The 60,948-nt window shown below is 46.7% G+C and overlaps 4 protein-coding genes across 4 annotated transcripts; all 4 read right to left on the minus strand.

Annotated features, from left to right (window-relative positions):
- Positions 1-140: 140 nt before the first annotated feature.
- On the minus strand, positions 141-3,143 carry PROB1 (proline rich basic protein 1; the record flags this gene model as incomplete). The annotated part of the gene is made up of 1 exon (XM_084252290.1): positions 141-3,143. The coding sequence occupies one exon, from the start codon at positions 3,141-3,143 to the stop codon at positions 141-143; it is 3,003 nt and encodes a 1,000-aa protein (XP_084108416.1).
- Positions 3,144-4,324: 1,181 nt separating this feature from the next.
- Positions 4,325-10,812, minus strand: SPATA24 (spermatogenesis associated 24; the record flags this gene model as incomplete). The annotated part of the gene is made up of 6 exons (XM_084252360.1): positions 10,663-10,812; positions 9,434-9,499; positions 9,078-9,208; positions 8,919-8,989; positions 4,561-4,663; positions 4,325-4,454 (listed from the first exon to the last, which is right to left on the minus strand). Exons 1-6 carry the CDS (start codon positions 10,777-10,779, stop codon positions 4,325-4,327), a joined length of 618 nt encoding a protein of 205 aa, XP_084108486.1. The 5' UTR covers positions 10,780-10,812.
- A 7,545-nt stretch (positions 10,813-18,357) lies between these two features.
- Positions 18,358-42,159, minus strand: DNAJC18 (DnaJ heat shock protein family (Hsp40) member C18; the record flags this gene model as incomplete). Its single annotated transcript, XM_084252513.1, has 8 exons — positions 18,358-18,482; positions 23,807-23,979; positions 25,851-25,960; positions 28,103-28,212; positions 29,054-29,239; positions 32,159-32,304; positions 40,367-40,553; positions 42,120-42,159. 8 exons carry the CDS (start codon positions 42,157-42,159, stop codon positions 18,358-18,360), a joined length of 1,077 nt encoding a protein of 358 aa, XP_084108639.1.
- Positions 42,160-49,709: 7,550 nt separating this feature from the next.
- On the minus strand, positions 49,710-58,014 carry ECSCR (endothelial cell surface expressed chemotaxis and apoptosis regulator; the record flags this gene model as incomplete). The annotated part of the gene is made up of 9 exons (XM_084252626.1): positions 49,710-49,740; positions 50,188-50,298; positions 50,980-51,016; positions 51,233-51,331; positions 51,690-51,803; positions 52,743-52,839; positions 53,604-53,707; positions 53,836-53,886; positions 57,954-58,014. The coding sequence occupies 9 exons, from the start codon at positions 58,012-58,014 to the stop codon at positions 49,710-49,712; spliced, it is 705 nt and encodes a 234-aa protein (XP_084108752.1).
- Positions 58,015-60,948: the final 2,934 nt, after the last annotated feature.

The following is a 60,948-nucleotide window of genomic DNA, read 5'->3' on the forward strand; positions in this document are numbered from 1 at the left end:
AAAGGTAACTTTCATTTTGAAGCCCGGATAGGATGGGAGAATAAAGAGCTGATAGAAAGAAAGAAGGGCGGGGGACAGGATGCCAGAACCTCCAAGGCCATCAATAGTCTCCAACACCGTGGGGGTCAAACCCCGGAGCCTCACGCTGGGAACAAGGATCCTTTACCCGGTTGGGTGGGACCGGAGCAGGGGGGCGGTGCACAAAGCAGCAGGGGAGGCGCAGGACTGGGGTTCCCGCTCACCGGAAGGTAGTACATCCCATCCAGGGACGCCGCCTCCGAGGCCCAGGGTAGCTGATGGCCGCTGAAGGCTTGGGGGCCGGGGGACGGCGGCAGTGAGAGGCCGGGGACAGGCCCATAGGCGGGCGGGTAGAGGCCAGGACCCAGGGCCACCGGGGTGTAGACGCGGCGGGATGGCCCCAGGGGCGAGGGCGGCAGCAGCACCTCCACGTACTGCCCGCTCTCTGGGTCGAAGAGCAGTCGCAGCCGAGGCTGCCGCGGCGCCTCCACAAAGTAGTAACGGCCGCTCTCGGGGTCCACCAGGACCTTCCCCGAGGGCGCGGCCCGGGGCTGTCTGCGGGGCCCCAGGGAGGGGCTTCCAGGGGCTCGGTCCATGGGGGGCGCAGACGCCGCGCGGGGCAGGGGCGGGGCCGTTTTGCCAGTGGACTCCCGGGAGGGGGACGATTGGGCCGCGGCCTCAGGCTTGGGGGCCGTGGGGGGTGTCTCCAGCTTGGGCGCTCTTCCAGGGCTCGACCTTGGGTGTACCAGCGGGGACCCGGGTCCTGGTCGTCGAGCCCCTGCTGACCCCACGGGCGACCTCTGGGGTGAGCTGCGAGCGCCGCCTTGAGGGCTGGCGCGGCCCTCGCCCTCCGGGAGCAGGCACTGGACCTCCGCATCCAGGTTTTCCCCAGCAGGGTCGTGCGCCAGGGCTCCCCGGGTTCCCTCGGGTCGGTGGACCAAGGCCAGGGCACCAGGCAGACGGATTTCAGTGCGAGCGAAGGGTTTTGCCGTGCTGTTCTCCGCTCTCCTCCGCAGGACCCCGTTGGGCTGCAAAGCGTCCCTGGGAACTGTGTCGGGGGGTGGCTCTGGGGGCTCGTAAGGGTGCGACACGACCGGCAGAAAGTCCTTGAGAAAAACGGAAGTGTAGTAAGCCGGGGCGGGGGACCCCAGTTCTTGCTTCCTGGATGCGCCGTCTTTCTCTTCGTTGGGGTCTGCAGGAGGCAAAGGCTGCCCTGAGCCCGAGGCTCCCGCCAGGAAGCTGGGCGCGTACGTGGTCTTCACCATCTTGCGCACGTCGCGGGGCCGCGGAATGGCCACGCGCCGGCGACCCGAGGCCGCTTCTCCCGGGCCTAAGGCTTCGGGGCGAGCGTCGGTATCCACCGTGCCCAGGAGGCTATTGGGGGGCAGCTCTGGTGCAGCCACCTCTGGCAACCGCTGACTGCTTCCCAAGGCGAGGTCTGGCATCTCCCGCGTGGACGGGCTCCGCGCCTCTGCAGGCTCCGGAGTCTCCGGCGCCAGCCTCTCTAGGGCTACGCCATTCAGAGCTTCCCGGTGAGACACTATCGATGAATCCCACATCTCTTGGGGTGATGGGTTCCATGTCCCAACAGGACGATCTGGAACCTCCCATGATGGCAAGGCCTGTGGGGACCGGCTCCTACTTTCTTCCTTATTCCCCACAGGCGGATGCCGAACCGCCCACTGGGAAGGAACTTCAGGAGATGGGCTGCCTGCCCTGGCAATGCCCTGATTCCACTGGGAAAGGGTCGGAGGGGAAGGGCTCCTCCTGCTGACAGTTTCCTCCACGGTGGGATCCTGATTTTTCCATTCAAAGGATGCCTCGGGAAGCGGCGGGCTACGGGCCCTAGGACTAGCCCGAGTCCACAGGGGCAGGTTCTCGGGGGACACGCAACGAGGACCTCGCACAATCCCATTTGGAGCCTGCCACGGCGGGGACTGGCTCCCGGGCGTCGCGGCCTTCGTCAGAAGGTCCCAGGAAGCCCCAGACTCAAAAGCCGGACTCTGCGCCCTCGGAGCCGCTGGCTCCGGAGTCTCTGGTGGGAAGCGAATCTTGGGCTCCTGGTCGTGTGCCTCGTGGGTCTTCTCCCCTGACTGCAGGAAGATGCTGGAACTAACCGGACCGAGGGGCTCCGTTCCGGGAGCGGGTTTGTCTCGACGAATCGCACGCTCCCGGAGGCTGGGCCACGGCCGCGGGGCCCTGGCGGGGACCGAACTGCCGTCTATCCGGGGCGGCCGAGATCTGGTCTGTTCCTGGACCACTCGGGCACTGCCGGTCGTATCCCGGGGCGAAGACTCTGGTCGCCGGGTGGACCCGAAGGTGGCGCTGCTGCGGGCAGGGGCCACGGGGCTCAGTTTTCTGGCCAAAGCGGTCTGCACGAGGCTCGCGGCAGCCTGCAGGCGGCCCAGCGACTCGTCCAGGGAACCGGTGCGCAGGAGCAGGGGAGGCTTCGGCGCGCTGGTCTCCCGCGGGGGGCTCCGGTGCCGAGGGCGCAGCTCGATCTGACGCTTGGGCACCGTGCGGGACCTGGCGGGCGCAGCGCTCTCCTCGAGCGCCACCTCCACACACTCGAACTGCGCCGGGGTGGCAGGGCTCCGTCCGCGGGGCCGCAGCTCCAGGTAGGTGGCCCAACGGGAGCCACCTTCAGGGTCCTGGGGCTGCGGTGTGGCGGGGTCTGGAGACGCGGGACCCGGCGGAGAGAGGCCGCGGAAGGCCTGCTCGGTGAGCTGTTGCACCTCGCTGTCGGCCGCGTCGGAGCGGCTGAACAGGGGTCCAGTGCTGAAGATGACTTCCATCTCCCCCGACGGCAGCGTGCGCAGCTGGGGCGGGGGTGGCCACGGGTCCGAGCCCAGGCCTCGCTGGAAACCCGAGCCGGGCCGGAGCTGCTGGCGGCTATTCTGGGCGCTGACGGACAGGCGAGGCTGCGCGCCCGCCCCCAGCGCAGGGGCCACCCGGGGCCAATTTGCCAGGCCTTCTGCGTCCGGCCCAGCGTCCGGGGTCTCTGGGGAATCTGGAGCCGTGTAGTAGGAGCTGGAAGAGCCCGAGGAATCCTGGCGCCGTGCGGGTGCGGCGACCAGCGGCTCTGGGCGCCCGGGCAGGGCTGGCGGGGCGAGCGCTGTCAGCATGGTGGGCCGGACGCCGCGCACTACCTCCCTCGCACTCGCCTCCGGGAGGCCCGCACTGTCCCCGCCCCGCCTGCGGATGCCGAGGGGTCAGCGCGCCTTAAAGCGGACGCGTCTGCCTGGGAGACAGCAGCGTCCGCATCAGGAGAGACCTGGGCCCTGGGGCTACCCTTCCAACCCCTTTCCCCACTGGCGCTGCCTGGAGCGCTTGGGGTAGCTCTCCAGGCTTCGGCTGACAGGAAGGTGAGGGGAAAGCAGGCCTGTCACCACCAGCCAGGAGGTAGGCCCGACTCTACTTATTACAGGTGAGGAAACCGAGGCTGAGCTGGGGCCGCATCTGCCAGACACCATGGTCAGTGTGCTTCCCCGGGAGCCAGACCTTGAGACCACCCCGCCAGGTCTTGCTAACAATTGCATGTGCAACTTGAGCCAGTCGGTCCCTTCCAAGACTGTTTCCCCACCTTAAAAATAGACACAGCATTGTCCTTTTCCTTGCTTCCCACTTCTACAGACTGATTAGGCTTCTGTTTGGGGAAGATGTAAGAAGGTAAAAATGTGATTCATATATGTAACATTCTTGAATGTGATGGAAACTGTGTTCCCAAATTCATTGTGGTCCTGGAAGAGCTTGTCTTTAAAAGTCTCTGCTCAGGACACACACACACACACACACACACACACACACACACACCCACCCCTCCTCTGTTGGGAGAGTTAAATTTACCAGGGCCCTGGGAGTGGGTGGGGTGTTACTAGGGTAACCAGGGCTGTTTATATGAGGAAGGACAGACAACAAAGACCCAGTTCCTTCACTAGACTACAACCTTGTAACACATAGATCCCACTATTAGCCAAGGGAGGCAGTGAAGTTGCAGGGGCCAGGAGTTTGAGTAGCATTCGCCTCTAAACCTAGAGATGGCCTGGCCAGTGGTGGTCCAAGACCTGTCCCCCACCCAGTCTCCAGTAACTTGATTCTCAGGTCACCAAGGCCAAGGAGGCCACCAAGGCCAAGGAGGCAGGAAGCAGAGTCCCTTGTACTCTTCCCCTACCCCTTCCTGCGCAGGGGGGGGGGGGGGTCAGACCACTGGTGAGGCCTGAGGAGGGAGCACAGGCACAGGGAGGGTAAGAACAGGAATCCCCACAGCAGACAGGCATTACAGCGGAAGAATGGAAAGGTGACAATTTTATTTTTCCCTGCGACGCTGATGGCCCTGGGCCGGACGGGTCCCGGAGACTTTCTTATGCTTCTGGTCCAGCACCTGAGCCATGTAGTTCTCCTGCTGCTTCTGGATCTGGTAGTCAGACATGTGATTCCTGCAATGGAGCCGGCTGGGCATGGGCTGGGGACAGCCCAGGACAGGGACCAGAGTTCTGGCTCCCCACTTCCATCAACAACCCCCAGCCTGGCCCGACCCCTCACCTGAAGATTTGTTTCTGCTGGCTGATAATTTGCTGCAACTCCTTAATCTCATTCTCTTTGCCATTAAGTATATCTTCTTGCTTTATTATGTGGGACTCAATTTCTGTGGGGGAGAGAGGTAGGGAGGAGGGGGTGGCTCCCATCCCCTGGGCTCCTTCCTGAGATAAGACATTTCCTTGTGTGTCTTTTCAGAACTTGGCTCCCCCCACTGAGGGGTTGTCCATGAGTAGTTACTAGTACTTTAGTATGAGAGTTTATTACAGAGTCTTGGTAGGGGTGGGGAAAAGGGTATGTATGACACAATGTCTAATGATGTGCCAGTGACTTCACAGCTCTATTCTGGACTAGGTGACCCACATGAAGAGAGGGGAAGGCCCTTGGAGAGAGATGGGTAGCGTTGTCCACAGACGACTCCTCTTAACTCCTGTAAATCTTTTTTTTTTTTTTTAAAGATTTATTTATGCATACAAGAACTGGTGTACAGACCAGAGGTGTGGGGGGTAAGAGGATTCACCAGAGACAGAGTGGGGAGCAGAACAGGCAGACTGACTGAAATACACTGCTGAGAGGAGCAGCGGCCGAGACAGGAGAGGTCTGCTGCACCATGTGGGTAGCTCCCTGGCCAGCTGGGATGGAACTCATGCAGAGGCTGTGGATAGCTTCAGTGCTGTGCTTAACCCCTTGTGCCACCACGGAGACCCCACTCCTGTAAATCTTTAGAGACTCTCTGGTGAGACCTTTCTAGTCTGTAAGTACAAGTTTTCCCAATACTGCCTCTCACTTTTTCTTGCTTTATTTTTCTTCTTACCATTTATATTTATCTATGTATTTTACTCATTTGTCTTCTCCCCTACTAAGATATAAGGTCCACAGGAACAAGGACTTTGGTTTTTATTTTCAGATTTAATCCTAAGGCCTGCAACAGTATCTGGCACATAGTAGGTACGTAATAAATTTATTTGTTGAATGAACAGAACATCATCCCCTGAGGATTTAGGACTCAGAAACATCACCTCATTCAATGACCTCAAACCAATCAGACCTACAGAGGGCCAGCAGGCCAGGCTGCTCAGTCCTGTGCTAGAGCTTCAGAGAAAAAGATGATCCCTGCCCTCATGGAGGCAGTTCCTGGAAGGAGAGTTAAGACTCAGGAACCAATTAGATAACAAAATAAGATGAACAAGGCACTTTTAAAGGGCTTCCCTGGTGTTGCAAGGGTTAAAGTCTCAGTTCTATCAAGTTATCACCAGTTAATGCAGCATGAGTTAGGATCCCTGGCCAGGGAGCTGACCCACATGGCGCAGCAGACCTCTCCTGTCTCACCTGCTGCTCCCCTCAGCAATATTTTTCAGTGGATCCACGTGTTCTGCCCCCCATTCTGTTTCTGGTGAATCCTCTCACCCCTAGCACCTCCAGCCCACACCCCAGTTCTGTATGCATAAATAAATAAAAACTTTACATCAGCTTTAGCAGACCTCTCCTGTCTAGTCCGCTGCTTTCCTCAGCAGTGTATTTCAATCTGCCTGTTCTGCTCCCCACTCTGTCTCTGGTGAATCCTCTCACCCCCTGGTGCCTCTGGCCTATACCCCAGTTCTTGTAAAATAAATAAATCTTAAATAAATAAATCTTTAAAAAAGTTAATATTAATGAGACAGTAGTACCATTTTGGGACAGCTGTCTTCCTTTTAAGACATTTCTAATCTTACAGATGACAGAGACAGTAGTTCCTGTTCCACAGTGGGGTGGGAATGACCCAGTTAGATGGTAAGCAGCAAAGCTTACCTCCAAATTAAGTGCTCACTATGCGCAAGGATTTGTGTGTGTTGGGTCAAAATCCAAATAGGCTGTAGGGATCTCAGAATGCTTCATTTACATAAATAATCCTGTAGGGAGCCCTGGAAAAATTCTGAACCTCACAGGAAATTCCACTGCCTTTTCAGGCAAAGGTTAAGGAACATAAGCTCTGAAAAAGCACTTAAGATTTCAGAAGAAAATATCTGGTAAAAAATTGGAAAAGAGGGCCTCCCTGGTGGCGCAGTGGTTGAGCGCTGGGTTACGAAGCCGCCCACAGCCTCTGCAGCACCGGTTTGATCCCTGTCTGCTCCCTGGCCACCGGAGGAGGGTCCCACATGGCGCGCAGACCTCTCCTGCCGCCCGCTGCTCCCCTCAGCAGTGTACTTGGGTCCTTCTGCCTGCTCTGCTCCCCGCTCTGGCTCTGGTGAATTCTCTCACCCTTCCGCGCTTCTGACTGTACCCAGTGCTTGTATAAATAAATAAATAAATCTAAAAAAAAAAAAAGTTGGAAAAGAGTGCCTCCCCTGGTGGCGCAGCGGTTGAGTGCTGGGCTGTGAGGCTGCCTGCGGCCTCTGCAGCACTGGTTTGTTCCCTGGTTCATTCCCTGGCCACTGGCGAGGGTCCCACAAAAACAAAAAAAAGTTGGGGCCTCCCGGGTGGCTCAGCGGTTGAGCGCTGGGTTGCAAAGCTGCCCGCAGCTTCTGCAGCGCCGGTTCGATCCCCGGCTGCTCCCCGGCCACCGGAGGAGGGTCCCACATGGCGCGCAGACCTCTCCTGCTGCCCGCTGCTCCCCTCAGCAGTGTACTTCGGTCCTTCTGCCTGCTCTGCTCCCCGCTCTGGCTCTGGTGAATTCTCTCACCCTCCCGCGCTTCTGACTGTACCCAGTGCTGCATAAATAAATAAAAATAAATCTTAAAAAAAAAAAAAAGTTGGAAAAGAAGGGAGATAATGAAAACGTGAGCTCAGTGGGTCATAGAACCAGGACAACTGAACCTCCTTCCCCGGGTCATTCAGTTAACCCAGATTGCTTGCTTGTGAAGTTCTTTTGGGAAAAAACATAAACCTATGTACATCTTTCAAAATAAATAAGAAATAAATTTTAATGTAAATGGCATCCAATGAAAGAATGCTTAGAAAACCCCTTTGGAAGAATAAGGAACTCTGTAAGTATAAAAACCAAACTGAAATCACACTAAAGGAGGTGGGGAGGCACAGGCCAGGGGAGGCTCATGTCATCTGATTAACAGCTGGAGGTCTGTGCCCACTGGAGGGGTTCTGGACATTCTGGAAGGAGGCAGCCAGAATCCATCCCCATGTCCCACATATACCTTCCACAAGCAGATACAGAACTATGTGGCCTTGGCAGATCTCTAGATGATGTTCTAGAAAAAGGATGTCTCTGACACCACCAGGAAAGAACCCTACATTCCTTTTAGGGAAGCAGGGGTATGTCCAGTGAGATGGGTCTAGGGGACCAGTGGCCTTGATTATGGAGGCACTGCCTGCCTGTTGGGTCCTAGATGGTCCCAAGAGGGGCACCTAGTCAAATACCACAAAGGTCTGTCAGCCTACCTGGCCAGATCAAGGTGGCAGCCTGCTGGTATCTTACCAATGAGAGTGCTCACCAGGGGCGAGAGAGGGCTGGTTTGGTAGGTAGGTGGTGCTCAAGGTTCCAAGTGGGGTCTCTATCAGGAGGGACCCTGAACCTCTTTTGGCCTTGGGCTCTGACTTCCTCAAAATCTGCTGTAGTGCATGAAACAGATACTGCATGTAGAATTCATATCTATAAATACTTTTAGACTAGGTAAGGGGAGTTTAGCATTTGGGGAAAATGAAAGGGGTTCCTGTAGTCTAGGGACACAGCGTAGCTGACTGAGAGTGCCTCACAAGTCACAGCAACACGTGGGCTAACAATTGGCCACAGGCATCTGCAAAGAGCAGAGTTAAAGACAAATGGCCCACAGACATATATTACTTGGCCCCTACATTACTCTTAAAAAGTCTAAATCAGCTGTTACTACTGAAGTCAGAAAAGCTTATGTTAAAACCTGCTTCCCAGTTTCTTTTTAAACTGACAATACTTGGCCCCCCTCCCCACAGTAGAGGCACTAAGCCCCTGAGAGGGAGCATGACTTTCCATATCACCACAGTGCCTACCCCTCTCTATGGGTCCCCAATCCTGAGACTAAGAGTCAGCTCCCAAATAGGGATGCCTTGCTCTGATGTTCCTCTTGTAACAGTTGCGAGTAAAGTATACTATTTCTAACACCCACCAAGAGTGGGGAAAATAAAAGGTGGACTAAGAAGGTCAGGTTTCAAGAAAAATGGGAGCGAGCCCGTTCCTTTATGGCCATGAAGAATATTGTACACCAACTGCTTCCCTCATTTCCGTGACCTGCCTGGTCCCTGAAGGCATTTGCGAAGGTGTGGCCCGCTTGGGCCTGCCTGAATCCTCAGCCGGGAACAGAAGTTGGGGTGATACCCTGTCTTGGACACAGGCACTGGGCTGTTAGGGTGGAGCCCATGTAAGCAAGCATGGGAGGGTGTGCGGGCCTCCCGCCTACCATTGCACTTGGTGATGAGCTGGTCCTTCTTGCTGGACTCCTGCAGGGCTCTGCTCTTAACACTGGAGAGCCTGGGTGTGGAAGATAAGAAAGGGTAGCAAGGCTGACAGGCAGATGAGACCCCCCCACCTCTTCACCCCCCTATCAAGGCCCACTCACGCTTTTTCAAAGGCCAGCTTCTCTGTCTCCAGCTGTTTAGATAGTACCTCTACCTCTCCGAGGGCAAACTGCAACTTCTCCTCTTCCTTGGCCAGGAGAGTCTTGGTCTTGGTGTGGGCAGCTTTCTCTTCCTACAGAAGCAGTGGTCTCATTACTCCAAACCACCCTAGGTGTCCTAGACACCCTTAACCAGTGTCCTTTCCCAGAGGGGACTGTAGAAGCCAGGATATAAGAAGATTCTGTACACACTACTGCAGTTAGAGGCTCTCAGAGGGCAGTACTCAAAGACTTTGCCCAACCAAAGATCCTGGGAAATGGGGGAAAATTAGGAGCCTGCTGCAGAGGCCATTACTTACCTCCAGCTTTTTCTCCACTTCCTGGAACTCTTCTTTACTGACAAAATTTTCATCCTGGAGAACCATCTGCAATAGAGCCTGGCTCAGGGAGGGCCTGGGGCTAGGGTGGGAGGAGTGCCCTCTAGGGACCAAGAGCAAGGATGGATAATGGGATGGTTCCCAGGGCACCTACGACAAGACTGGGGCTCTGGGAAGGGAGAATTCAATTTCACACGATTCACTGAGGCTCAGTTCTAGGTCCTGCCCTTAAGGGACATCCAGTCTCAAGGAGGAGAGAGGCCATGACTGGCATTTCTAACACAGTGTGTGCTAGGATGGAGAAGCACACAGGGCTGTGGTGCCCAGAAGAAGACCCTTTCTCAACTTGGGGAGGGGTCAGAACTGCCTCGGGAGAGCTTACTGCTAGATAAGAATGGGTCTAAAGAGAAGGGAAGAAAAAGAAAAGTTTCTCAGCAAAGTCAGGGAACACACATGCAAAGGCTGGCTGCAAAGGCATGGAGCTGGGTACCTTCAGGGAATTGAAGGTAATTAAGCTCCTAGAGCTGCTTAAGATAGTTACACCACGAGATACAGATGTAAAGTCAGTTTTATTTTGGAGAGGAAATTTATCCCAATCTTCTTATCCCAACAGAAAACAAGAACAGAAAAGCCATTCAGTTGGTCAGGACTTTACAAAGCCTTTCCAGAAAAACGGTGGTCCCAATGCTTTGCACCCAAGAACTGGGGTTTGATTGAGAAAGCAAAATCAAAGGGACATAAAAGGGATGGGAAGCCCTTAAGTTAGGGTGTGCAAGGGCCAAACATGTGCTTACTGTATACAGCAAGGAGCTACATTAGACACGGGGAAATGTCCATAGTAAAAAGTGTGTTAATAGTTTCTCTAGCTGCATACGAGCCCCTTGGGAAATCAATTCAAATCAGAAACTGAGGGGGAAACTGAGGCTCAGTGACTAAATGAATATCTACCAGGCTCTGCATAAACAGGCAAAAGAGTGGAGAACGGTGCTTGATTTTGATTAAAATTCCCTGCTATATATATATTCATGAAGGCCGCACCCCTTTTCGGCTCCACCCCTGGCAGCCAGAACAGCTCCCGGCCCCGCCTCCTCCTGATGACGCAGTTGGCAAAGCGCTCTCAGCACGCCCCCGGCATCCGGACAGGGGCTGGCCCCGCCCCCCGCCATTTAGTTCGTCCACTCCTGCCTCGCCCAGCTCTCCGGGCTGCGTACCACATTCCTCAGCTGGTGGATCAGTTCCTCCTGAGACTCAATCACGTCCCGCAGTTGATCAAAGGCGAGACAGACCGAGCCTGACCCCCCTTGCGACCACCCGAGGGGCGTCGCCATCTTTCGCCCCCGCCAGCTCGTTGGAAATGGCTGCCGCTGGGCGCCTCACCACCGTCACCCACCAATGAGAAGGGGACCTCACAGAGCACCATGGCAACCGTGGGCGGGGACTTCCTTTGTTAGCACAGGTGGGGCCCACCTCTTAAAGGAGCCGCTTGGGGCGCGGGAACCTTTAATATTCGTAAGAGTTCATAGGGAATTTGCGCTTTTATCATTTGTTTTTCACGCCGCCCTGAGGAGCAGACTGGGCCCGGCCTATACTTCCTTTAATGCAACACCCATTTACCGGCCCTCTGCGTTCTCCCAGTGAAACAGCGAGCCAGGAAGCTAAGGCAACCCCTGCTGCTTTAGCTTCACGTCCCTTTTGTCCCACCTCAGTGGCCAAATTTTCCTCACAGCACGGCACTCGGGCCTCCTAAGATCCCTCTTCTTCCTGTGGACACACTTGGTACTTAGAGGGCCTGAGCTGAAGCATTGAAAGAAAGCTCGAAGAGAAAGTAGAGTGGTGTCACCCCAGATGAGTCCTCAGACTGCGGTACTGCAGCCATGCGTTACCAAGTTAAGGTGCTGGAGGGGGCCCCGAAAGTCTGAGGCATTTAGGAGAACTGATGTGGAACGTGAAGAAGACTTCTAAAAATGGAGGCAGAGGAGTCTGCAGAGCTTCACCAATTCTCCATTGAGAGGCGCCTTTTCCTGAAACCCAAATAAGATTAGGCTCGGGGGACATCAACTAAAATTTATCTAGTGGTCACTATTTTGTGGAACCATTAAGTCTATCAGTATTATTTCATAATAAACTTGTGAATAGATTCTAATATCCCATTTTACAGATAATGAAAGGCAAGTTCTATAAGAATTAATGACTTGCCTAAAGTTAGGGAAACTAGTAAGCCCTTGGAACAGTTTTGACTTGGGCATTTTGATTGTGGAGTCTGTGTTCTTTACCATGATGCTGTGCAGCATTTTTGAGGAATATGATGGATGCCAAAGATGAAAAGTGATACCCCTAATCAGGAAATGACTGTATTACACAGGAGTTTGGGGAAAATGTTATCGGTATTGTGGAAGTTGAAAGCTGAAAGTTCAGGTAAGTCACTCAGGCTGTTCCCCCAAACAGGCCCCTATTTAGATGTTGACCATTTCTGTGGATGTCCCAGTGGTAGTTCTTGTTTTATCTTGTGTCTGTTTCCATGTCTTTAAGGGTTAGGTCATTTCTGCTGCCCAGTCTTCAAGGATCTAGAGCAATACAGTCCAAAGGAACATCTGTGATGGAAATGTTCTATTTTTCTGCTGTCCAGTATGACAAACGCTAGCCACATGTGTCTATTCAGCACTTGAAATGTGGCTCACATGACTGAGGAATTGCTTTTCAGATTAAAATTTTTTTCAATTAAAATTTAATAAATAGCCACAGGTGGCTCATATCCACTGTGCCGGACAGGGTGGGCCTAGAATGTGCTCACGTAGGTGGTATGCCTTAGCACACAGCCCTCTCAGAACTTTGTCTGTCAGATGTGAATGTTCACCTGAATTACCCTTGACAAAGCCAAACATTCCTCTGGGGCAGCAATCCCTGATTCTTTACCATGAACTGTGTTCTTCTCTAGATTCTTTGTGAGGTACAGCTTACTGTCCCTTGCCATTTAACATTTACCTCAACCAGCCATAACAGAGTGACCTCCTCATGTAGGGCAAATATGATGGCAGCAAATTGTGAGAGTGAAGGTTATGATTGAGAGAGAACCCTGAATTTAAGTCTGGGCTTCGTGGACATGAGGGAAGGTCACCCTCGTTGGGGACTGCCACTGATGGGTTCCACTCTGTATGTCAACAAGCATTAGAGGTTCCTGGCCAAACAGGCCTCAGCAAGGCTCAGGATGACATATCACAAACAGCTCTGTGATTGTGCCCCAGGGAGGGCTGCCTTTCTGCACAGGGTTATTATCCTGGTTGATTTTCAATTACCCAGTGCTATTTAACAGACCACCCCAAATTTATAGCTTAAAAATAAAAATTTTGCTCATCAGTCTTCAATTGGGCAGGGTTCCATGGCCAAATCTCATCTCTGCTCCATTAGTATCATCTTTGATGAACCGTGAATGTGTGTTTATTGGGCAGGGGAGAAGTTCCACTTTCAAGATGGCTTTCATTACTAGCAAGTTGGTGTGTCAGCTTGGAATTCATCTGAAGCTGAGGACCAAGGATCTTGGTTCCTCACCATGGGCTGCTGGGCCTTTTCGATATGAAAAGGATTGGGTTCAAGAGGAAGCATCTAAAGTAACAGAAAATGGAACATTTAGGGAGAGTTAGCTTAGTCTAGTATCAGAGAAGGCTTCTGTGAGGAAGTGATGTTTGAGCCGAAACCTGTTAAGATAACCAGGTATTTGGGCCTCCCTGGTGGCATAGGGGTTAAGTCTCAGCGCTATCACACTATTGTGGCTGCAGCCTGAGTGGCCTGAGTTGGATCCTGGCCGGGGAGCTGACCCACATGGCACAGCAGACTTCTCCTGTCTCACCTGCTGCTCCCCTCAGCAGTGTATTTCAGTAGATCTGGCTGTTCTGCTCCCCACTCTGTCTCTGGTGAATCCTCTCAACCCCTGCACCTCTGGCCTACACCCCAGTTCTTCTATGCATAAATAAATAAATAAATATTAAAAAAAAAAAGATTACCAGGTACTTAGCTAAAGGGTGCTTAGTAAAGGAGGTACTGATCTGTCATTACAGAGGGATGGTATATGAGAAGTCCCTGGGGCCAAAGGCTAGTATGGCAGAAAAGAAAAACATGTACAAGGACAAGCGGAGGTAGAGGCTGGAAATGTGGTAGAGCCTGGTTAAGCATTACGCTAAGGACTTATTTCTCTCTGGGGGCCAAAGAAAGGTACTGAAATCTTTTAAGAAGGTGACGTGATATATTTGGCTTTAAAAGATATCTATGATTGCAATGAGGTGTACAGATTGGAGATGTGGCCACTGCAATGGTTATTGTCAAAGAAAGTGGATGGTAGTTTGGGAGTTCAGACTGTGTCAGAAGAGAAAAGAAAGGAGCTAATTTGAGGATTGGAACAGTGATAAAATTGTAAAATTGGTAAATTGAAATGGTAAAATTGATAACTTACTGATGGAGAGGATATGGGGGGCAGGGAGAAGCTGAACTACTGCAAACTATCTTAAGTGTAATGGGTCAAAACAGCAACCATTTTATGAGTTGCTCACTATTTTGTGGCTTGAACACAGCAGCTCATTTCTGCTTGGCCCATCAGCTGGGGTAGCACAAATAGCTTGGCTTGGATTATGTGTCTCGGTTTTCAGCTCTTGCTGCCAGCTCGGTTGTTTGGTTATCTTCTGTGTGGCTTCTCCACGTGGTTAGCAAAGAGATCTCAGAGTGTCTGCACTTACACAGCAGCTCACTTGCCCTGGGTGCAGAAAATGGAAGTTGCTAGTTTTGCCACATTCTGCTGTTTAAAGATCACAGTCCAGCCCAAACACAAAAGGGACTGATTTCATAAGGGCATGGATGTTAGGCACCCTTGTCTATCACACATTTTCTTGGATTTCTGACTTTTGTACTTGGATGATGGTGCCATTCATAGAAGTGGGAGCACTCGGAGAGTTGCTTCCATCTCCACTACAAGCAACAATTCTGCACTGTATGTGAGGGGTGATTCTAATTTCAAGTATGTCTTCCTCAGAGCTGCTTTCACAAATCCTTCATATTGGACTAAACCCCTTTGTTATAGACTCCCAGATTTCCCTCGGTTACCCTTTGCCATTCATCCCACAGGGGAGCATCGTTTATTAGCATTGTTCCCCATTCGATGTGAGTTCCAGGTACCTTGGTGCTGGGTCTCAATCACTTCCTGACCCCCATCCCAAAAGCTCAGCCCACCAGCCACACAGTAAGCTTTCCATTTTTGCTGAATCCAGTCTCATTTCAACCTCTTTTCAAATGAAATATTGTTGTACTTTCAGACGCCCCAGCACGCAACTGAACCATATAGACTTTTCTAAGTATGTGCCACTGGGAACAAAGCCAGCAAGAACTGAGCTAACACCTCATTTTCTGATGCTGAATAGTTTTGATCTGTACATTAGCTGCTATTATCTGTTAGGAAAAAAATATGGAAATTGGTGAATCTACCGGTGCTATCTATTGTTCCAATCAATGATAATCTCACTGATGGATGAGGGAAGGTTGGAGCAGAGGCCAACAAACTGTGTAGTCTTAAGCTCTATGGAAATCAGGTTATATACAGTACTCAAGGATGCCCAGCATAGCTAAAAGAACAAAGGAAAAATGCAAAGTTATTCTTTTTATATAAAATTGTTTAATTTCTTTCTCTGTTAAAATACACTCAATCCAGATGCAATGGATCAGGTGACCAGATTCTTCTGGCTTCTTACTCCACCGGAGCTGATTCCTCCTGTGTCAAACCTGGCTCTGGTCACGGAACATTTACATCTTTAGTTCCAAATACTGAGTGTGATGCAAATGATGTAATCAGTATCTAACACATGGGTATATAGTTACTTGGTGGTCACTGCACAAGGTTTCAGTAATGCAGGCTCAAAAAATAAGATATATAGTAACTTGGCCTTTCCAAAAATAAATATATTAGAACACTAAGCTTACACCTTAAATGAATTAAAAATAAATGCTAATTAAGTGCTAGCTCCTGTGAGGAACAGTGCATGCAGAGACAATGAACTTGCATGTGTGGCCAGTTGTAAGAGAAAGCTTCTGGGATCTTAACAGTGCCTCCTCACAAAGCCAGTCCTGAGTGTGAGGATGAAAATGAGAATAACACAAAGCTTGGACAGGCTGCTGGATTCCATCTTCTAGTGGGGTTTGGAGTTCATTGCCATTTCTAATAGTTTCCAACAGAAAGCCTAGCAGTCGCATTTTCTTACTTTTCACTTCTCCCAAGCAGTGAGGCCTGGCGTTGACCAAGGAAGTTCAGAAGTTTTCTGGTTTCAGCAGATGAACCCCAGGTCACTCATCTGGGGATACAGATTGTTTTAAGTTGCATTGTCCTTTGTGATGAGAAGGCTTTCTAGCCCTCCCTCCTCACTGCAGATCGTGCAGTGCAGACAGCACTTTCATTCTAATGAACCAGAGCTTCTCCTTGAGTCTCAAGTCCCATTTCTCAGCTCTGCTCCTATAACACATCTCCGGTCTGCATTCGTATTCACAGAAACAGCCTGGTGCTGCACACCAAGTTTGGACAGCAAGAAGCAGCTTTACCCAAGAGTTTATATATGATCAGGAAAATTGCCAAAGGATATAGGCAAGAGGAAAATGCTTATTTTACCACCATGCAGACAACCTGTCTAAAATATAACCCAGAAAATTATCATTTAACAGTATTCTGGATAGTTCCAAATAGATTAAACTATCCTTCAACCCAAAGCAAATACCATTCCCTTGAAGAAAACCAGATGTGAATGCTGTGGTCTATTAGGTAATAAGTAAAACAGTACCATTAGTGCTATAAAAACAGACAATAGGCCTGACATTTAATGGAGTTAGTTAGTGTCGCCTCTATTTAGTGTCATTGCAGATAACTCATCTTTGCCATGAAATCCATAAAATGTGTGACTACACTATTCATGGGCAACTAGAGAGGGTCTTTTAACCTGTCAAGTCAGCTTAATTATGGCCCATTTTCTAGCAGTATTGAGATTCGGGATGGGAGAGCTTTTCTGTGTGTATAGGAAAGCTTTCCACAAGCCTGTTTGGCTCACTTTATAGTGTGAATCCTCAGTCACTCAGTGGGGGTCAGGGAGGTCCCCGCCAAACCAGAAGGGAAGACCTAGTTGGGCTGCAAAATCTGGCTTTCTCTGGAACTGCTCCTCTTCCCCACAGGGAGCACTTGTTCCCTACCACCACTCTTTACCCCGCCTTTACCGTCCACTCAGCTCCTGACCCTGTGGAATGCCCTCACGTTTGAACCATGCTAGACACCACTGCCTAAATCATGGGTATACATCTGAAAGGGGGAACTACTTTGGAAGCAGTTTGAATGTAGACTCCTCCCAACAGGAACTTTTCTCCCATCCCGAAGAAAACATGGAGTGTAGACTAGTAAACAACTGTTTCTTCCAGGCTCAGATTCAAGACAACATGGGCAGCTTGATCCTAGTAACTTCTCTCCACAGGAAGGCCCAGAAGTTTTCTGGTTTGAGCACAGAGCCCAGGCAACAATTCACCTCTTCCTTGCCACCAGTGGGGAAGGCTGCGTGCCTTTGCCAGATCTCGTTTTGTATACAGAGAGGGTCTTAAGACTGGGGGAAGGTATCCTGAGTGGATGCAGAACTGCTATCGGAAGGATACAGGGTCAGAGGCCTGGTGCACAGTGACATCCTTAGGAAAGATTCTGCTTTACCAACCTGGCTAGAATCACCTGAGAAATAGGAATGATCTCATACTTTCAGCTTGATAATAAACTCACCCTTTAACTCTGCCATGAGCACTTATATTTCCCAGGCTTACTACTCGTCCTCCCTGGCAGGTGTTCTCACGCAGAGAAACAGATAACATCTATTTCACAGAGTTGTGAGGAGACTACAGGAAGAAACTATATGTGAGAGTGCCTGCTTCAAACTAGGCACTCAAATGCTGAATAAACGAAAAAGCAACTGCAGGGCCCTGGATTAAACAAAGTGACTACAAGGGCAACACCAGAACACCCCCAGCCACGAAAAGAGAGGCTTTCCCCTCTCTTAGGCTTCAGCAAACAGTCCAGTTGGCCGGCCATGTACGTCTGTGGGTGTAGGGACTCAGCTTAAATGTGATCCTGCAAGGGGAAATGACAGAAAGAACATTCTCTAGCTCTGTGATGAACTGAGAACCTGCACAGAGAAACTGAGACTCAGCCATATATTGACCTTCAACTCCCTTCCCCGGCTTCCTGCTGCTGAGTTGTCCAACTGTTTTACTCAATACCTTTTAATTTCTGGACCCTCTATAAGAAAGGGTTAAGGAAATAAAAGAAACTCCGATCAGGCAGTTTGCTGATGCTAGTAATTCTAACAGAGATTAGGCAAATAGAAAACTATTAACTACAACAGTTTACATTTCTCCACGTTCCCCTCAGAAAATGGAAAGCTGAGTAGGAGCATGTTCCAAAGGCTGAATCCTCGGGAGCTAGTGACTCTTATGAAGGAAGAGGTATAGTTCTTGGTGTGCACTGTAAACAACTGATATTAAGCTGCTTTGGCTAAGCCTGGAAATGACTGAGTATTGGGACTTAACTGAAGAGGTACGAAACAAAAAACAGGAATCCACCTGGGATGTCTGAACTACATTCCTAGAGGCAGGGTAGGCAAGGAGCAGTGGGCTGAATCCAACACTCTGCCATGACTCAATTTAGATGAACTGCTTCTGGCCCCTGGAGCCAACCCCTTAGAAGGATTCTGTAATGCCAAGGCTGGCTCCTTGCTCAAGCACCTTCAGCTCTGCCCACCATTAGCAAATTGTAAAATGTTCAGTATTTCCTAATTTTGTTTTATAAAATGGAGTTAGGAACATAAATAGTAACAGGTAGCAAAACCCCGACCCTGCGAAGGACTATCATCCTGTCAGCCACCTCTGCGTAGGTCAATGAGTTTGGAAAGTTTTTCACAGTTTTCAAGTTTCAGCGACTCTGCTTTCTGTTTCAGTCGTTCATCTCTATATAATCCTGCCAAATTTGTCAACTCCGACTCTGAAAGATAAAAGAGGGAACCAGCTCATCAACAGACTCCAACTGTTGGTTTCACATCAATATTTCTGGAATCAAAGCTCCTTTTACCATTTAATGTTTTTTTTTCTTTCAATTAAATTTAAGAAACCTTTATTCAAGGAACATCTTGGACCGCTACACCCGACTCTGAGGATTAAAAGACACCTGTGATCCTGTAGTCTACAATATCTGTGCTCTATTATAAAGGCACCGGACTGAGTTCTTATCAATAGAACATTTGGCACCAGACTTAGGAAACCTGCACGTGTGCAGTAAGAGGAGACTGTTGCACGGCTTTCCTACGAATGGCATTCAGAGGGCAGTTGGGAGAGAATGGAGTCCAATCGTCCTTTCCTGTAATTTGAAACAAAGACAGCTGCTTCATCCTTTCTCCTGTGCTGCTGGATCGTAACTCATATGTGCTAACTGACACGGCGCCTACCTCCAGTGGGCAGGACCTCTATAGAAGGCCAGGTTACTGGTGGTTTTCTTCATTCCCTCACCACAGGTGGGGTCCCTAACTCAGCGGCTAAAGGCAGCTGGGCTCTTTTAAAAGTGAAATCATCTGGATCCAGTGACCTCTGTCTCCTTGACTAAATGAATTTCATTTTCTCTTCATGGCAGAGAAGGTCATTCTATTTTTAACCAGAATATAATCTTTGCTGTCTTCCCTGATTCAATGGTGCTTTTGCTGCATCTGTTTTTTTTTTTTTTTTTTTTTTTAATTCCTTTGTAAAATTTCAGGGACATTCTTGGGAAGGAATGCCTGAAAAGCACCTCCAGAGACGTGTTGTGTATTAACAGGATGGCATGCTTGGATGGGCTGTGTGGCTTCTGAAGCCTCCGACAGCAGGCAGCCACTCAATGTTTAAAGGACCATACTTGTGAAAATGCTATTTTAATCATTTTGAAATATGTCTATCCATTCTTAATCATCCTGTTGACAGATTTTGTTTTTCTCGGTGGAACGAGAGGCACCTGTCTGATTAATCAGCAAACTGCCTGGAAACAAGAATTAAGACTTAGCCAAGGGGAACAATGGGCATTGGTTTCTGAATAAGTTTCTATCAACACAAAACACTGTCTGGCATTTCTGCTCACAATGATTCTATTTACATCAAGAAAGGCCCAAAGTGCAGATTAAGTGCGGGACTCCAGGGTGAGGGGTGGATATGCATGAGAACCATTCCTCCACAATGGAGACTCAGAGCCTGGGCAGTTGCTTGGCAAGCAGCAGGTCTCCTAGACTCCAGAACAATGTGCTCTCTCCCTTGGCATGGGTGTTCGGAGTGTTTGCTAGCCAGAACTTGCCTTGGCACAATCATCCTCGCAGGTGATGGGCTTCATGGGGTATCATGTGCCGCACCCAAATGAAGCCCGTCTGCTCCTGCATTTTGCTCAGAGCTCAGCACTAACCCGGTTCCCCTGGTTTCTGTGCATGCAGGAAACCTGTTCGGGAGCCTTCTGTGAAAATAGTGTATGCCTCTGGTGCTATCGAGTCATTCACACAGTATATGGAACACATTTGGTGGTTTTGCCTCTTGAAATAATTTCCTTAGGGCCTCCCCAGTGGCGCAGCGGGTTGAGCACAGGTTCAATTCCTGGTGGCAGACCTCTCCTGTCTTGCCCGCTGCTCCCCTCAGCAGTGTCTTCAGTCTGTCTGCCTGTTCTGCTCCCTGCTCTGTCTCTGGTGAATTCTCTCACCCTCCTGCACCTCTGACCTGTACCCCAGTTCTTGTATAAATAAATCTTTTTTTTTAAAAAAAGAAATAGGGCCTCCCCAGTGGCACAGCGGTTGAGCACTGGGTTGTGAAGCTGCCTGTGGCCTCTGCGGCGCCGGTTCCATCCCCGGTTGCTCCCCGGCCACCGGCGGAGGGTCCCACATGGCGCGCAGACCTCTCCTGCCGCCCGCTGCTCCCCTCAGCAGTGTACTCCGGTCCTTCTGCCTGCTCTGCTCCCCGCTCTGGCTCTGGTGAATTCTCTCGCCCTCCCGCGCTTCTGACTGTACCCAGTGCATGTATAAACAAAGCAAACAAACAAACAAACAAATAAATGCCTCTATAAAAAAATAAAAAATAATAAAAAAAAAAGAAATAATTTCCTTAGGTGGTGGTTTTGGGTGGATTTGTTTTTGTTTTTTTGGTTTTTTTGGTTTACTGAGCTTTCCTAAGTGCTTCATTGCCTCAAATCTCATTCTAGAAAATATTAAGGGCTAGTGATTCTTAGTATTTTCAACACATAAGACCAGTGTAATGAGCTGATGAAAGATAAATGCATATATATGAGTGCTTTTCTCAAAACATCACATTGCTTTATGTAGTGTTCGGTGAAAGCAAGTTTCAGTGTTCTGGAGCCTGGGAACCCTGCTCTAGAGCAATGACTGTGCACAAAGTCAGTGTTTCCATGAACAATGTTATACCACGCTTCGCAAAACTCCTCTCCAAGCTACCAGTGAATCCTTTTGCCCTTCAGTGAACAAAAGGTCAACTCAATGAATATTCTACTTTTAAAATGTTCTGTTAATATTCAATAACTTTTAAGTAACTAAAAAACAAACAAAAAACCACCAACCCAAAAAAACTCTGCAATGGGCAGGATCAAGAGAATATCTTTCCTTCTTTGCAGAATGCTTCCTTTGCCCTGCATGCCACTGCAGTAAATGGACAGAGCATTTAACCTTTAAGGTAGAATTCCTTGGGCAAATTGCCAAGAGAAACACATTTCAGAGCCTCTCCCAGGAACACTGCACCAGAGCCCAGATCGGAGTCGTGACAACAGCAATACCTCAAGCGATCCTGATATCCTCACCCCCATGAGACAGTGCTGCAGCCAGTCAAGCAAGGCCTGGGCTTCTCCAGGAAACAGGCACTTACTATATGCCAGGCACCGGGCTGAGAGTCGTAGCTGCCCCATCTTCTATAATCCATACAGCCTCTCTAGCAGGAAATGGATTTCTCCCCATTGCAAAGCCTACGCCTCTACCCACTCTGCTATCCTGCTCCTGAGCCTGGTAAGAAGTGTGTCTCTATCAGTCAGGGCGAGCATGTCAGCTCAGCCCGGCAGGCCAGGAGGCAGTTCCTGCCTGTTAATTTGCCCAACCCAGTGCAGTGGCATGGCCACTTCCCTTGGCATCGTGTTTATTATTTAGATGCAGCTGTGAAGGAGTAAACAGGGCAATTAGTCTCATAGTAAGGGATTACTCATAAAGGTTCATCCAGATGAAGCATTCTAAGGAAGAGCAGAGAAAGGAAATGAACAAAAGATAAAAAAAAGACAATGGCTATCTTTGCTATAAACAGTTTCCATTCGGTATTTTGCCAAGAGGGAACTTTGTTCTCAAGTGGGTTTATTTTTATAACCTCCAAGTACTAAATTTAACCTTGTTGGCAGCTCTTGCTGCTGGATCCGGAGGGCAGATGCTGCTCGTTCTCAAATGGCACTTGGGTAGTGTGGAGGCTCCAGACAGCCACCGTTCTTCAATGCCAGAAATAGATTATTAAGGGGCGTGTGCTGATAAACCCCATTTGGAACTTGTGGGTACATGCATCATGCTTACCCACTGGTTTTTTATTTATGCTTGGAGAATGCCGAAGCCCTGAAACTAGACCTCATGGGGATGGGAACAAAAAGCTAGAAGCCACCTTCGTCTACTCCTTGCCATGAGCTCTTTGCATAGTTCCAGCTGGCGCAGATGTGTAGGTGTGCGTGAAGAACATGAAATGCATATTTTCATCCCGTTCTTGCAGAAAGCAATGAATTTCAAAACCCTCCCAGTGCTCAAGACAATGGGGCCTTTTAGGACATAAACTGGATTTCACCAATTTGGATCCACTTATATATACTTCCTTGCAGTCTAAAGGCTTTTTTTATCTTGCTCCAAAATTCCTTCCTGATTTTCTTAATTTTCAAAAACTAGTTTAACAGTGAAGTAGAGTATTTCCTGACCTCTTCATTTTTTTTCCCAATAAAAAGGCAACTTTCTCCTCTTGCTCAATTCCCCTACACTCACTGCCCACCCAGCTCCTAAGGCAACTGTGAGTCCAGCTGGGCTTTGCCCTACAGAAATAGAGGGCGGTCCCTAAGGGCTAGGCTTTGGATGCCAACCCTGTTCTGTGATTCTTAATCCTCAACATTTTCATTGCTTTGCAGTCCTGAGACTCTTCTCTTCAAAGGACATTTGTTGAGCACCTGTTCTGAAACAAGGATTGTGCCAGGGGCCTGGGAAACAAAATTAGTAAGACATAGTTCTTGTCCTCAGAGAGCCTACATGTGTCTATGAAACACTACCGTTGTGCTTTAAGAACACAGGAGATTAGCTTGAGGGTGGGGTTGGGTGCATGATGGGTTAGTGAGAGCTTAGCAGCACTATCTGAAGAGCTAATTTTATCAGATACTGTTAGATGTTTAATAATACCTAGTAATAAGGTTTAAAAAATGAGTTAGAATTTGCTTTTTTAAAATTAACCAGTCAAGTTTTATAAGATAGTTATGGGAGTGTGTGTGTGTGTGTGTGAGAGAGAGAGAGAGAGAGAGAGAGAGAGAGAGAGAAGTGGGATAAAATGTGAACCTATTGGCTGAGAGACTGGGTTCTTCTTGTGACTAGCACTCCCCACTAATACTCACTGGAATTGTAAGCCAAGTGATAGGCACTGTCACCCCCACTGTCTCCAGAGAGGGAAACAGAGTGGAAAGCCTGCGGATACCTACCCTTACTGAAGAGGCCGAGGGTTGCTTTGTCCTATGTGACCACAGTGGACTGAAGCAGAGGATGGGAGGCACTCACTCAATACCAACAATCTACAAACCTTTGGTCTGGCTCACAGAGTTAGGCTGGATCAATCAGATGTCTCTGAAGGGAATATGGGATTAGGAAACTATGGCAAAAGCCAGCTAGCAACGAGAACGTAACAATGACCCTGGCAACACGGAAAGGGGTCAATGAATGGCATAGTTGGGGAACTTGGGAGAGCGACGTGCAGGGCAGCAACCAAAATAAACCATGGAAAAACAAGGTTATGAAGGAGGAGAGCTTGAAGAAACACAGGAAAGGGGTTGGCAGAGAGGAGAGTGGAGAAAATGGGGTAGAGAGAGGTAGAGACTCAGACAGACAGTGAGTGTTTACAATTTCCAAAGCCCAGCCATATATATCCTATCAATAAACTTTCCTTTTTTGTAGTATCCTGAATGGGCCTCTGTCCATGTAAACACATGTGACTCAAGTAAGGAAAGAGGAGGAACCAGAAAACTGGGGATGCCTCAGGCTGGGAAGCAGGGCCACCAGATAACACCCATTTAGAGCATCTTACTTTGTTGTTTTTCCTTCCAACAACTTGTCTGGATGTAATCAATATAATCCTTCTCTATCATCTTCTCCAGGTCACGAAGAGATGCTCCTCTATAGGCCTTGTCGAAGTTTTTATCCACAAAGTAAGGCACCTGCAGGTTCTGGGTTTCTCTGGAAATGGTGTGGCCCAAGGTCCTGAAATCAGCAGAGAGGCTCAGGTAAGCTTGTTATTTTGAGCAGTATCACTTTTAGTATTGGCCTCAACAGATATCTTATCACATTCACCTCTTCACAGGAATGATGCAAATATTTTCCAAAACACCTAACATTTATTATTTCTCTGACAAAATTTTATGTGTAATGTCATCATAATTGCTGTTATGTGAACATGTTCATATTATGGATTCAGCGTCAGCATAGTTACATTATTCTTTTAAAGGATTCACTTTTTTTTATACTGCTTTTGAGGCTAAAAGTAAATGCTTTAAAAAACAAATTGTATGTTTTATATGACATAACATAGTAATGGCACGGAGTAAATGCTGGTTTATGAATGATTAATGTTACAGTAAGGTATTTACCAACACCAAATAGCTTACACCAACCTTGCATCAATTTTTAGGACATGATAAAAAATATTTCACATATAGCTACTAAGTAAGAACTGCAAATGCCTCCACAGAGGATGTCATTGATGCTTCTGGGCTAACTCTCTGTGGGTCTAAGACATCCAACGGTATCTGGTGCTCAGAAACCCTGAGGCTTGGGTTAACTAAATTCTAACCATAAGGAAGTATAAAATAGAGCTAAAATTACAACATGACAGCAATGTGCAAAATCCAAGTTGATTTTGTTCAAAATGAAGAAATTCCATCCTAAGTGAGTTATATTTGGCCTTTCCCAGCCTTTTCCTTTGATCTCTTAGAGATCTTGCTCAATGTCTAAGAGCTCAGGCCATGCCTGCTCCCCCTTCCTCTGGGGAGGTTTCTGTCTGCCCCACTGGCCTGACAAAAAAGGAGGTAGCAGTAGCATATGGAGAAAAATAGGAATTCAGAAAATAGAAGGAATCAGGCCAGAGTGACATGATAGCAATAATTTCTCTCTGAGATTTAACATTACTCTTTGTAAAATAAAGAGAAAAAGACAGTCTGGAATGACAGTCTTTAGTCTACAGTGATCCAACAAAGACTTATATATTACCCATGTTTTTCAAATTTTGTAAGATTTTTGTCTATTAAACTATATTCTTTTTTATTGCTTCCTTTTAAAAATTTCTTTCCTTCTGCAAAACAACAAGTAATTATTCATTTCTCAATAATTAACTAAAAAAATTAATCTAGTGATCCTCAAACTTTAATATGGAGCAGGATTATCTAGAGGGCTTGTTAAAACTCAGTATAGCTGGTTCCTACCCACAGAGTTTCTGATTCAATAGATAAGGAGTGAGGCCCAATAGTTTTAACATGTTGCCAGTTGATGCCAGTGTAGAGATGAAACTTTGAGAATTGGAATTAATTAAAATAATTAACTGAGCTTGTAATTTGCATGCACTATAAACATTACTATTTTCTACATTTTTAGCAAAAGCAAATAAATGGAATACTATGGTTTGACTACATAGCTTTCTCATGAATAAATGTGCTATTCTTGCAATAGTTTAAGTTAAAAATCACCACTGATCTCAGCTTATGTCCCTAGATACAGGGCTCTATCAGTCGCATCAATCTATCAAGCTCCACAGAACCTTTTCTAACTCTAACATGGTGTGACAAGGATTTAATCTGAACACAGTTACTCTATTGATCCTTCAGAAAACAGTTCCTGCTATTCTGCAGCTGACCGAATGATGTCACTGTAGAACAAAACAATGTGTGTCTTGAGGTACAAGGACAACTGCCTACAGTATTTTTAGATTTCTGTGTTATTTATCCAGCTGTTCCTTTAAACCATAAAATTAGTGTTTTTTACAATGAAAGGTGAAGCAAAATGTTAGTAATGTACCAGCAAAACCTTTAAATCTTTCACCCTCCAGATTGTTAAGAAAGATTTCTAAATATTTGACTTACGATTTATAGAATAGACTATATGGGGGATTAGCAGCCAGCAGCTGAGTAATGACAGATATAATAACAATCACCAGAACAGGCAGTAACTGAATAAATGCAGAATATGTAGTCTGAAAAAGAAAAAAATACTGAATGTAAGTATTCTCATCAATAGAAAGCTTAAACAGGGAGGGGGCCCAATGGACTATGGTGGATTACTAGGGCTTTGGTGGTAGGCATGGTGTGATGATATAACACTTGTAGAGGTATAAATGTTTACTACTAATATATATATATATATATATATAATGGAGCAGAATATATATAAAGAATAGCAGAATATATACACACACAGACACACACACACACATATAGCTAAAAACCAGTGTAACTCAACAAACATAATTAAAAAATAAAGCTTATCAAAACTAGTCTAGTTTTCCCAAAGAAAATAAGGCACAGGGCCTCCCTGGTGGCACAAGGGGTTAAGAGGCAGCCTATGAAGCTGTCCACAGCCACTGCAGCATGAGTTCGATCCCCGGTCAGGGAGGAACCCATGTGGCACAACAGACCTCTCCTGTCTCGCCCGCTGCTCCCCTCAGCAGTGTGTTTCAGTCATTTTGTCTGTTCTGTTCCCCACTCTGCCTCTGGTGAATCCTCTCACCCTCACACCTCTGGCCTGTACCCCAGTTCTTGTATGCATAAACAAATAAATCATAAAAAAAATGTAAAAAAAAAAAGAAAATACTGCACAAAGCCCAAGGCTTTTCTAGGAAGACTGTACTTTCCGCTGAGGGCACCAAGCAACTGAAGGCTGAAGGAAGTCCACCCACAACGTGGATCAACACTCAGTAATCCTTCTGCAGCCCCTTTTCTAAGACCCATGAAGTCCATTCAGATACCTCTGGATGAGTCTTTTCAGTGTCTCATCCAGTCTACCCTGGATGATGTGACTCATGGTCCATGTTAGGATGAGGCATCTCTGTTGACTTGGCCACAGCTGAACAGATTGGGGGACATCTAATCCTAGAAGGGGTAATCATGTTCTCCCTCCTAGGAGTGTGGGATTGACATTTATCACCATTCTTCAAGTGCAAGGTAGGCACTTTGGCAAGGAGAAGCAGAACAAGTCAGGCTGCTTAGAGAGAACAAAGCAGAGGCAGAGAGTCAGGAAAACTGGAGACAATCTGGCCCCAAAGAGTCATGGGGGGCCTCCCCAGTGGCGCAGCGGTTGAGCGCTGGGTTGCGAAGCTGCCCGCGGCCTCTGCGGCGCCGGTTCGATCCCCGGCTGCTCCCCGGCCACCGGAGGAGGGTCCCACATGGTGCGCAGACCTCTCCTGCCGCCCACTGCTCCCCTCAGCAGTGTACTTCGGTCCTTCTGCCTGCTCTGCTCCCTGCTCTGGTGAATTCTCTCACCCTCCTGCGCTTCTGACTGTACCCAGTGCATGTATAAACCAAACAAACAAATAAATAAATAAATAAATAAAATGCCTCTATTAAAAAAAAAAAAAAATCCTTAAAAAAAAAAAAAAAAAAAAAAGAGTCATGGGGAAAAAAAGAAAAGAGTCATGGGGCACATAGCTGCATGGCACCAGATAGCATGCCAGTTCCTGGGCCCGTCTATCATGAGGCCCAGCTGTGCTCATTAGTTATGAATATTTTGAAGGAGGATTCATTTTCTGCAGTCAAGAAAATCCTGATCAAGATGGCCCCATAGGGAGCCTCCCCGGTGGCGCAGCGGTTGAGCGCTGGGTTGCGAAGCTGCGCGCGGCCTCGGCGGCGCCGGTTCGATCCCCGGCTGCTCCCCGGCCACCGGAGGAGGGTCCCACATGGCGCACAGACCTCTCCTGCCGCCCGCTGCTCCCCTCAGCAGTGTACTTCGGTCCTTCTGCCTGCTCTGCTCCCCGCTCTGGCTCTGGTGGATTCTCTCACCCTCCCACGCTTCTGACTGTACCCAGTGCATGTATAAACAAAACAAACAAACAAACCAGCAAACAAATAAATAAAGCATGCCTCTATTAAAAAAAAAAATAAGTTCTTCTTAAAAAAAAAAAAAAAAAAAGATGGCCCCATAGGGAAACTGAGCCACCAAAGAAGGGGCAAAGAAGAGCGTATCACCCTCGTCTCTTTGGGCCAATTATCCAGCTTCTACCAGTGCCTCTGCTTTCCAAAAGCACATTTTAGCAATGTATCTACAGCTGAACTTGTAACACCTGATCATACACCACAAAGGGCAGATCAGTGCATATGAGTAGTTCTTTCCTCGTAGGTACCTGGGGTTTATCTTCTTCCTCTTCCTTTCGTGTTTGCATCCGCTCATGTCGGTGACGGCGGTGGTAGTAGTGGGTATCATCAGTCACATTTGAAAACATATGAATATTTCCTGGAAAAGAAAATAAACAAACCAAATACTGAGCATGGGGTATGGCAAACACGCCTTCCTTGCCTTCCCAGGACCCTTGCCCCCAACTAGGTTCTCTGAGGGTAGGGGATTGTTTCATTTTATCCAGTAGACAAACAAGAGAGTAGGAAAGCCAAGCGAACCAGCTGAAAATGGAATGTGCTTAGGCCCCTGGCCTTTATTTAAATAGTCCTTTGTAACTAGTAAGCAAGAGAACCTCAAAAGGCTAGTAAAGAAAGAGCATTTGGGCCATGAATCTTGTCTGACATGCTCCTTGCCAATATCGGATTATGTCACTAAGTGTATCTAATAGTGACTCATAAAATTCAATTTACTTCCTGGAGATTTAATTATCTCAACTTCCAACTCTCTGGGGATACTTTTCTAACTTTTCTCTTTATATAGCTGCTATTTTGCAATTATAACAGGCATTTTGTTATTTATTTATAAAGCACTTAAAATAACTAATCTTCATAGCCTAGCAGTCCTTTGAGGTAGGTATTATCAGGTGAGGAAAAGAGAGAAAAGGATCAGAGAGACTAAGTGATTTGGTCAAAATCATGGAAATCTGGAGGTTACAGATATATGAATCTCAGCTCATCCAATTCCAAATTCTTGCTGTTTCCTTATCTATTTATATTCTCAAACTGGAGTTTCTGATATTTTAATATTTTTATATTTATATATAAATTATAAATATATCAATATATAATATATAATATATTATACACATATAATAAATATATTAATATTTATTAATATATATTTAACAATTAACAATAATTTAACTTTAACAATGTAATAATAATTTTGGGATAGTAACCTGTAGGGAAATGTCCTCCAAAGAAGACATTGAACAGCTCTTCTGGAGTGATGTCGGCTTCGAAATCCCTGTAATAATTATAGGGTCTGGCTCGAGGGGCAGTGAAAGTCACTTGTTCATCTCCATACTCATCATAGCGTAGCCTCTTGTCAGGGTTGCTCAGCACAGCAAAGGCATTTCCTATTGCTGCAACCAAAACAAAAAGCACCTGAACACATAGTCTTTGCTGTATTTGAGGGCAATCACAGAAGCAGCAATGACGAGCCCACAGTCGACTGGTGCCGGATAATTTCACAGGGCCCAAGGAGTGGAGCTTGGGTCTAGAAAGGTCACCAAAGAATTTGCCCTTGAAATTTTCCATGATCTAGTCTGATAAGAAACAATACTAGAATCAAAATGAAGTAAAAACTACTGCTGAAGTGAGCATTAACTCCTAATCAAGAGCCCTTAAGCCATCCCAGTTTTTTTCCTAGAAATTAGAGCTCTACCCCCTACCCTAGGCTAGGCTGCCACTCACTGCAAGTCCCAGACCTGTTGGAGAAGTACCACCCACTGACCAGCACTTGAATTCATCAAAAATGTTTTCATATTCTACTTGGCTTATGGTTGGATACTGTAACATACCTAGTGGCATTCTAACTTGAAGTTAGAAATAATCTCCTGAATAAAATAACCAGTAAAAAATTTCCAACTTGGCTAAAACTTAGGCTAAAAACTAAGTCTTCATTCATCACAGTCTTATTTCATCTTACTTTAGAAAATGGTCTTTCAAAATTAAGAATCCCCCAAAGTATTTCCAGTATCTCAATGGGGGATCAAAGACTGAATAGATTATATATGCTTCCAATCAGCTCTCCTCCCTTTGAAAAAATGTGCAAACTGTCCAAATTCACTTAAACATAATTAGTGAAATCCCAAAAAGAAAATCATCATGTAAGACATTCCCACCTCCTATCTCTAATTCAGTTAACATTATCAGAAACACAGCCAGAAAGAACATTTCTTTATTATTCTTCTAGTTAGGAAATTATATTAAGCATTTATAGCAATAAAACAGCTAAGCAGAAAAAAAATCTAAACAGAGCTGCTTAAAGTCATAGCCCTTGAAATCTGGCAAATTTCTCAAAGACATGCAAATACTCTATGAGATATCTACAAGAAGGCATAACAAAATATGGGCTGTCTATTGATTTCCTTTAGAAATTGAAGGGAGAACTGATTCACAATGGTACATCAACAAAAAATGCACCTCTGAGGTAAATGTTGACTTTCCTCAGCTCTATCATTTTTCTCTTGTTCTTTGAAAAATTTCAAATGTACGTAAAAATTTAAAAAATAGTATAATAAACACATGTATATTCTTCATCTTGATTCATCAATTGTTAGCATTTGCCACACTGCTTTCCTCAGCTCTATATATACATACATATAATATATATATCTATATAAACTTGCTTTGCTGACAATTCATCTCTAAATATTTCAGTACACCTCTCCTAAGAGACATTCTCTCGCATGATTACAAAATCATTATCACAGCTAAGAAAATTAACAACTCATTATCCAATGAATCTATGCAAAGTTCATATATTGTGTTTGGTTTTAAGATTAATTTTCTTTTATTTATTTATTATTTTTTTAAAGGTTTATTTATTTATTTATACAAGCACTGGGCACAGTCAGAAGCACGGGAGGGTGAGAGAATTCACCGAGCCAGAGTGGGGAGCAGAGCAGGCAGAAGTACCGAAGTACACTGCTGAGGGGAGCAGCGGGCGGCAGGAGAGGTCTGCGCGCCATGTGGGACCCTCCTCCGGTGGCCGGGGATCAAACTGGCGCTGCAGAGGCCGTGGGCAGCCTCGCAACCCAGCGCTCAACCGCTGCACCACCGGGGAGGCCCAAGATTAACTTTCTTTTAATCTAAAAGTCTTTTCACTTTTTTCTTTGCCTTTCATTATATTAATTTTTTTTTTTAAATTAATTTAAAAAATTTAAAAAAAGACTCCAGTGGAGGGGAAGCTCTTAAGATTATTATTTGTGTGTTGTATCCAAAATATTTTTTTAAAGATTTATTTATTTATGCATACAAGAACTGGGATACAGGCTAGAGGTGTGGGGGGTGAGAGGATTCACGAGAGACAGAGTGGGGAACAGAACAGGTAGATTGACTGAAATACACTGTTGAGGGAAGCAACGGGCGAGACAGGAAAGGTCTGCTTCGCCATGTGGGTCGCCTCCCTGGTCGGCCGGGGATCGAACTCATGCTGTGCCGTAGTGGCTGCAATAACTTCATAGTGTTGTGACTTAATCCCTTGCACCACCAGGAAGGCCACCCCAAAATATTTTTTGAAAATTTATTTCTGAAAGCATGGAAATCAATGGAAAAAAGATTTGATGTAAAATTATATTTATGATCTTTATATATGGTCCTTTTCCATAGGACATCTTAATAACATGTTTCATAAACAAAGAGTTTCCATGGTTGAAGAGTGCTGTCTAGGCCCTAATTGTCAGGGAATCGTATTTTTTAAAAATTTTTTTAAAAGATTTATTTATTTATACAAGAATGGGGGTACAGGCCAGAGGCACAGGAGGTTGAGAGAATTCACCAGAGACAGAGTGGGGAGCAGAACAGGCAGATGGACGAAAGCACTGCTGAGGGGAGCAGTGGATAAGACAGGAGAGTCTGCTACGCCAAGTGGGTATCTCCCTCGCAGGCCAGGAATTGAACCTGTGCTTCAGAGGCTGCAGACAGCTTCACAGCACTGTGCTCAACCCACTGCACCACCCCGAGGAGGCCCAAATCGTATCTTATTTTATTCATGATCCCGCCTGGCACATAGATCTTTAATAAATATTTGCTGAATCAATGAATGGGTAGTTTCAGAATGTATTACAGAAAAATCAAATAATATTTTCTAAAAGATATTAAGTTAAATGAATGGAGACGGGAGGGAATTTTGCCTGAAATCATCATTTAAGAGGTGTGGTAGTAAAAAAGACCTACTTGTAGCCTTATAGAACAATTACAGGGGAGACTGAAAATAACTAGCTGTGACCAAATATCACAAGAAGGGCAGAATTAAGCATCATCAGTCAGCATCAAACCTTTGAAAGCATCTGTTGCTCCAGGAGCACAGTTCTTGTCAGGATGAAATTTTAGGGCGAGTTTTCGGTAAGCTTTCTTAAGCTCTTCATCACTGGCATTTCTTGAAACTCCCAGAATTTCATAGTAATTTCTGCATTTCTTGATCCTAAAAGCACATCAGGAACATGTAGGTCTACAAAATCCTGTTTTGTAGAATTAACTGCAAATTATTTGTTGATCCTCCCCTCAAACCCGTAAATCCCAAAACAAACCTAAAAGAAAATTCTTGAACACATGAATGAAACATTCAGATTTACTAACAGAGTTCTCTGACCACTGAGAGCTTAATGCTTCTCAAAGTATTTTTACATTTAACTTTATTCTTTCTGTATCCTGCAAAAGTGGGTTGAACAAGTATGCTAATCTTTACATTAAAGTGCAGGCCAAGGTCCTGAGAGTTACCTCACAGGACAGCAAAGCCAAAAGAAACACCCATTTTTTTAAACCACCCTGTTTTTCCCCCCCTCTCTTTTTTCTTAGCTATCTTTTAAAACTTTGCTTTAAAATGTTAATATATACACAGGTAGAAGAAAATATGTAATAGTACTAAGCTATCTTAAGAAAAATCTTCCTGCTTACCTAGTTCCTGTCCCTATCACCTATGCTAAGGACAACCACTGTTAGTTTTCTGTGAATCCTATGTACAGATGGTATGTGTATAGAGACCTCCCAGTTTTTTCTTACCTAGAAGGAAGCATATTGTAATCACCTTTCTATATTTAGCATTTTTTAGCTAACAATTTTATCTTGGAACTCGATCCATAACTGAGAAAGATGAGAAGTATAGGATAGTAGTTAAGACTAGAGTGTCAGTTCTGCACTTTTTATCGGAGAAGTCATATACTCTTAAAAAATAGGGCCTCCCCCATGGCGCAGCGGTTGAGCGCCACGCTGTGAAGCTGTCTGCAGCCTCTGCAGGGCCGGTTCAATTCCCCACCGGCCAGGGAGAACCCCACATGGTGCAGCAGACCTCTCCTGCCTCGCCCGCTGTTCCTCTCGGCAGTGTCTTCGGTCCGTCTGCCTGTTCTGTTACCCTCTCTGTCTCTGGTGAATTCTTTCACCCTCCTGCACCTCTGACCTGTACCCCAGTTCTTGTATAAAATAAATAATCTTTAAAAAAAAATATTGAAGTCACCAAAGGAGATTTTGTTTATGTGAAATGAAATAAAAACAAAATTGTAAAACACAGAGGATTAATATATTTATCATATAACCTCTGAAAAACTCTATAATCACAAAGGAATGGCAGTGAAAAAGGCAATTAATGTGTTTGTATTACTGTGGAAATAACTTTAAACTTGCAGAGCTCCCCCAGAAGTCCTTGGGGTTCCCAAACCACACTTTGAGAATTGATGGACTAGATTATAAACGAGTCAAAATGCCTCGCTTGGGATCTGATCTTTCTGTGTACTTAACCTCTGTGTCTTGGTGTTGTCTTCTGAAATGATTTAATAATTATACCTATATTTCACAAAGCTGTTGTTATGATTAAATGAAGTATCATTAAAATGCTTGATAGCAACTGACATAACTCTCAGCTATTATTATATGCCTACCACATTCTTTTAAAAAGTAATATTACTGCATTTTATAGACTTTATAGGTCCCCTACTGATGGGCATTTAAATGTCTCCAGTCTTTTGCTACTATACAATACAGTTGGGCAGGCAGAGTTGAAGAGTTCATGGTAAGTTAGCAACACAGGCTAAACTATAAGGTAGGGTCAGAAGTGTCAGCCAAGGTCTCTCTCTAAGAGCTCCCCAAGGGGATCCTTAGGATCCCAGCCCAATTTTAAATCCGTGTTGCTCTTTCTTTTCTTTTCTTTTTTTAAGGTTTATTTATTTATGCATACAAAAGCTGGGGTACAGGCCAGAGATACAGGGGTGTGAGAGGATTCGCCAGAGACAGAGTGGGGAACAGAAAAGGCTGAAGTACACTGCTGAGGGGAGCAGCGGGCAAGTCAGGAGAGGTCTGCTTCGTCATGTGGGTTGCTCTCTGGCTGGCTGGGTATCGAACTCATGCTGCAGAGGCTGCGGATTGTTTCATAGTGCGGTGCTTAAACCCTTGCGCCACCAGGGAGGCCCATGCGTTGCTTTTTCTTTTCTTTTCTTTTTTTTTTTAGATTTTATTTTTATTTATACCAGAACTGGGGTACAGGCCAGAGGCTTGGGAGGGTGAGAGAATTCACCAGAGTCAGAGCGGGGAGCAGCACAGGCAGACAGAAAGCGCTGCTGAGGGAGGGGAGCAGTGGGCAAGGCAGGAGAGGTCTGCTGTGCCATGTGGACACCTCTCTGGCCTGGCCAGGAATCGAGCTGGTGCTGCAGAGGCTGCGGAGAGCCTCACACCGCTGCGCTCAACCCGCTGTGCCACTGGGTAGACCCACGTTGCTCTTTCTTATAAAATTATTATGTAATAATTTTATTGAGATACAGTTCACATATCATAAAGTTCATTCCTTTAAATGTACAATTCAGTGTTTTATAGTATATCCAGATTTGCGCAACCATTTTATATTCCTGCCAATTATCTAACAGGGCTCCAATTTCTCCATGTCCTCAGCAACACTTGTTATTGTCAATCTTTTTAATTATAGTCATCAGTAGATATGAGATGATATGGTATCTCCTTGTGGTTTTGATTTGCATTTCCTTAATGACTAATAATATTGGGCAGCTTCTTATGTGTTTATTACCTGTTCATTTATCTTCTTTGGAAGAATATCTATTTAAATCTTTGTCCACTTTTCAGTTGGGTCGTCTTTATTGTTGTAAGAGTACTCAGTATGTTCTCAGTATATGATCTGAAAATATTCTCCCCCATTCTTTTTTTTTTTAAAGACATAGTCACATATTTTTTAAAAGGTTTATTTTATTTATTTATGCATACAAGTGCTGGGGTGTAGGCCAGAGGTGCTTGTGGAGGGGGGATTGAGAGGATTCATCAGAGACAGAGTGGAGAGCAGAACAGGCAGATCAACTGAAATGCACTGCTGAGGGGAGCAGCCAGTAAGACAGGAGAGGCTGGCTGTGCCATGTGGGTAGCAACCTGGCCAGCCAGGGATCCAACTCGTGCTGCAGTGGCTGCCGATAGCTTCACAGTGCTGAGACTTATCCCCTTGCACTACCAGGGAGACCCCTATTCTCTCCCATTCTTTGGGTTGATTTTTCACTTTGCTGATGGTAACAGAAGTTTTTAATTTTGATGAAATTTTTACCTATTTTTCTTTTGTTGCTTGTGCTTTAGATATTCTGTAAAAAAACTGTCGCCTGATTCAATGTCGTGAAGATTTATATTTATGTTTTCTTCTATGAATTTTATAATTTTAGCTCTTACATTTAGGTTTTACATTTGGTGGTTTTTAAAATTTTTTTTTTAAAGATTTGTTTATTCGGGCCTCCCTGGTGACGCAGAGGTTGAGCGCTGGGTTGCGAAGCTGCCTGCAGCCTCTGCAGTACCGGTTTGATCCCCGGCTGCTCCCGGGCCACTGGAGGAGGGTCCCGCATGGCGCGCAGACCTCTCCTGCCGCCTGCTGCTCCCCTTAGCAGTGTACTTGGGTCCTTCTGCCTGCTCTGCTCCCCGCCCTGGCTCTGATGAATTCTCTCACCCTCCCACGCTTCTGACTGTAGCCAGTGCTTGTATAAATAAATAAATCTTAAAAAAAAAAGATTTATTTATTTATGATACAAGAGCTGGGGTACAGGCCAGAGATGCAGGGGGTAAGAGGATTCACTAGAGACAGAGTGGGGAACAGAACAGGCAGACTGACTGAAACATACTGCTGAGGGGAGCAGCCGGTAAGACAGGAGAGGCTGGCTGTGCCATGTGGGTAGCTCCCCGGCCAGTCAGGGATCCAACTTGTGCTGCAGAGGCTGCAGATTGCTTCATAGTGTGGTGCTTAATCCCTTGCGCCACCAGGGAGGCCCTTTAAAATTTTTTTTTAAGATTATGTTTATTCATGCATTCAAGAACTGGGTATAGGCCAGAGGTACAGGGTGGGGGGTTGAGAGGATTCACTCGGGACAGAGTGGGGAGCAGAACAGGCAGATTGACTGAAATACACTGCTGAGGGGAGCAGCAGGCAAGACAAAAGAGGTCTGCTGCACCATGTGGGATGTAACTCATGCTGCAGTGGCTGCCAATAGCTTCATAGTGCTGAGACTTAACCCTTTGTGCCACCAGGAAGGCCTATATTTCGTTTTTTATTTAATTTTTGTATTTGTGTGAGGAATGGGTCCAGTTCATTCTTTTGTATACAGATACACAGTTGTCTTAACATCATTTTTTTTTAATTTTTTTTTTTAATAGAGGCATGTTTTATTTATTTATTTGTTTGTTTTGTTTATACATGCACTGGGTACAGTCAGAAGCACGGGAGGGTGAGAGAATTCACCAGAGCCAGAGCAGGGAGCAGAGCAGGCAGAAGGACCGAAGTACACTGCTGAGGGGAGCAGCGGGCGGCAGGAGAGGTCTGCGCGCCATGTGGGACCCTCCTCCGGTGGCCGGGGAGCAGCCGGGGATCGAACCGGCGCCGCAGAGGCCGCGGGCAGCTTCGCAACCCAGCGCTCAACCGCTGCGCCACCGGGGAGGCCCGTCTTAACATCATTTTTAAAGACTTTTCTTTCTCCCATTAAACTGTCTTGGCACTCTTGTTTAAAATCAACTAGTCATAAATATAAGAATTTATTTTTAGACTCTCAGTTGTATTCCACTGATCTACATGTCTATGTTAGTTCACACTGTTTTCATTACTGTAGCTTTGTAATAAGTTTTGAAAATTGGAAGTGTGAATGTTTCAACTTTATTCTTCTTAGCTATTTGGGGTTCCTTGCATTTTCCTTTGAATTTTAGGATCAGCTTAAATTTCTATTGGAAAAAAAAAGCATCTGGGAATTTGACAGGGATTGTGTCAAACTCTATTGATCAATTTGAGGATTACTCCCATATTACCACTATTAAGCCTGCCAGTTCATGAACACAGGTTATCTTCCCATTTATTTAGATCTTCTTTAATTTATTTTGATAAAAAACTTTTATGGTTTTTATCTTTTTTTTTTTTTTTTTAGATTTATTTATTTTTACAAGCACTGGGTACAGTCAGAAGTGCGGGAGGGTGAGAGAATTCACCAGAGCCAGAGCGGGGAGCAGAGCAGGTAGAAGGACCGAAGTACACTGCTGAGGGGAGCAGCAGGCGGCAGGAGAGGTCTGCGCGCCATGCAGGACCCTTCTCCAGTGGCCAGGGAGCAGCCGAGGATTGAACTGGCGCCGCAGAGACTGCGGGCAGCTTTGCAACCCAGCGCTCAACCGCTGCGCCACCAGGGAGGCCCATGTGGTTTTTATCTTAAAAAGGAAGATAAGCTCATTATTTGCTCCTAAGCATTTTATTCTTTTTGATGCTGTTATAATGAAGTTTTCAGATGTTTTTATTGCCAGCATGTAGGAAAACAATGATTTTAGTATATTAATTTTGCAACTTTGCTGGACTCAGTTATATTTCTAATTGCATGTGTGTATGTGTGTGCCTGTGTCTGTATTCCTTAGGACTTAAGTCATGTCATATGTGCATATAGTTTTACTTCTTTTCAATCTGGATGGCTTCTGTTTCTTTTTCTGATCTAATTGCCTTGGCTTGAATTCCAACTACAGTATTGAAAACATACTGTCTTGTTTCAATCCAATTCCTGATCTTGGAAAGCATCCAGTTGTTTACCATTAAGTATGATGTTAACTGTGGATTTTTTTGTCTATGGCCTTTATCAACTTAAGGAAATTCCCCAGGAATAAGATATTGAATGTTGCTTTCATGAAAGGGTGTTGGGTTTTGTCAAATGCATTTTCTGCATCTACTGGAATGATCATGTGCCTTTTGTCCTTTGATTCCAACATGATACATTACATTGATTTGTATGTATTAAACAACCTTGCATTCCTGGGATAAATGGTCAAGGTATATAATTCTTTTTACATTTTTATTTGTTGTTAGAATCTGTATTCATAAGGGATATCGGTTGATTAGTTTTCTTGTGATATCTTTGTCTGTGTTTGGTTATAAGGTAATTCTGGCCTTACAGAACAAGATGGGAAGTATTCTCTTCTCTGGTATTTTCTTTAACAGTTTTTTTTTTTTTCCCTAAGATTTATTTATTTATTGTATTTATTTATACAAGCACTGGGTACAGTCAGAAGTGCGGGAGGGTGAGAGAATTCACCAGAGCCAGAGCAGGGAGCAGAGCAGGCAGAAGGACCGAAGTACACTGCTGAGGGGAGCAGTGGGTGGCAGGAGAGGTCTGCGTGCCATGTGGGACCCTCTTCCATTGGCCGGGGAGCAGCCGGGGATCGAACCGGTGCTGCATAGGCTGCAGGCAGCTTCGCAACCCAGCACTCAACCGCTGCGCCACCAGGGAGGCCCAAGGTATTTTCTTTAATAGTTTATGAAGAATCAATTCATTTTTCTTCAAGCATTTGGTAGAATTCACCATTGAAGCCGCCTGGGCCTGGGTTTTGATTATTAATTCAGTCTATTTGTTGTGGGCCTATATAATTTTCAGTTTCTTTTTGAATCAGTTTCATTAGTTTGTATCTTTCTAGGAATTTATCCACTTCATCTATGTAATCTAAGTTGTTGGAATGCAGTTATTTATAATTCTTACTATTATAATAATAATTATAATTATTACTATTATAGTAATAGTAAGAATAATAATTATAATTCTTACTATTTACATAAGATTGATGGTGATGTCCCCTCAGTCATTCCTAATTTTATTTTTAAAAAATATTTATTTATGTTTACAAGAACTGGGGTACAGGCCAGAGGTGTGGGGGGTAAGAGGATTCACCAGAGACATAGTGGGGAACAGAACAGGCAGATTGACCAAAGTATACTGCTGAGGGGAGCAGTAGATGAGTCAGGAGAGGTCTGCTGCGCCATGTGGGTTGTTCCTGGTCGGCCGGGGATCGAACTTGTGCTGCAGTGGTTGCGGAGAGCTTCATAGGTTGCGTCTTAACCCCTTGTACCACTAGGGAGATCCTTATTTTATTTTTATAAGTATTTATTTATGCATACAAGAACTGGGGTACAGGCCAGAGGTGCAGGGGTGAGAGGATTCACCCCTGAGACAGAGTGGGGAACAGAACAGGCAGACTGACTGAAATACACTGCTGAGGGAAGCAGCGGGTGAGACAGGAGAGGTCTGCTGCGCTATGTGGGTAGCTCCCTGGCCGGGGATCAAACTTGTGCTGCAGTGGCTGTGGAAAGCTACATAGGTTGCGTCTTAACCCCTTGTGCCGCCAGGGAGGTCCTATAACTATAAATTTCTATTTAAGTATTGTTTTACTACATCCCAGATGTTTTGGTTATGCTGTGCTTTCATTTTTTAGTCATCATATAGTATTTTCTAATTTTCCTTGTGATTTCTTCTGTAGCCTATTTGTTATTTAGGAATATGTTGTTAATTTTTCACATATTTGTAAATTTCCTTCTGTTGTTAATTTCAGAGGACATAAACTTACATGACTTTAATACTGTTAGATTTATTGAAGCTTGTTTTATGACCTGGAGAATTTCCATATATACCTGAGAATGTGTGTTCTATTATTGGGTAGAATGTTGTATAGATGTCTGTTATGTATAGTTGACTTTCTCTGCCTCTTTTATAGTAGAAATAGGATAGTTACTTCAGACTACATCGTAATGCACCCTAAAATCACCCTGTTTTGTTTCTAAGGCCACCAAACTACCATGTTTCTTTTTTTTTTTTTTAAGAATTAAAAAAATTTATTTATTTATTTATTTATTTATACAAGCACTGGGTATAGTCAGAAGCGCAGGAGGGTGAGAGAATTCACCAGAGCCAGAGCGGGGAACAGAGCAGGCAGAAGGACCGAAGTACAGTGCTGAGGGGTGCAGTGGGCGGCAGGAGAGGTCTGCGCGCCATGTGGGACCCTCCTCCAGTGGCAGGGGAGCAGCCAGGAATGGAACCAGCGCTGCAGAGGCTACGGGCAGCTTCGTAACCCAGCACTCAACCGCTGCGCCACCGGGGAGGCCCGGAACTAACATGTTTCAATAATAAAATAACAATAAATATAGCAGTCAAAACTTGTATAGCACATTTTCTAACCAGGCACTCTACATAAAATAAATCATTTATTTAATCCCACCATAGGCTCACCTTTGTACCCCAAGCAGCTGCTCCTCAGTATAAGTGGCATTCCCTTCACCTTGCCGGGTCTGGTTCCACTCATTCTCAGACTTCTTTTCCTTTTGTGCCTTCATGCAGTTACAGCAACTACAGGGGTCATGACTTTCAGGAGGTCTGTCTTCTGGATATTTATTTCTTCTAATTGCATCAATGTAAGCTACAAAGTAATAGCCCTTCCATTAGGCCTCAGTCTGACTTGCAAGTCAACTTTGCTACCTAACTTAGCTATCTGGAATGCTAAGCATCCATATAAAGCTGAGCAAACCTCTTTCTTGAGAACACCATATAGAAAATATGGTGGCAACCATGAAAATTTATAAAGTCAGAAACATGAAGCATAATAATGTTCACCAAACCTACAATAATCAGTCAGCAAATCTTGACTTAAAGTCAGAAAAAAAAGGTTTAAGTGGCTCTGCCCAATGCCTTGTTTTTAATGCAGCACAGGGCATGCCTTTTTCTTTTTTTTCTCTTTGATGAGTCAACACAATTTAATAATATATTTTGCACAGACTTGATACGAAACATTCTGGGATACCTATTTTCCTGTGGTCCATGGTCAGAAATGGCACTGCTTATGAAATATTTTTCATTGCAGTGCCTCCCACCACTAAAATTAAAAGTAGAGATGAGTTCAGTTGTTTTAAACTGAAAGTCATAGAACTAATGTGGATCAGACACTTGGTGAGAGTAGTGCAAGGGGTCTTACTAAGCACAAAGAGTATAGTTTAAAGGGAGAGAATTCGATTAATAGCAATCCAGTCAGTGAAGGCAAAGGTACTCAGGTCTTGCCTGGAAGATCTAGGGAAGGCTTTAAAAAACACCTTTCTTCTGTTTACATCCCTACTCCTTTTCCAAAATTCTGATAGACCCAGTCTGCTTCTCCATCTCATCTCTCAATACAGGCTCCTTTGTAGTCTATACTCTAACCACACCAGCTACTTTCAGATCAGCAATACTTTCTCTTTTCTCTGTGCCTTTGCACATGCCTCTGCCTGTGACATTCTTCCCTCTAAGTCCACCTAACTCCAACGCATCCTTCATGTCATCATATGTAATGCTTTCTCCATGAGGCCTCCTCTGACACCCAGGCTGTTAGGTCTTGTCAGTGTGATCCCCAAACCTACGACCTTGCTAAATAGCCTAGGACTTATTGTCTTGTAATTGGCTGTTTACCTGTCAAACTCCCTCAGTGGACAGAGAGCTCTGTCAAATCCCTGCTGCGAGATCAGCATAAAGCCGGGATACATAATAGTATTCGATAGTCTGCCTGATTAGGATGAAACAGGCCGGCCTAGCAGTCTAGAGAAAGGGCTGCAAGTATAAGACCAGAATCCGAGGGCCAGGAGGCGCAGTTTGGCTGTCAAAGAGTAAGGTCTGGATAAGCAAGTTGCAGGAGACGCACCACCCGCTGACCCACCTCCTAGCCAGGTGCGGGCGGGGCATGGGCTGGGGCGGGGCGGGAGGCCTCAGGCCACAAGTTGTCGGGGTACACTCTGGGCTCCGGGCTCAGCTTGAGCCAGCGATCCCATTTTCCTGATCATGGGCCCCAGTCTGGGAGGCCCCCCACGTCATCCGGAGCCTTACTGAGGCTCAGCATCTTCTCAAAGGCCTCCATCCCTCATCTCACGCCCGGCTTCTCAGCCCTTAGGCGCCTCCAAGAGCCCCATACCTGACCTCTCCCGCCTCCCGCCCTGTCCCACCCTCTATCAGGATCTGGTACCTTCGGTCCAGCGCTCCCCGCTGCCCAGGGTCGCTGCCATATCGGTTCCCAGTTAGTAGGTCGGCTGAGCCTCCCCCGCGCCGGAGACTGAAAGGGAAGGGGGCAAGAAGCCTGGGGCATGCTGGTCATTGTAGTCCAACCCATAAAAACGGGGGTGCAGTGGACTACAACTCCCGGCAGGCTCCGCGCGAGGGGACGCCGGAGATGCCGCGGTAAGAAGGGACTCGACCCCTGAGAGCAGGCCTGTGGACCGAGCGTCGGCGGCCTGACTGCTGCGGGGCTCGTGGCTCTCAGCGGGAAGCCGCGGCTACTGCGAGCCGCGCTTTTCCTCATCTGCACTGGGCATAATGCCTTTGACGCCACCTACCACCGGAGATATTCAAGGAGGCCTCATGAGATGCTGCCTGGGAAAGGCTTTGCATACTCTGGCCTCGAGGGTGACAGTATGCCAATTTTTCTATTTGGATGCCCATTTAAATACAGCTATTGCCCGTTCTGTGCACAGTGAGCTAGATCCTGGAGATTCAGAGATGCGTTTGGTGATGCTGAACCCAAACTTGGGAACTTAAGAGCTAAGAAAATACAAACGTGAGGTACATTTATGTATTAATAGTTAAAAGGCAGCCTGGATATCCCCCTCCTCTCCCTGCTCCTCTGGTACAGCGTCATTAGAGGCGCTTTTGTGGTCAGGGGTAGAGAAAAAAGAAAAGGGAAGGCATTAGAGTCAGTATTTAAAGCACCTGTCTTTGCTTTTCCTTATCCCTCTTTGTTTTCCTTACCTTTCATCCATCCTATCCTACATTTCTCTCTCTTCCACCCCAGTCATTTCCTTGATGTTGCCTTCTTTTCTGAAGGACTGTCCTCTAGATGAGTAAAAAGGAAATAAAAAAATATTACTGCCTTCCACACTTATGTTTGCATGAAGCTTAGCAAAGAATAAAAGCAAAGAACTGGGCACCTATAGACTTTTCATAGGTGGATGGGTATCATGTACTGCCTCATGCCTTTAAGTTGGTTAGAACTGCCAAAGGTGCCTTCTGAAAAGGAGAAAAAATGATTATGTTTATTTCCAAACAAAATTACCCGGAATACACTGAGCTCTTACCCAGGAAAACCAAAACAATTATGTCAATTACATTACTAACCATCAACTACTTAAGTGGGTGGTGTGGGATGAGATGTAAAGTCCTAGAAAAGAATCCTAAAGGGCACAAGCCTCCAATGTATGAAGTATGAAGTTCCTGCTCTTTCTTGCAGTTTCAGCCCAGGATATGTGAGCATCCATGTGCTCACAGAGGTTGGGTCCTGAAGAAGCCACTTGCACTCTGCAGACAAGGGACCTGATCAGGGACATATATCTGGTAGTTGACTATAAGGAGGGCATTTATTCAATTTGGGAAGGCTAGACAGATTGCTCTAGAAGAGCAGGAAAGTTGTAATTGGGAGGAAGGGTGTACCTTGGAGTCCAGGAGCACAGGGCTAGGGTCTGGAAGTACTCATGTGTTGGAATACCATGCAATTAGAGGTATCTGAGAGTGGCATGCTAAAGCACTGTAGGAGGTCATTGAAAGCTTATTATGGGGCCTCCCATAGTGGCGCAGTGGTTGAGTGCTGGGCTGTGAAGCTGCTGGCAGCCTCTACAGCGCCGGTTCGATCCCCGGCCACCAGCGAGGGTCCCACATGGCGCGCAGACCTCTCCTGCCGCTCTGGTGAATTCTCTCACCCTCCTGCGCTTCTGACTGTACCCAGTGCTTGTATAAATAAATAAATAAATCTTTAAAAAAAAAAAAAAAGAAAGCGTATTATGGATTAAGGGGCAACATAGAATTAGACAAGTATGCTGAGCAAGATTTGGGGAGCTGGAGCCTCTTGGAGATATCTGGTGCCTTGTCACCCTTTCCCATCATCCTCTGAAACCTTGCGTCTTCTTTTCTAGATTATTCATTTACTCCTAGATGAGTAAAAACTGCTTCAACTTTGCAACCTTTTTTTTTTGGGCCTCCCCGGTGGCGCAGCGGTTGAGCGCTGGGTTGTGAAGCTGCCCGCGGCCTCTGCGGTGCCGGTTTGATCCCCGGCTGCTCCCCCTCCACCGGAGGAGGATCCCACATGGTGCTCAGACCTCTCCTGCCGCCCGCTGCTCCCCTCAGCAGTGTACTTCTGTCCTTCTGCCTGCTCTGCTCCCTGCTCTGGCTCTGGTGAATTCTCTCACCCTCCCACGCTTCTGACTGTACCCAGTGCATGTATAAACTAAACAAACAAACAAATAAAATAAATAAATAAATAAAAACATGCCTCTATTAAAAAAAAACTAAAAAAAAAAAAAAAAACTTTGCAACCTTTTTTATATGTATTGCAAATATGTACCCTTCAGCTCATTTATACTTCATTCAACACTTTTGGATGATTTTATTTATTTTTATTTTTTAAAAAAGATTTATGCATATAAAAACTGGGGTACAGGCCAGAGGTTGGTGGCAGTGAGAGGATTCATCAGAGACAGAGTAGGGATCAGGACAGGAGGATTAACTGAAATACACTGCTGAGGGGAACAGCAGGCGAGTCAGGAGAGGTCTGCTGCGCCATGTGGGTAGCTCCCTGGCCGGGGACTGAACTCGTACTGCAGTGGCTGCAGATAGCTTCATAGGTTGCAATCTCAACCCCTTGCACCACTTTTGGATGATTTTTTAAAAAAATACATATTTTTGCATGGAAGACTGGGGTGTAGGCCAAGGTGCAGGGGTAAGAGGACCCACCAAAGACAGTGGGGAGCAGAACAGGCAGATCTACTGAAATACACTGCCAAGGGCAGCAGCTGGCAAGACAGGAGAGGTCTGCCGTGACACATGTGGGCCAGCTCCCTGGCCAGGGATGGAACTCAGGCCTTAGAGGTGATTGCGCTGAGACTGTACCCATATGCCATCAGGGAGGCCAATATTTTTGGATGATTTTTTATAGATTGTACCTCCAGAAATAACTTAAAACTCCAAGCCTCAACATTTGGAACACTTCTGGGTCAGTTTTTGTTTAAGCACAGCAACCACTCAAAAAAAATTATTCCCACTGTCAAAATCACTTTCTGTATTTGGTAAGAGAGGAGGCTGTAGGCTCAAAGACTTCAAGATGGAGGTGCCAGGGAGAAATAACCAGCAAGTGGAGAAATAGGGAGATCCACAAGTCCCATAAGAGATTGGTGAGAAGAGCCACATCATGTCTTCTAGCAGATTCAAATAGAATTGAGTATTGTCTGGCTTTGGGTAATTGTGTGCAAGAACTAGCCAAGGGGACTGCAGTGATCCTTCGCCTGCCAGAACATTTTATCTAGAACCAACCTCAGAATTCTATCGGCTTTCTTTACTTACTTTTAGAAATACTTGCTGGACTGTGGTGAACTTTTGCTGGTTGTCATCTGCTGCCCCATCCAGTCCTGGAAGAAAGATACTGAGTAAATGAGTCCCCTGTCCAACTGGACCTATATGCCTGAACTGACCTATATGCCTGAACCTATATGCTGTCCTCCCATAGGATGAGGGAAGAAACAAGAGAAGGACACTTTACACAGACCACCCCACCCCTACCACCTGTTCCTGCTTGGGGGCCATGAAGTCCTGTGTTAGAATAGGGAGGAAGCTGTCTTGTAAATGGCCGCCATCCTGTTGCCTATACATCAAGGAAGAGATAGGGTCTCAGGGAAGCTGTAGAGGCTGCAGAAGGCAGCCCTTGGATTTCCTGGCAGGGATGGGGACTTGTATTTGCATAAATAGCAGGATCCTTCAGCAGAACCCCCTCCAGTATGGTTTGCTAGAGAACAGAATTCAGCATTAAGTACATTCATCCTCAACCCCTTCCTAAAGGGTAGTTACTTAGTGACAGAAAATCTGCAGGGCTAATGTGGTACCACAGTGTCAGATTCCAGGTAAAAACCTTTCAATCTCATACTAATATCCATTCACCCCTCTCCCCCACACATAAATACCTTATGACTAACAGCTCATATTTTCGGGATATTGTCCAGAGTCAGGGGGAAGCTTGTGGCCTTATAATGGAGGCAACAACTGAGTTAACTAGAGTGAAACCCATGTCTTTGACATGGTTAGTCCAGCACAATAAGCATCTGAATCAAGTGCCACTGGCAGTCAGAATAACAATAACAATTCACACAGAATCCAGTATACTTCTAGACATTGTCATGTCATCTGGAAAGTTCTGTTCCAACAATGGATTTCTGTGCTGGAACTGGCTAGTAAGTCATGTGCATTTTGTGTGGTTTAAATCAAGTACATCTGGGCCTCCCTGGTGGTGCAAGGGGTTAAGTCTCAGCCAGGGAGCTGACCCACATGGCACAGCAGACCTCTCCTGTCTTGCCCACTGCTCCCCCAGCAGTGTATTTCAGCCAATCTGCCTGTTCTGCTGCCCACTCTGTCTCTGATGAATCTTCTCACCCCCTCCACCTCTGGCCTACCCTTAGCTCTTATATGCATAAATAAAGTAAATCTTTTTTAAAAAATAAATAAAGTATATCTGAATTCTTTTAAAAAATACTAAAAAATACTAAAAAATGCTGTTACATGTTGGGTACTTGAGGAAATAGACGCTGAGATTTGCTTGCAGAAGGTTATTGGTGAGTGCTCCTGGGAACAACAGCTGTGAGGAATATAGGAAGCAGGACTGGACAGAGGAAGAAACAGAGGCCAAAGGTATGGGTCTTCTGAGACATTCTGCAGGAGGGTAAAAGGGAGGAGGATCAAAACGGGTGGGAAGGCACAAGGGACAATGGTGGTGGTAGACAGGTGAATTGGTGGTGGGAATTTCATGGGGACTATAACCGATATGAGAAAGCACACATTGTACAAAATTGAAGAACTGTGTAAAAAATATATAAAATTTAAAAAAAAAAAGGGGGGCCTCCCCGGTGGCGCAGCGGTTGAGCGCTGGGTTGTGAAGCTGCCTGCGGCCTCTGTGGCGCCGGTTCGATCCCCGGCTGCTCCCCGGCCACCGGAGGAGGGTCCCACATGGCACGCAGACCTCTCCTGCCGCCCGCTGCTCCCCTCAGCAGTGTACTTCGGTCCTTCTGCCTGCTCTGCTCCCCGCTCTGGCTCTGGTGAATTCTCTCACCCTCCTGCGCTTCTGACTATACCCAGTGCATGTATAAACAAAACAAACAAACAAACAAATAAATAAATTAACATGCCTCTATTAAAAAAAAAAAAAGGTATGGGTCTTCTTCCCCACCTCCATCCCATCAACCAGTTAGGAGCCCTCAGCAGTCAAGACTCTTAGCTGGAGGAGCAAATGCCTTGATCCTGCAGTGGGGGCACTTCATGGATCCGTGGTAGTCCATGTTGCCTGCTACGATTGCCAACTAATCATTTTACTTCCCAAGTATTATTCCATTTTACCTACCATATAGTGTGTGAAGTAGACAGGTCAGGTAGGGATCATTAGCCCCTCAACATATTGATACACTGGGAAATGTAACTCTGTAAAAGACTTGCTCAACGTTACCTTAGAATTGTCTCTTGCTCCCAACCAGAGTTATTTATACTCAAAAATTCATTGTTCATTTTTTCATACATCTAGAATATAGACTTATAGAATTTAAGAACTAGAAAAGATAATGAAGGCCAAGTAGTCCAGCCACTTCACTTTTAAAGTAAGAAAACAGGGCCTCCCTGGTGGCACAAGGGGTTAAGCACCGCACTATGAAGCAATCTGCAGCCTCTGCAGCACAAGTTCAATCCCAGGCAGACCAGGGAGCAACCCACATGGTGAGGCAGACCTCTCCAGTCTCGCCCGCTGCTCCCCTCAGCAGTGTATTTCAGTCAGTCAGCCTGTTCTGTTCCCCATTCTGTCTCTAGTGAATCATCTCACTCTCCCCCGCCCCCCGCACCTCTGGCCTATACCCCAGCTCTTGTATGCATAAATAATAAATAAATCTTAAAAAAAACAAATAAATAAAAGTAAGAAAACAGGATCTGAGATGGGGCATGATTTTTGCCAAAAGTCAAGCAGTAAGTCTGTGACAGAGCCCAGTCTTGTGACCAGATTTCCTGCACCTGAGAGCCAGTTGTCGTGATGAAGATGTTGGATGCAAGTAGCACAGACCTCAGCATGTTACAGGCCATGCCCTGGCTGTTTTTAGGAGTCAGTGGGTTTCTTCAGCACATTTGAATATTTTCAATGAGACAGAGAAAGTGAACTTTCTGTTCTAAGCTTTTCCTCTCATACCACTTTGTAAAGTCTAAATCAGAAGAAAAGAGCATGTTGTTGCTTCAGAATGGGTAATCTGTGTTCTAAACAGCAAATTAACAGATTTATAAATTCAAATTTATTAATTTATTAAATTTAAACTTAGGGAATTGAACACCCTATACAGACATACACAGATGACTCCTGCCAGCCAGGATACATTTCCAAACCAGTTATAACAGAGATGCCGTTTACTAAAAATACAGGTAACTTCTTTCTTTTCTTCCTCCCCTTTAAGTGACTTTATAGTAGGTTTTAAAAATGTTCCAAAGTACCTAGTTCCTTTTTTTCTGTTCTAGCACAGAAATAACTTCGTGGGGTCAAGTGGGTGGGTTTTTGATTGTGAAATCATAGACCCGTGCTTGCTCCAAACCTTCCCAGTGATACTCCCACGGCCAGGAACAAAGAGTGTGGGTCTGCCTGGAGCAGGCAGAGGACACTTGCCCTCATATTATTCAGCACTCACAACTGGCATTTCCTCACCAGAAACTGTTGTTCCATGTTCTTCATCTCCAAACTTCAAACTTTTTTAGCAGTGATCATCAGTCACTGTTGACAGGTCCTTTTTGCCCCACTCTGTTGCGGTGCTTGGTCACCTCGGTCCTACTTAATAAATCAGGTGACCCAAGGCCCACCCAACAAAATGTCTCCCCCACCTCCCAGGTTTCTCAGAGAGCTCCCCATGGAAGTAGAAAGTTGCATATATGCCTTGCCTAAGGAAGAAGATTCCGGGCCTCCCTGGTAGCACAAGGGGAGCACAGCACTGTGAAGCTATCCGCAGCCTCTGCAGCACCAGTTCCATACCCTGGCTGGCCAGGGAACTACCCACATGGCCCAGCAGACCTCTCCTGACTCACCCACTGCTCCCCTCAGCAGTGTATTTCAGTCAGTCTGCCTGTTCTGTTCCCCACTCTGTCTCTGGTGGGTCCTCTTACCCCCCACCCCACACCTCTGGTCTGTACCCCAGTTCTTGTATGCATAAATAAATCTTTGGGAGAAAAAAAGAAAGAAGTTTCCAAAGTAGCTAAGAAAAGCACATGGAGGCGTAGAACTTAAAAGAAAGTAGACAGCAGGCCAGAAAATAATTTTAATGCAAAGTAGTCCACTTTGTCGTTTTCCTTGCTCTTGTTCTGTACGCTCCTCCTTCCTGTGACTTTGAGGAGGTGGGAGGAGCAGGCTGTATTTCACCTGGGAGTCCCTCATATTGCTAGGTTGCTCCCAATCTGGAAGAATGCCAGTATCCTCTAGACCTCGGAGTAGATGTGACTCAAATAATTTACAATGCCGTGCTGATCCCATTGCTGTTCTCCTTTTAGTCCCTGGTCAACTGCATTGCTCTTGGCTTCATGGGGACCCAAAGTTGCTTCTAAAGAACCTGCGAAATAAAAACATAATGAGGGAGGATCAACTTCCTGGGAGTGGCAGGGAAGAGGAGAACAGAGTCTGGCTGGGTCTTTGAAAGCATTTCCTTTTTGGCTAAGAAACTAGAGCATGTGGGCCTCCCTGGTGGCACAAGGGGTTAAGACGCAACCTGTGAAGCTGTCTGCAGCCTCTCCAACAGGAGTTTGATTCGCAGCTGGCCAGGGAGCAGTTGCCCACATGGCGCAGTAGACCTCTCCTGTCTCGCCCGTTGCTCCCCTCAGCAGTGTACTTCGGTCAATCTGCCTGTTCTGTTCCCCACTCTGTCTCTGGTGAATCCTCTCACCCCCACACCTCTGACCTAAACCCCAGCTCTTGTATGCATAAATAAATAAATCTTAGGGGAAAAAAAAAAGAAACTAGAGCGTGGGGATAGGAGGAGAGTAAGAAAGGAGGAAGGAGCCAGGAAAATTGTACCTTCTCTGCTGAAGAGCATCCTTTGCTGTTATTCATGTTAATATTCTTCATGGAGATGAGGGTGATGCTGTCTTTCTCTCCATTGGCTGTGGAGCAGCTAGAGGTAAGAAGGGGACATGAGTGACAGAAGAGAGCGGGGAAGTTTTGAAATATAGATCTTTGTTTTGATAAACCTACATTTGAGTTTATTTGGACATAATGAAATAAAAGCGTGCTTGGAAGCCAAAAAGACTTGTATTTAAGTCTTAGTTTTACTACCTAGTCCCTGTGTGATCTTGACCAAAGTATCAATACATCCTCTCTTGGCCTCATTTTTTTAATGTATAAAATGCAGTAATATCCACCTTGAAGAATTACTGTAAGGATTTGAGGTAAAATTACAAAATGTCTACCATAGTGCTTGGTACAAAGTTGGGATTCAATAAATGTTTCCCAAGCTTAGAGGGAATGTCTAATTCAAGCGCTGAGTCAGATTGTGAGTTCCTATACTTTTGATGATGGGGTTGTGTTATGAAGTCTTAGTTCCCAGCTGAGAGTTGTAGTTCATCTCCTGTCACCACCTGATTGTTTCCTTTTAGGTCTACCCCCATCCTGCCCACCCCCGGCCCTGGCCCCAGTGGAGGCTGTCAGGATTTCAAGAGAGAGAGAAAGTGTGTGTGTGTGTGTGTGAGAGAGAGAGAGAGAGAGAGAGAGAGAGAGAGAGTGTTGTTTCCCTCCTGGAGTAGGGGAATGGGAGGTCACATAGACAATTTCTCCCTCACACCCCCGACAGTCTTACCTTTCAGATATCCCGGAACTTCCTGGTTTCTGGGGATCTGTAGAAATCCAAAGGCACAGTGGGGAGTCACATGGGGTAACTCAGAAGCCCAGCCTGCCCCTCAAAATTCACCCAAGTGGACCCTCCCAGTTCGTCCAGTGGTGATTAGGTGCTGTTTCTTCCTTCAACTTCAGTTTGAATGTCAGTCCCAAAATCTAGCTCTGGGTTCCCCAGAAAGGAGGGCAAAGGCAGCCCTGAGGGTCAGGGCCTGTACCTTCAGACTCTTTGTTCTTCCGACACTTAAACCTTAGACTGACCACACTGACTAGGACGATCACCACGACCACCAGGATAACAATGAAGCTGATAACACCTGAAGAGGGAAAAGGATGGGGTGAAGGGCAGGCAGAGGAGGAGGCGAAGGGGGAAACAGGAGTCCAAATTCTCTTCCTGGCTAAGTACTGTGTAGACAGGCTCTGGCAATTTCCCTTCTCCGCTAAACAACTACGCTCTCAGCCTGGTGCCTCTGGCCACAGTGGGCTCCATGGCCCTATCCCATTAGACTTCGGAACTCGGAGAGCCAGAGAGAGCTGGTTGGAGGGCCTGCTCACCAGAGCCTTCTTCACCAGCAGGGACAAATGGGCGAGATTTGAGCTTGTGTTTGCAGGCCCAGAGTCCAAGTCAGTTCAGGGTGGCATCCCCTCCCACACCCCACCTTTTCTCCCTCTCACCAAACGCAGCCACAGTGAGCACTGTCTCTGACGTGGGACTGGGCAGGATGGTCAAGTCTTCTCTTGTCCTCAGGCTCATGGTAGCTGATTTGGGAGTAACATTTTGAGAGGTGTCTAAAATGGAGGGGGAATGGGTGCAACACGAAGGGACTGACTTGACCTATCAGAGAGAGAGCTAGCTCCCCTCCTGCTTCCCCTAAGTAACCGACTGCAAAGAGAGCTCGCACCCTACTAAAAAGACTCCTCCCTGCCACTCTGACCAGATCCCAGGAGAAAGGAGATCAGCCCTGTGGTGAAGTGGGGTCACACGAATAGCACTGCTGGTTGTTCTTGTTACCAGTTCCAGAGGCCTCCGGAAGGTTAAAAATGCTTCCCTCATTATAATCTTTTTTTTTAAAAGATTTATTTATTTATGCATACAAGAGCTGGGGCACAGACCAGAGATGGGGGGTAGGTGTGAGAGGATCCCCCAGAGACAGAGTGGGGAGCAGAACAGGTGGATCTACTGAAATACACTGCTGAGGGGGGGGCCACGGGCGAGTCAGGAGAGGTCTGCTGCGCCATGTGGGTTGCTCCCTGGCTGGGGATGGAACTCATGCTGCAGAGGCTGTGGATTGCTTCATAGTGCAGTGCTTAACTCCTTGTACCACTAGGGAGGCCCCCGCTCATTATATTCTTTCCACTACCTGCTAGGGGTCCAGAGGAAAGGGGTTCACACTGCAGAGCAAGGGAGCCAGAGTGGGCCAGGTAAAGCTATTTGTGTTTTGCTACGCATGGAAATGGGAGGGAAGAGGGCACAGATGTTTGTGTCCAGGCACTGATGTAAGGAGCTAGACTGCTAGTGGGGGGCCCTTTCAAAAAGTGGTCTGGTCACCTGTCTCTCCCTGCTTTCAACTTAACCAGACCTGATTACTATTCCATTTCCTTATCTTCACCCCGCCCCCCCCCCAAAAAAAAAAGTCTGGGAGTGTCCAAAAATCCCAAAGTCTAGGGTTAGGATGAGATAAAGGGCCAGGCGGGGTGCCCTTTGCTATGAGCTCAGACATGACGTACCTTCACTTGTGCTGCCACTGCTGCTGTTGCTGCTTGGGACACCTGTGCCTGCATCACGAAACAGCATGACCGAGATGGAGGATGTCACCCCGCCCAGCTGGCGGGTGAAGCCAGCATGCCCTGAGAAGTGTATAGCCCCTTCCCGACCTTTCCTGGCCCCACACATCATTTGGGTTCTCCAACTTCTCCCTTTCCTACTCTGTGCCTTCAGTAGTCCCAAATCCAGGCTCCCTTCACCTTCATTATGGCCAGGCCAAGTTGCTGTCTCTATTCCCCATCAAACTCCTCACATCATCTCCCAAACCAGGGTGCTGTTGATTTGGATCCTGGCCTTGAGACCCCTCATTGTTGGGCAGAACCTGGGCCTACTGGAGATGGGAAGATAGGTACCCCTCCTCCCCCAGATAGGGCCCAGTGTTTCTCGCCCCCCAATCCCAGGGTCTCACCAAGTCCTGACGTGTGCTTCTGTGGCTCAGGCTGAGTCAGGTCTAGCAGGGATGAGGCGTGGCTATCCACGGTGCTTGACCTTGACGTCGTGGATTCACTGGCTAGCACAAGGGTCCATGAGGCCTCTGGCGCTGCTGTGGATTAAGAAGCATATGTGGCCAGATTAGGCCCTCAGCCCTCATGTACACAGGGAGGAAATCCTCCTTTTCTTTACGGTTTTCAATTCCAGAAGGAGCCATCCTCTTTCACCTCTGAGACTTTACCTGTGCGGTTCCCTCTGCCTGGAACATGCTCTGCCCCCCTCCACTCACAGTCTTCAGCTGATTAACTCCTAGGGTCTCAGCTCAGCGGTCACTCACTGTACTGTCACTAGTCTATACTGTCCCTCAGAGCAGATGCTGCCTGCCTCCTCACTGGGCCCTCCCCGGAAGGCACGCAGAGTCTGAGTGGCAGAGTACCTGGGGTACTGGTGCTGCACGGAGGGCTTGAGTAGATGGGCTCTGAGGAAAGACTATTTCCTGCAAGGACAGAGGCAGATGGAGTTGGAGATGGGGCAGGTTTGGTGACACCACATTCCCTCGCCCAACTGAGGACCCTTGGGCATGGGGTGGGGGAGATGGGCCCCTCAACAGCCACACTCGCTCACCTGTGTTGGGAGAAGTTGGCTCTGTGGTCAGACTGAGACTGCTGAAGTTTCCTGAAACAAACCATGTGAGCCTAAGGGCTTGCCGCCTCCGATTGCTCAATCTCCCTCTCCTCCTCTCTTCTTCTAGTGTTTCTTCTTACCCCAACCCCCACCCTTAATCACTCACCTTTCTACTCTTTCAAGGTATGTTAGAGTGGGCTAAGTTGAAAAAAGTTCCTAGAGGATCTCAGCCTCAGATGGCTGAGGGCTCTGACCCCATCCCTAATCTGAGATCAGAGGTCCTTCCACCCTCCCTAAACTCTGAGGCCTACATGCTGGAATCAGTCCTCTGTGCTTGGTCTTACCCTGAGGGCCAGATGGCTGTGCTGTTGTGGGCTGGGAGTTGTAGCCTGTAAGAGAAAGCAAAAACATACAGACTCCATGAATCTCCTGCCCAGTGCAGAGCCTGTTGGCGTCTCCTGCCCGGGCCTTTTGACTTTGCAAACCTCCATGTTGGGAGGTACACACAACTGGCAGAGGACTAAAGGATGTGGCTGCAGCTGATGGTGCTGACTTCCTCTGGTACCACGACACAGTGGCCCCATCGCCACTACCTTGTGGCTCAGGGTTCTGGAGTCCTTTCCTGTCTCCAATACCACATGGGTTTTATACCAGCCTGACACAAGGTCAGGGGAAGGTTATTTCAAACTAGCAATGTAACCATGGACAGAGTGCAACCTTTACCACTTCCCCCTGTGAATATTGTCATCTTTGTCCTGCCCTGAGGGCAGGACATGGAAGGTGTGGTGAATGACACAGGGCTAGGGATTGGGGTGGTGTCTTGGGCCATCTCTCTGCCCTCTTTATGCTGGAGGTAGGGACGCACACAGGAAGCAAGTTCAGAGGTAAATACTGGAAGCTACAGAATGGGCAGCCAGTTTATTCTCACAAAGGCTTCTTCAGAAATGGTCCTTGTTGACCAAACCCAGAGAGAAGGCTCCAGTCAGAAGCCCGCGAGCTTTCTCGCATGTGCTGTGGGCCTCTTTGCAGATGTGTGCGTGTGTGCACGAGTTATATGGGCCGCGCTGTATGTGTGGGACCTGAAAGGTCAGGTTGTGTTTGCTCATTTTCCACAATGAAATCATTCTTGAAACCTGTGAACAATATGAAAGGAAAACAACTGGGGAAGTGGAGCCGCCCAGCTGGGTTCCCGTCCCGTCTCTCCTCTGGGGCTGGGCCTGAAGCCTCTGGCCCTCCTGCTCTTCGGGCCCCTCATCATCAGGAAGGTACCAAGCCTGGATCTGGATGAACAGAAAGCTGGGGGCCAGCGCCCCGCCCAGCCCAGGGCAGCCTGCTGGCCTGTTTATTTTCCTTAGCCACTGCCTTCCTCCATTTGGCTATCACTTGAATTCTGTGAAATTAATTGTTTTCAAGCCCAAGCTTGGCCAAACCTTGAACCAGGTTTTTCCAGGTCACCATCTCTGAAAGCCTCATTCCCTCATTGGGTGGCAGAGGGAGTAGTGGCGGGGGTTGATTAAAAAGGGACTTAGAGGGCCTCCCTGGTGGCACAGCGGTTGGGCGCTGGGTTGTGAAAGCCGCCGGTTCAATCCCCGGCCACCAGGCGAGGGTCCCACATGGCGCGCAGACCTCTCCTGCCGGGCCCGCTGCTCCCCTTAGCAGTGTACTTCATCAGTCTGCCTGTTCTGCTCTCCCCACTGGCTCCCCACTGGCTTCTGACTGTACCCAGTGCTTGTATAAATAAATAAATAAATAAATCTTTTAAAAAAAAAAGGGGGGGGGGACTTAGAACTTGTAGGTTTCCTAGGCAAGAGAGAGGTCTTCCCAGGTGGGTCCTGGGAAGCCCTTGCAGTTAGAGGCACTTCCTGAAAACTTGAACTAGTGACTGATCAAGCATACCTAAGTTCTAAGTTCTATAAAGTTTTAACTTTAGTTGTTGGGGGAAGGGGACACACTGTACGGCCTTGCACAATTACCTAGAAATAAAACTAGATGTTCCTGAGTCACAAGCTCCAACTCCCAGTAGCCTGATCTCTCTTTGCTTCCTTCCCACTCCCCCCCACTGGAACTTTTGTTGCCAGTAGATTCTTCTGTAAGTGAAAAAGGGATTTAGGGAGCTTTTGTTTCTTTCTTTTTTTTTTTTTTTTAATAGAGGCATGTTTTCTTTATTTGTTTGTTTGTTTTTGTTTATACATGCACTGGGTACAGTCAGAAGCGCGGGAGGGTGAGAGAATTCACCAGAGCCAGAGCGGGGAGCAGAGCAGGCAGAAGGACCGAAGTACACTGCTGAGGGGAGCAGCGGGCGGCAGGAGAGGTCTGTGCGCCATGTGGGACCCTCCTCTGGTGGCCGGGGAGCAGCCGGGGATCGAACCGGCGCCGCAGAGGTCGCCGGCAGCTTTGCAACCCAGCGCTCAACCGCTGCACCACTGGGGAGACCCGTAGGGAGCTTTTGTTTCTATAGGCCAGGGTGCCTCTGCCCCCTAAGCATGCAGACAGCCAAAGAACACTGGCTATTAGGATTTCTTATTTTCCTGGCCTCCCTTCCCTAAAACCTACCTGCTTTGTTCCTTCCGGCCTATCTCTCTTCCCCTTTTACCAGCCACTACCCTGTTTTTCCTTAGCAGCATAGTTTAGTAGTTATAATCATGGATTTTGAAGTCTGACGGGCTTGAGTTCAAGTCCTGTTTCTGTTACTGTCTTACTTGGGCCTCAGATCCCTCTTCTTTAAAATACAAGTGATTTTAGTACCTCCTAAGTGGTTGTGAGGATAAGAAATTGCATATAAAGCTATAACACAGTGCCTAGCAGATAATCCATGCTCAGTAAGACATTTTTTATTTTTGCCTCATTCTCTCAAATGCTCCAAGTCCCAAGTTTGCTCTGAATCCCTATCCACAGTCAAGTCCCTTGTGGGTCTTAATATCCTCCAAAGGATTCCTTAGACCGCTGCTCTCTGAGCTTGGGAGGGCGAGAGTGGCTTAGGTGGAGCTCACCCGGGGCACTCCCAGCCCTGCACCTGCCTGGAACAGGACAATGAATAGGGAAGCTGGAATAAGCAGAAGCCGTGAAAATTCACCTCACGAGTCTCACCTTTTAATTTCCTCGTCTGCCACCTCTGCAGTTTCTACAACAGAATCGTACCCCAACCTCAGAGCAATCTGTGTGACTATCCTGGGACCCGGTATTGGGGGCCGGGGGATGCAGGTGATCAGGGTTTGAACTCCAGCCCATGGGCTTTTCGAGAAATGTCTGATGCTTCCAGAAGGCTGAGTGTTCTGGTACAAGGTCCTCTCTTCTACCACCAAGTTAGACTCATTATTCCTCCCGTCCAAGCCCTCTTGTATTCACTTTCTTCTGTTGCTTTGAACACAGGCTTGTGAATCTTCCATAGGGGGCTCTTGTCTGGTGGGGTGGGGGTGGGGCCGGGATGACCGAAGGGAAGTTGCTGCCCTGTGAGTCAGAATGTCCTGGATTTTTCATGGTTCCCAGCACTGATCCTTAGTGAGAACACCCCTACTCCATAACACATGGGCTAACAGTGCTGGTGCGAGAGGTGTTGTTTCCGAGTCCTCTCCTCTGGAGGTCAGCTCGTCTAGCCCCCTGCATGAAAAAAGTTCTTGGTAGCTAACCTGAGTCCCTCTTGCTGTGATTTGAGTTTAAAGTCAATGGCAGGCATTTCCAGGTTGTTTTTTCTCATATGAAAGGGAAAAAAAGATCATCTCTCAAGCGCAAGGTACAGACAGTTATGTGCTACAGCAGTGAACAGTGGCGCTGCAGCCAGACCAGGGGCTTGCTGGGCCAGCCAGGGCCTTCTCTGGTCCGAGCACACCCTGGAAGTTGGTCTCCAGTCTCAATCACACAGAGACAGTCACAGCCCACACATTAGGAAACCAGCCTTTGTGGAAATTTCCCCATGAAAGAGTTAAACCATTTATCTATTTTACCCCTGCCTGGTAATGGCTACCTCCTGATAGAACTGATCTTCAGAAAAAGGCTCTGGAATTCCCCTTAGATACAACCCCCATGGAAAACATGTTTGGTATGTGATGTGAAGGAGGGACAAGTACCCAGGCAGCCAGTGTGGGAGAGGAATGCTGAAGGAGCGAGGCCAGTCCTCTTACCTTGGAGCAGGAGGAAGCAGAGGATCATCCAGCACAGCTGCATCGCTTCGAAGATCCCCATGTCAGCTGGGTCGTTGTGGGCTGGCAGCTGCTAGCTGGGTGGAAGCTCTGTCCATAGTGGAGAAGAGAGAGGGAGTGCTGGGGCGGGGTGAGGGGTGGGGGTTGGCTCTCCAGGAGCTTCCTGTCAAAGAATAGAAGGAAACAGATTGGGACTGGCTCCAAGGGGCCCTGCTCAGACCACAGTCCAGATGAGGACTGAGGATGTATGGTTGTAACACTGTGTACCCCCATCCCCCTGCCGGGGGCCCCACGTGGCCTGGGCCAGGGCCTCTATGTCTCCTCAAGGCTTATGCACAAAGACCAGTGAAAGCAACCTGGCCCCACACCCCTCTCTGCCCCTCTGAGGAGTCCATCAGCTCCTTCCACGCAAGACCTGAGGGATTCCTGGAGTCTGACTCCCATCCTTTCCAAGCTGTTCCAGACCAGCCTGCTCACCCACCAACCGCCCATGCCCATGCGCTCTAGACTGAATTCTCCGCATTCCTCTCCCTCTGCAGCTCCCAATGTAGATGGGACGCCCAACATCTTTCAGAGAGTCCTTACAAATCTTGTTTTTCTTTTTTTTTTTAAGATTTATTTATTTATGCATACAAGAACTGGGGTACAGGCCAGAGGTGTGGGGGGTAAGAGGATTCACCAGAGACAGAGCAGGGAACAGAACAAATGGATTGACTGAAATGTACTGCTGAGGGGAGCAGTGGGAGAGTCAGGAGGGGTCTGCTGCGCCATATTGGTAGCTCCCTGGCTGGGAATCAAACTTGTGCTGCAGTGGCTGCTGACAGCTTCATAGTGCTGAGACTTAACCCTTTGTGCCACCAGGGAGGCCCCACAAACCTTGTTATTCCTAACAAAAACAGGAGAATCACCAGGCGGGTCCTATTCCAAGCATCCTTCTCTTGGCGCTCCTCTCTCATTGGGGACAGATGGTCCCCTTGCTTAATGCACCCTGTCCTTAATCTCCACTCCCCCCTCTCCGCCCCCACTCCCACAGTTCTTTTTCTGCAGACTTGGGCCAGCATTTTCACTTTTTTCAGCATCCCTGAGACCTGCCACCATGCCCAACATATAGTAAGTCCTCAGCAGATATTTATGGAATTAAATTCAAATATTAAAGATCAGAAAAATGTTACACATAACCCCACCTCTTCAGTAGAATTAATATCATTATGAATTTCCTTCCAGTGAATGTCTTCCTGTCTGGGAAATATGCACAGGCATTTGCAATCATTTATATGATTGTATCTTTTTCTCCCTTTTTTAAAAAAATAAATATTTTATTTGAAGTGACAAATGTACAGAAAAGTTGGAAGTACATTACACAGAACTTTTTTCTCTGAACCATTTGAATTGCCAACAAAATGCCTCATTGCCCCATCATTCTCAAATGCTTAAGTGTGTATTTCCTACACACAAGCCCTACACACACACATAAGCACAAGGCAGCTATCAAAATAAGGAAATTAACATTGATATGTTAATACGTTCTAATCAGTTACCATTTAAATTTTTTAAAATTTATTTATTTATAAAAGAACCGGGGTACAGGCCAGATGTGCGGGAGGGTGAGAGGATTCACCAGAGACAGCGCGGGGAACAGAACAGGCAGACTGACAAAATACATTGCTGAGGGGAGCAGCGGGTGAGACAGGAGAGGTCTGCTGCGCCCTGTGGGATTCTCGCTGGCTGGCCAGGATCGAACCTGCTCTGCAGAGGGCTGCGGACAGCTTCACAGTGCAGCGCTCAACCGCCTGCGCCACCAAGGATGTCCTGTTACCATTTAAATTTTGACAGTTGTCCCAGTAATGTTCTTTATAACGAAGGGGTCAGTCTAGAATTACTCATTCCAAGTCTCTTTAGTCTCCTTCAATCTGGAGTCTAGTCAAGTCTTTTCTTGATTTTCATGACACTTTTGAAGGTTACAGTCCAGTTATTTTGTAGATGTCCCTCAATTGGATTTGTCTGCTATTTCCCTTGTGATTAGACTTTGGTCATGCATTTTTAGCAAGAGTGTCACAGAAGCTATGTGATTTCCCTCTCTTTCCATCCTGTCAACTGGTGCATGATTTTGGTTTGTTCCATTTGATTTGAACATCCGTTCCTTGATCACTTGTGTAAGGTGGTGCTGCTTGTGTGATACTCTGCAAGTGTATTAGTTTCCTTTGGCTTCTGTAACAAGTTATCATAAAACAAATAAATTGTCATAAACACAATATCATAAACTGGTGCCTTAAAACAACAGAAATTTATTCTCTAACAGTTCTGGAGGCGAGAAGTCAAAATCAACGTATCAGCAGGGCCACACTTCCTCAGAAGGTTCTAGGATGAATCTGTTCCTTGCCTCTTCTAACTTTTGGTGACTATTTGGCTTTCCTTGGCTTCAATCTCTGCCTCCTTGTTCACATTGCCTTTTCTCTGTCCTCTTCTCCATGTCTCTTACAAGGACACTTGACATTGAATCTAGTGCCCATATAGGTCATCCAGGATGACCTCCTTATCTCAAGATCCTTAGCTTAGTTACATCAGCAAAAACTCTGTTCTCAAGTTCTGGGGATTAGTTTTGGACATAACCTTTGGGGGAGCCAGCATTCAGTAACTATACCAGCTTTGTCCAATTTAAAATTACTCTTTTCCCTTTTGTAATTGACAAGTATTTTGCAGGGAGATACACGTATACCCTCACTTTTCAAAAATTCACATTATGCCACTTCCTTTTTATGAAACATCTATAATTAGTACCTGCTTTTGTAAACCAGAGGAAATCCCAAGAGGGTTTTCACTTTTATCACCACAGGTATTTAAAAAAGGGTTCAGGCCTCCCTGGTGGTGCAAGGGGTTAAAGGGGTTAACTCTAAGCACTGTGAAGTTATCTGCAGCCACTGCAGCACCAGTTCTATCCCTGGCCAGGGAGCTACCCACATGGCACAGCAGACCTCTC

The sequence above is a fragment of the Talpa europaea genome (assembly GCF_964194135.1).
Source record: "Talpa europaea genome assembly, chromosome: 13".
NCBI lineage: Eukaryota > Metazoa > Chordata > Mammalia > Eulipotyphla > Talpidae > Talpa > Talpa europaea.